Raw genomic sequence first — 60,604 nt, forward strand, 5'->3', positions numbered from 1 at the left:
GGGAAAATTGCTCATTTGCGACATGCTCTTCTGATGAGGTAACATCTCTCATACATCAGATCCAGATCGTTTATTGGTGTGAAAAGAAACTCAGCTTCTTTAATTTGCAGGAGGTTCAGAGAGATTCAAACACTGACAGTGTCAACGACATAGTGCAGCACTGTCTTGAAGGCGTGATTGATAGATGGATTTCTGAATGCGATTCAAAATCATGGAAAAAGATCAAGCAGTAAGTGTTATGAAGCATGAATATCAAATAGTCAGGGGTTTTATGGATGTGATTTCCTAAACTGTTCATTTGGATCTCATCTCTTTACTCTCAGTTAAATAGAATAAAATGTTTTCTCTGTTCAGGGAAATCCACAGAATGTTTTCATCTGCATCCTGTTTAAATAAAAGCTTCCTCGAACAAAGGTAAACTCAGAATTTCTATTAATTACTACGTTATTATTATTATTATTATTTTATGTAATGCATGTTAACTTTGCAATAGTAGAAGTAGCCTACAATTCAGGTACAAAATCATTCTGGAAGATTTAGCTAATTAGATCAAATTAGCTCATAAATGAGCTCAAATGAGCTCTATAAACATATTTCAGTAAAAACAGGTATCAGCGTGTCTTTGTAGACAGCAAACATAAACTGATGGCTAGTCCACCACTTTGGTGAAATATATTTGAATAGAAAAAAATTAATGAAACTGGTGTTTCCCTGATTTTGCCAGCACATACACTAATGTTAAGTAGCCTCTATTGTAGCTTTGTCACACACTGACCTGCACTAATCTGACTGGTATTATTTGTTTGGCTTGGCTCAGTTACTAAAAATGTTGGTCACACACAAATGACAGCTAGCTTAGTCTAGAGGCAGCCTCTGGAGCTAATTATATTGTTAGCTTTGTTGAAGCACTTTGTGTGCCTTGAGGAGCAATATTTAAATATAATCTATTATTTATCATTATTATTATTAGCTTGGGTCATGGCAATTGAATCAATGCATTTGATCTTAAAAATGACTAAAAATGACCAGATCCAGACCCAGTTGTTAAATAGTTGGATATCCCCAAGTGAGTAATTAAGGTCTGATATACATATGTCATTGAGAATCCAGTTTAGGAAGCCTCATGAATTCTTAGATGCTAATAATTCTGTTTTCTATGTAGACAAGAAGGATCAAAAGTTTGCTTTTTGAGAAAAAGTTTGTTCTGAAGATGTTTTGCTGCCTCCGGGACTTACGGTATCCCTTGGTGCCCGTTACTGATCTGGATCAAAATATTTTCTGTATTTCACAGTAGGCTAAAATTCAGCAGTTTATTCAAGAGTTTCAAGCCTTTGGTTTTGTTAGCTGATGAAGTTAACAGCCTTATCATCTCTACTCAGGAGCTGGGCTCTGCCAAGCAAACTGGGATGAGCACTGCTTTCTGCCCCTGGTGGAGCCCGCACTTTTGTAATGATGTACAGAAACCTGTCTACAGACCCAAATAACTCAGAGATTTAACAAACCTGCATTTAGAACTGGAACAAGTAAAAGAGACGCCATGACCCCTGTCCTAATGTCACTGCTCTGGCTTCCAGTTAATAATCATATTGAGTTTAAGATTCTTTTATATCTTTTTAAAAACTCTAAAAGATGCAGCTCATCAATACACTGTAAAATTCCTCTGCCCTTATAACACCACTAATGCCTTAGATCTGCGTATCAATTGGGCTTAACTGTCCCCTCATCTAGAAGAGTAAGAAAGTGGATTTCTGCTTTTTTACAAGTGTTCTATTGTTGTTTATCCTTTTCATCACACTGGACAGATTCAGTTGTTTGCTAAACAAATGATTGATTCGATGGGCATAAACGCTCACAATAAGACACTTCTGTAAATTTTGCCATAGGCTCAGTATGAGTGTAACAAAGAACAATAAACCAAGAATTATGCTAGCTTGATCTGTTTGTCTTCTTAGCGGAGATAAACATTTCCAGACTTCACCCAAGTACCATGGCCTGAACTTGAAACTGGCACGACTCACCTTCAAGAAAATGGTGAAAAAGGACAAAGTTTGGGAAGAGGTGTGTAACTACATGAAACATGCCTTAAAATAGAATATCAACTTGAAAGTGAAGTTGTGATAATTACTCCAGAACATGCTTGCAGTCTGAAACCAGCAGTTTTATGATCCTCTACAAATCCTCTACAAACTAACAGGTTGAGGCTGCGCTTCTTCACCTGCTGCCTCGTCTTCATAAGAATCCCGTGGGAGTGGAGGGTCTGAGGATCTACCTGCTTCTCAATGAACTTCTGCATGTGATCCAGAAACACACACGACAACAGAACACTGAACTTGCTGAGGCGGTGGCAGCAGCAGTGACAGACTTATCAGCTAATAACCTCCAGCTCATAGGTAGGTCACAGCGATTCTAGAAGCATCTTTGGTTTAATGATCATATCTTTTATGTTGTTAAACTACTGTTGTCCTTTGCAGGGGACTGGTGGTCCTCGCTGTCACTCTCCACCATGGGAAGATATGTGAAGGTGTGGAAACAAGCCATCTCTGTGATCTTGTCTGAGCCTTTTCCTCATTACTCTGGAGTCAGGAATCTGCTTCAAGTCCTTCAATATATGTACAATGTAAGTGTCACAATCCAAAACTAGTATCTTGAGTCACTATTACCGCATACTTATTGTTTTATTCAGTTTTTACCTCATAAATGCTAATGAGAGGCTAATACCTATTTTTCTTTGCAGGTCAACAGCAGGGCTGCAGAGAGTCAGAGGATGCCGGAGAGCAATTTTTATTTGTTGCTTGATCAAATGTTTCTTATGAGTGACCTGGAACTATGGCGATTTCAATCACAACACAGGGTAAAAAATCAAATAAAAATAAAAAATAAAAGCTGATAAATTGTTGTTTGAAACCAGACTTTATTTCTTCAACTTCTCATTTGGCATCAAATCTTTTAAAAATTGCACATAAAATAAAAAAGGTGAATTACTTTTTCCTGTTTAACCCAAAGAACTTTATGCTTTTTCATCTTTTTAGTTTGGACCTCCTAAGCCACTTGTCCTTTGCGACTTTCCAGTTGTGATGGATCTGCAAGCAAAAATACAAGTTTTTAATATGAATGCCGAATTGTCCAAGGTACCCGTTAGCTAATAGTTCCGTTTTTGGTGTTGTATCATTGTATTATGATAAAATACACATGAGAGAAACAATGACCTAAAATGTCTGACAATAATGTGAAATATTCTTGAACAGCTCGAAGCGACTCTGGTTTTCTCCAACTTTTTTTTTTTACTTTTTGGATGCCCAATCCCTAGTCATGAAGAGCTTGTGCTGAATCTGAAGCATGCGTCAGTTTTGGAGGACACCTTTGACCAACTGGCTGCAGCACATCACAAAGACTACAAGAAGCCCCTGATGGTAAACAGAGCAGCACATGTTACAAATAAAATGCATGATTTAGTTATTCTAGTAGAAGAAAATTCGGTTTAGCAGAAAAACTAATGTGTGCTTTTATGTGCTGTAGATCTGTTTTGATGACTACTGGGAATCTGATAATCTGCCTGTCTACATGAAGGACTTCTTTTATGAAGTCTTTCACGAGATAATGTCTGCTGAATCTGGCCTGTTCATGTTCAATGAGACTGAAACATTGGCATGGTTCTCCTCCAAAGTATGACTTTATTTTCATTAGAAATTTCACTTTCAAATTCGCTTTCTCTGAGTTCCCTATAGAAAAAAAAACCTTTAAAGAAATTCTTTCAGATTTCAGTTGTCTCTGCAATTAACTTCAGGCACCAAAGGAGGACAGGCGATTCTACCTGTTTGGGGTTCTGTGTGGACTAGCGTTGTACAACAACGTCATCATTTACTTGCCTTTCCCACTGGTGCTGTTCAAGAAGCTGCTTGGAGTGAGGCCTTCACTGGAGGACATGATGGAATTTAGCCCAACGGATGGCAAGTAAGTGAACATTGATGTAGATCTGAATTACATAGATATTTAAAATACTTTGCAGAGGTCTTGATCCCACCAAACTTTGCTTCCAATGAGCCAGAGTTTCTTGTAATAGTTTAAAAGTTGTCTCCAGGCTTTCTAAAAATAGTTTTCTTTGAGATTCCCAAAGGACTATTTGATGAAAACTTGGTATATCTCAGCATGGTGTGCAGGGTGTTCTTTAAAAAATTTAAGGAAAAAAGAAGTTTCAACCCATCTACTGAAGGATGGTTGTCAAGAAGCCATTCCTAACTCTGTAATGGCATTTGTAATATATTTAATACATACAGTTTATGAAACTTTATGGTTAAAACTTTCTTCAAAACCCTGTTGTCCACAGTCTGGACAACAGGACAGGGTCTGTCTGGACAGTGAACGGAACAAAAAGGTAGCCAACATCCAAAGAAGAGCTTTGGAAAGTCCTTCAGCTTGTTAGAAACGGCACAAACTCTGTTACTACCTCATATTTTGTTTGACCACTGACATTTGCTAAAACATAGGTACAATGTCTTACTGAAATGTACAATGTACAAAGAAAAGAAGAGTGGCTTTTGCACAGTTCTAGATTTGTATTTCTGTAAATATTCTGGTCCTTGTCTTGTTTTCCTTAAGCCGTCTGACGTACATCCTTGATGACCACACAGATGATGACATAGAAGACCTGGAGATGGACTTTTTGGTTGGTGTTTTACAGTTTGCTGACAGCTCGTTAACATCATTTTAATAGAAGCTTTGTTTTATTTTCCAAAGCAGTGAAATGATTGCCTTCTTCTTTCTTTCAAGATCAACTGGAACAACTGTGAGGTTGATCTTGATCCTCAAAATCCTGAAAAGAGAGTAACAAACCACAACAAGTAAGGACCTGGAAAACATTTAGTATCTCAGTTTTGTGTTTTTTGACTATACAATATTTGAAAAATACAAAGTGAAATCAGTCAATCACCTCTCTTATTTTTCTAATCATTAACCAGATAAGCATTTGGCTTTAGCATGATAATTTATAATATAGACTTTTTACTAAAATAATTTCAAGTTTGTAATATTTTATTTATAATCAAACTAAACTTAACTTGTCTTATTGGCCACAATAAGCATTTAAATAAATCAAATCAAACTTATCATTACCTACATGCATTAATATAAAAGCTGCAACCTTTATAGAAACTCAAGTATCAAAACTTATTAACCCAAGTTTGAAGAACACAGCAGAAATTTTCTCATCATGAGGAAAGTACATTTCTTATCTTGTGCTATAGTTATTCATCTCATTCATAATTCGTCAGTCTATTTGGAATACAAGGAAAAATGGCCCTTTAGTATTTTTATAAACATACTGTACTAGTTATTTTAGACACAGAATAGGATCAATAAAATGTGATTTATTTACAGCAATTCTATCAACTCACTGCTATCAGTGTGTAGAATAGATCCATGCATTACACCATAAATGGGATTTGTAAACAAGTTTACAAATCTGTCCCAGAAAAAGTCAGATATGAATATTAAGCCACTCTTAAAAATAAGCTGGAACCTTTATGTTGGTTCACTAATTTTCTGATGAACAGGAAGGAGTTTGTGGATGCCTTCGTGAATCACGCCTTCAACACATCCGTGGAGACTGTGTTTCAGGAGTTCAAGCGAGGCTTCTTCCAGGTGTGTGACCGAGATTTGGTGAGGCTGTTCAGGCCAAAGGAGCTGCAGAAGGTTCTGGTGGGGGAAGACTTCCAGGACTGGGAAAGACTGAAACAGGTACTCATACATTTCTTCATGAGTTTGTTGTAACATAATAAAAACTAATTCTTTCTCTGGAAATAGAGCACGCAGTATAAGGGGACGTACCACGTCGGCCACCCCAACATACAGATGTTTTGGGAGATTTTTGATGAACTGACTGAGAACCAGAAGAAAGCTTTTCTCTGTGAGTATCCAAACATATCCTGATAAATTAAGTAATTACTACAAAACAATGCATTAAATAGATGTTGCAACCTGACAAGGCTTCCTTTTAATCGGCTGGAACACGGTACAGTGGTACAAAGCAAGAAGATTCCTGGTGTGAACCTCAACTTGGGCTTTTCTGTGGAGTTTGTATGTTTTCCACATGTGTGCAGAACATCTGAGAAAAGTTTTTGTGGGTATTTAACCAACTGTGTAATTTACGTCAAAACTGGCATCCCCTGACACCTTCTATTTTACAAGCAAGGCTCACACACCACACCTGTGCGAGTTTTAGTAATTATGTGAAGAGCTATGCGGTATGCGGTAGATGAGGTTGAGATGGGACATCTGAGGTGGTGTCGGGTGGAGGAGACTCAGGATGAGGATGTTGTATCTGTATCTGCAACCCTGGCTTTTATGGCCTCTTCCCCCCTTGATGGTACCTGAAATAAAAGGTACAGGTGCAGGAACAAATTGATTAAAAACAGAGAGGGATGGGGGCTGGGGCGTGTGAATGAAGGGATGAGGTGGATGATGCAAAAGGGAAGGCTGAATAGATGATGGATGAGAACAAGCCTGGGTAAGGAAGGGGTCCTCAGAACGAGACAAACGGAGTTAAGGATGTGAACGAGTATAAGAAGGTTCACCAAGCGATGGGTTGACCCCCCCCCCCGACTCTAAATTAACCCATTCACTTCATTGAAACACAAAAAACAGGTTTAAGACTTTCATTTGTATGTACATTATTGCACAATTATTTTTACACGCTCGATCTCACAAGCTTAATAATTACTCTTTTTTTCCTCTATCAGGGTTTGTGACAGGATTTGAACGGCTGCCTATTGTCAATATGGGCAAAATCAAGATGGAAATCCGAGATATATTTGTTGAGGATGTTTCCAACGACATCGTCTACCCTCAGACACATACGTGCTCCTCGCTCCTGGAGCTCCCCGTGTATTCATGCAAGGAGATCATGCAAGTCAAACTGGTGGAAGCCTTGAAAAGCAACAGAAGAATCAGTCAGTGATTCATACAGCACTTTTCACTGCATCTGCAAAGAGCAGATGATTTAGTTTGCAACAAAGCACTTTGTAAACAGCTGACCAAAACTCTGTGTGCCATGTTACAAACAATGTGTTTATCATAATGCGTAATATGAAACTTTGTTAATATAGATTTTACTTGATTCATTCCATTTTTGTGGTGTCAACATGCCTGTTCAATATAAGAGGACAGCATACGCAGTGAAACTTGCTTTATTATTATTATTATTATTGTTATTATTATTATTACCTCCACGGTTTAGGCAGCATACATCTGTCTGTCTGTCTGTCTGTCTGTTGGCATCATAACTCAAGAAGTAAAAAAGTTTAAAGTTTTCTTTACGGGCACAAACATCCAGGATCATCTGAGAACTTTGTCACATCTTTTGCCGGTAAACAACAAAAGCTTGTTAAATGTAACATAATTTTTTAGCATCGATCCTCATAGATTTTTCTTTGATTTTCATTGCATTACATTAAATATGCTGAAAGGATGTGTTGTGGTTGGTTGCAATAAACACAGTTATTCCAGACCACAAGAGACCATTCTTCCAACTACCAAAAAGACCCAAAGGCCCAGAAAGATGTGATAACAGGCTAGCTGCTATCAAGCATGTTAATGCTGGCAAGGTTGAAGTCCTTCAAAATATTCAACAATTTGTTCAGATAATTTTTTGACTGGTGAGGAAACCATTTATTAAGAAATTACTGTTTAAAACTTGTGGTTGTTTTTGTATAGATGCCAGAAATACTATAAAATGTCTGTTCACAGTAACAGTAACAAACATCTGATGTTCTCAGTGTTTCTTGTCAGCAGCTCCTTCACAATGTGATGGCATACAGACATAAGGACATTCATTCAGTCCTACTGCCACTAGTTTCACCTCAAATCTTTTTCTAGACTTAGGGTATCAATATAACTGTATGAAATTATGGATCATTTTCTTAAAAAACTGAGGGAGAAAAATTTAAACTATAAGAACAAGTTACAGACTTCAACGCGGATGCTGGTATGATTGTTTGGACATGGTCACATGACCAACCACTGGGTGTGACACAAGTTTACGCCTGCCCATGGGGAGATAGGGATAACTTTACTATTAGATTTTAACTCAAAATTAATGTCTACAATTATTGGCAAAAAATAAATAAAAATTAAAGATACAATGACTTGGCAGAGGTCTGTGCTCGAGTGCTTCTAGTTATTATTGTGGGTTTCACATTGTCAGCTGTGAGGGGAAACTAAAATGAATCTGTACAGTCTGCATTAATACAGCTAAACCAGATAAACATGCCAAATACTTTTCTTCAGTCAAGCAAAAATAAGGCAAATTTACACTGATGTGTTGGTGCAGTAATTTGTGCTAAACATATTGAAGTAACATACCTGTATTTGTTTAATGTAAAAATAATAACTGTAAATACAAAACCTTTTGCCTTATGTTGTTGATTAAATATTAAAACTTCTTACATATTTAATTTAAGATAAAAACCTAATGCTGTAATGTTTACATGGTAAATTGTTGAATTTAAATGCATCATATGCTGAACTCGTCTTTTAGCTCAAACATATATAGTTTTTTTTTTAAATATTAGATATATGGGGTGAGGGTTTTACAGTTTTATTTACTTATTCTCTACATTTAATCTGCATTTGCTAACTTACATAATGTCTTTTAAATAAAGCAACATTTTTGCTTTCATTGACTCATTTGTGTCCTTACTTTTTTTTTGTCTTTTTTCTCTGATTGATAATTGTCCTGGAATATTATCTCCAACAGGTACATACTAAATTGGATTTACTGATACACCCCAGTTGTGATTGAATAAAAAAAGAAGCTGAGTAAAGGAAACTGGTTAATCAGTGTCTGGAAAGGTGCCCTAATAATCATCTCAACTTGAACACAAACCAAACAAAAGAGATGATTGTGGATGTTGGGAGGAACAGGAGCAAACATCCTGGGAGATGAAGTGGAGTATTACATGAAAGTTCAGCTGGGCAGATTAGTCTGAAAATGCAACACAGAGGTTTATGTGAGGAAGCTGAGATCCTCTGCACCAACATGTTGTGTGAATCTAAGTTAAGTCAAAGTGCAGTCTTTAGTCAAGAAGAAAGGTACATGTGGTCATTCCTCCCAGCAGCCTTCACCTTCTGGAACAAGATCTGGGGTGTGAAGAAATTCTTTTTAAACACACACAAATACACACACACACACACAAGAGAACTTGTGGGGAAAATTAAGTATTTTTCTTTTAATTTTATTCAACTTTATTTAAGGGCTGATAATCCTCACCTAATCAATGATCTCATAAATTGGGAGTGTGAATACATTTTAATAGAATGTAATGCGTCTTGATTAACTTTTCTTTATTGGCTGTTCTCACCAAGGTACCAGGGGACCCTCTCGATAACTTCCTTTTAAATCTTGTGTGCACAAGTTATCATATTGCGCAAATTAAGTTGCTCCAAAAATGTTGTCATTATAAAGTTTTGTGTACACTTACTCCACTAATGTGACAAAAAAAGAAAAAAGAATTGCCAACTAGAAAAGTTACAAGAGAAATCTGAAAAATGAAAATATATATATATATCAACAACAGTGACGTGCGGTGAAGTTTATGGTTGGTGAGGCACTGATTTACAATTCTAAGAACTGAAAAGAGCATCTTATTATTTTTATATTCATTCAACAGCATGCAACTGGTAATGCTTCATATCCTATCAGCATTCCTCTTTCAATTACACTCACACACCCAGTGTTACTAACTCTTCAGTGAGAAAAGTAGCTACTGGCTGTCCTAGAAATCGCTAAATGACATCATCTAATGTGCATAATAGCCTGGTACATGGAGGCTGCTGTGGAGAGGAATGTAATGGGAAAGGCAAAAATGGACGAAAAGAAAAGCAAAAAAAAATTAAAAAGGCAAAACTAATAAAAATAAAACAAATTCTTTGGTTAATATTTTCTTTTATTCTAGTTTCATTTTATTAATTGTAGGTTGTTTTCTAATAAGGAGGCTGCAACATTTCACAACACTTGTTTTCCTCCACACTCTTCATTAATAGACATTAATATCTGACGGTAAGACAGCGCGAGATCATCCTGCACCAGCTTTGAACGTTTCATTTTCAGCCTGGTCATGAAACAGGTGATCATCTCCTGCTCTGAATGCAGCTGCTGCTGCTGCCAGAAGCCTCTTCTGGTTGCTTTTGGACAGGAGAACCTCATTGAGAAGAATAAACTACGTTCATATACGCTAGATTTGTTGCTAATCGCTTTAAAAAACAAACAAACAAACAAAAAATCGCACTAAGTTGGCAACACTCACACACCGTGTTGGTGTGTGAGTGCGCCCCCTTGAGGTGAGGCAGAGTACTGTTTGTCTCACCTGCTGACTTTTCTCTGCGCTTTATTGTACGATAAACGGGAATATTTCTCTCACAAATACATTAAATACATTACACAGACTGTAGAGAGTCATGGTGTATAACAAATATTTCTGTAAAGTTCATATTGGCAGTATGCTGAGGAACAGGCCTCACCTGCCTCCTCTGACCGCACGTCACTGTTAATTATAATAAATACAGTAAGAAACACTGCTCATATGTTCACACAGTTTCGTTTTCGTTTCCAAACTGTCTCTGACTCAGTGGGCGTGTCATTTTTCATTTCAGGGTGTTTCAAAGTTTTGTTTTCCTTTCCTCACAACACAGTCTGCATAACAAACCCATCAAGTTTCGTTTCTGGCAGCTGAGTCATGATAAGCAACTGATCTCTGCAGAGCGGCATTAACCAAGATGTTCGCGTGGGGAGAGGACTACCGGCAGAGCTTTCGACTGAAAAAGGGCTCAAATGTCCCAACCGGTGATGGAGTTCAGCTTTTAAACTTCAGTTTCCACATCGCAGATCTGTCTGCAGGTCGCAGAGTGCTCGCCTTCATCAAGGCGAATGGAGAAGTTTCCATCATCCGGACAAATGAGAACGCAGATGGGAGAAGAGTGAGAGGAAAACAGAGTGAGCATCTGTGTTTAATGTGATCTCTTACGAGAAATTAAGCTTTAATTTTAAACCTTTAAGTTGTGTTTCTATGCTTTGTGTAATTGCAGAGTTTGTGGAATGTAAAGAGAAGATTGAGGCTGTGAGTTGTAGTGATGATGAAGTAACTCTGCTCTCTGAGAGAGGCACAGTTTTCTGCGTGGACACAGCAAACAGTCCTTATACACCCAGGTCAGGATTAATCTCGCTATCTTTTCATCATAACCCACTTTGATAGCCGTAGAACAAGTGTTTTAAAACTGGTTTCTGTTGTTTTAGGCCTCCAAAAGCTTTGTGTAACATCCCAGTAGCTCAGGTTGCGTGTGGAAGTCAGCATACCCTTGCATTGACCAAAGGTAAAATAAAATAACATACTGATAAACAGGTGTTAAAACATGACACAAGCTATCTTAAAGTCCAGCTACACCTGGATTTGTCATAATAATGCATTTATAATATAAAAGATGATGAAACATTATGAGGCCAGAGTGTTGGAAAAGTGTGATTTTGTGCTGCAGGTGGTCAGGTCTACACATGGGGCCAGGATTCTAGAGGCCAGCTGGGTCTGGGGAACAGAAATGCTCAAGTCACTTCACCCCAACAGCTCCGATCCCTGTCGGCCATCCCTCTGGTTCAGATCACAGCAGGAGGAGAGCAGAGCTTCGCCCTGTCTGTGTCTGGAGGAGTGCTCGGTTGGGGCAGAAACGACCGTGGACAGCTCGGACTGGGAGACACAGAAGGTAAAGCAATGAAACCACAAACAGTTCAATGCTCAGGTTTCTTTTCTATGCATGGCTCCTGAACCTTAATGTCATATTTTTCCTACAGACAGACATACACCTGCTCCTATTCATTATCTGAACATGAAGAAAACTGTTAATATTTCCTGTGGAAAAGATCACGCAGCATTTTTAACAAAGGTTTGTCAACAGAGTCAGTGAGTGAATTTTACAATTCATGCTTTTCTTATAAAAAAATATAACTTTTAAAATATTCAGAGATGTCAGTTAATATGTATGAGCACCTATAAACAATTTTATCAGATTGCATGCTCTCGTCCTCATTAGTGCAAATTTTACAGTAAAACTGCCTCAGAACAAAATATTCTTTCACCTATTATCCATTCAGAGCAGGCAAAGGCTCGGTTTAAGTTATAGGATTTTTATTTAAAGTTAAAAGAAAATGAGGACAAATAAGACAATAACAAGACTCAGAACACATACACACTCATGTCCAAAGACAGAAAATTGTATCTCCAACATCAAAACTGCTGATCAAAGTTTAATAATGTTGTATTTTTACAGAAAATTATACTTTTTTTTCCTTTCCATGGACATGGGGAATCTTGTGTTTTCATAGAAAGATTATTTGATTTAACTGAAGTAAAGATCAGCTAACTTTAAGGACAATTTTGTCTTAATCCAGAATGAGTTCATTGTAATTGGATGCAAGAGACATATTTAGCTTTAGGTCTCTTTGTTATTATCTACAGATAACTAGATGGATTGAAAGGTTTGTTTTTCAATTTCATTTAAAGAATTCTATGTGCTTTAGTTATGCAGTCTGACTTATTCTAGAGATCTTGCCAGGTGGAAGTTTCTTAATCCATCGTTTTAAGTTCATATTTCTGGATTCCAAACCGAAGTTTTCCTGCTTTCAGGATGGTGCAGTGTTTACATGTGGCTCTGGTGAATACGGGCAGCTTGGACACAACTCGTTACAAGATGAACTCCGTCCTCGGCTTGTTGCAGAGCTGTGGGGGGCAAAGGTCATCAAGACGGCATGTGGAAGGTAGTGGAACTTTGTTCTTTAGAGCACTGCTTTGCTGTGCATATGGATTTTAAATCAGTCCACCAGACTAATTCTGAGTCTCAAGTTCATTCAAAATGTTAAAGAGAAAGAAAATAATTGCCACAGTGTGTGAAGATGGAAGGACCCAAACGCAAGCTGATGCAGGAGGCAGGTACCACAGCAGGATAACCAAGGGCATGACTAAAACTACCAAATCTGTTAGGCTGGTTAGCTCAGTTGGCATGAGCTCCCATGTAGGAGACCAGAGTTCAATTCCCACAGAAGCGAATATTAACACCTTCCAGTTGGGTCTGTAGGCAAGACTTTTAATGCTACTGCCTACCTACTGTAAGTCGCTTTGGAAAAAAGTGTCTGCTAAATGACTGTAATGTAACATAAATTAAGAAAAAAATAGATATATGGACTAAGGCAAGGGGTTCAATAAAAAGATAAATAAATAAAAACTGGAACATGGAAGACTGACAACAAGGAAGTGGACAGGTGAAACAAAATCCAAGAGGTGTAAATACAAGGGGAACTTATCATCAATGATGACCAGGCGTGGCAATGTGTAAACAGAAACCAGGAGAACAGAAAGTAAAGTTACCTGACAACACGAAAGGGAAACTTCTACTCAATAAAACGGGAAGCAAGCTAGATGAAGATACAATCAGAACTTAAAACCAAAAGACAAACCCAACTATAACCCAACAGACCACAGATCACCAGCTTTTCAATGATGCAGAGCTCCATCAAGAATTTAGAGAATGCTCCTTTAGCTATAGTAGAGAGAAATAACCATTTAGGAAATGTGTTTGTTACCATCAAAAATAGTGTTTTTATGCTCTTATTATTTCTCCATCAGATATCACACGTTAGTGCTGACTGACTCCATGAAAGTTTACTCATTTGGGTGTAATGAACAAGAGCAGCTGGGACGTGGAGAGGAGAGTCATCCGTCTGTGCCACTACCTGTCCAGATGCCACAGAGTAAATACAATTACACTTATATACTAGATGGATATGGGTGAACTAAGGATAAGCATCAGCTGGTTACACTACTTGTGAAATGTTTGCTAAATCTGATAATTAGAAATTTAAATATTTTAAGAACGCCTAAGAAAATATTTATGCATTTATACACCACTTAACATGTTGAGATTATTTTCACGTCTGGAATTCAGAAAATCTAAAAGCACAACTAATGAATTAAAAAAAATATTGATATCTTTCTTACGTTGTTACCTTAGGTGCCTCAAATGGTCAGATAATTGAGAATATCTATGCAGAAGGAGACAGTTCTTTCGCAACATGCGTGCCTAACGAGGTAGTGTAAAAATATTATTGTGGGAGGTGTGAGTTGTTTCTATGAATCCAACATAGACATTGTTGTTTTATTCACAGGACACTCACAAAGGATCGAACAGTGGCACAAAGAACAAGGCAACCCTGCAGCCGATTGAAAATATGATTGACAAGTGGAGTTCTGAATGCGGTTCAAAGGCATGGAAAGAGACAAAGCAGTAAGTGTACTCCAGTGGTGGCTGTTCTTATTCTGGATGAAATTGGTTTTCTAAGCAGATTATTTTAAATGCAGTCAACAATCTGACCTGAAAGCTATTCGCATTGCACTCTAAGTGTTATTAACTTAGATCATGAAACCTTCACAGGAAAATTCATAAGATGTTTTCCTCTGCATCCTTCCTGAATCAAAGCTTCCTCGACTACAGGTAAGCAGCACATACTAACAGAAAGATTACCACTTCTTCTTATCTCCTGGAATATTGGGAATAATGTAATGTTATTCCTCTTAGAAATGACAAGCATTTCCAGACTTCACCAAACTACTCCGGCTTGGATCTGTCACTCGCAAAAAGGACTTTTAAGAAACTGGTGAAGAAAGATGATGTTTTAGCAGAGGTATGAGCATGAACTAACACGTAGACTTACACAACATTTAAGATGTATTCACCCACTGTTGATGATTTATGACGTATCTACAGGTGGAAGCTGCTGTTGTGCAGCTGCTTTCCTCTCTTGATAAGAGACCAGTGGGAGTCGAAGGGTTGAGAGTCTTTCTGATTCTCAATGAGCTGCTTTGTGTGATGCAGAAGGAACGAAAACAGAGCACAAAGCTTGTTGAGGAAATTGCTGCCACGGTACAAAAACTCCCTGCTGAAAGCCTTCAGACTTTAGGTACTGTAACAAGCTGCATTTCTCATAATCCGTCAGTGTGATGATGTCTCTGTATACAGTAGCTTAGTGCATCAACCAAACGGCTTTATTGGTTTTAAGATTGTTAGTTGTTAATAAGGTACTGAATGTAAGAAAAAATGTGTTTGTTGTATAAATGTGCAATAAGAAGGTAAAATACATTCACTAGTAATCAAGCTTTCAGCTCATGTAAATATTTCCACTTCTGGTGAGCAGCACAATAAAACACACAAGAGTTTATGTTGATGTAACTTATTGTAATTAAGATTTTTATAATAAATAAAGAAAGAAAGAAAGAAAGAAAGAAAGAAAGAAAGAAAGAAAGAAAGAAAGAAAGAAAGAAAGAAAGAAAGAAAGAAAGAAAGAAAGAAAGAAAGAAAGTGGTTGACATAAAAAAAAGTTAAACCATTTAAGTTTACAAAAATTAAAATTAAAAAAGCTCTGATTTTTCTAAAATGGCAAAATAATATTCCATTAAAAAATTTTTTACAGTTTTTTTTCTGAGTAAACTAAATGTTTTCTATAAAAAGAAGTTATACTTTTCTGAATTGTACTGATTGTTTTTTTTTTTTTTTTTTTAACACAAAGTAAAGCTTGCATAATATGGACAAGAAATAGGTTATGTTTTAGCTTCACTGGACTATTTATCATTTTGCTTTAGACCTTTAACTTGACAGTGAAATTAAAAAGACAACTGAGCCAGTGCTTGTTGCTTTATAAGTTTGCTTTCCATCATAGTCTTTATGGAGTTTGTGCAGTTCCAGATACCGCACTTCAACATTCCTCATTTTTCTATGTCACTCCAACACCTTTCATTAGTAATTTATACTCATTTTCAACTGTTATTCTAAAAGTACAAACCAGGGTTGTTATTCTCGCACAGTATGTAGTGTGCACAAATCATAGTCGTACATAGTTCTTAGGCAGATAATAATAATAATAATAATTATTTTATTTTTATAACCCTTTTAAAAAAGTGTTTAGCAAAAGATAAAATATTTCTGAAACAAACTAAATCAAAGCATTACACCACAAATACAGAAATATAATGAAAAATAGCAGGAAAAAAGAAATAATTAAGTCATTAAAATATTTTTCAAGTGAATGCAACATGCTTCCATGAAACTCACCTATTCCCTTCTAAAGTTATAAAAAAAAAAGTTTAATTGGGGCATCTGTTTAAATGATTCCATTTAAATACAAGAAATATAAATAAACTTTTTATTCTGATATAGACCTCCAAGTTCACATTCTTGGTGTCAGGTTATGAAATGCTCTCTCGTTAACGTAGGAAACTGGTGGTCGTCATTGTTGCCGTCCACGATGGTGAAGCATGTGAATGTGTGGAAAACAGCTCTCTCAGCATTCATGTCGTTTGTGCCGATTCCTCGCAACTCAGTCAGAAACATCCTTCTAATCCTCCAGAATATGCACAATGTTAGTATCAATCCCACACCTAATCCTTCTCACATTTTCCACAAAATCATCTTTAATAGGTGATTGTTTTCTGCCAGTCTTTCATCTAATGAACATGAACTGTTTTAAAGGCCAACAGGAAGACAGAAATACCTGAAAAGACTTTTTGCTGCGAGATGAACCAGCAGTTTCTTCAAGATGATCTGCAGCTCTGGCGTTCAATGTTGAAAATGAATGGAAACAAACAGAAAAAGGCAGGTTATCCCTGCTTTTCTCCAGCTGTTGTTGTTGTTTTTTCTTTGTTTTGTTCTTTTGCATTCACACATTTTAGTAATTTCTTTTTTTTACTTTTTAAGGGTGTGAATGATGCACCTCTCATGCTGTGCAGCTTCGCATTTCTGATGGATCTGCACTCAAAGTTAGTGGTTTTTGGCACCAATGCACTATGGACTCAGGTAACTGAAACACAAACTTAATTTTACTCATATTTATGTTTTGTCTTGTTAATTTAATTTAATGTACATGTATTTCAGTATTTTAGGCCTGCAAAAAACATCTTTGTTTAGTCTTCCTGCAAACATGTGCTAATTTGTGCAATAGTAGGGGTTTCATCATCTCAGCTTTTGTTTCAAAATCCTTCACAATTCTTACTTATTTCGGTTGTATTGGTTTGTTTTTTGTGTTTTTAAACTGTGCACATTGTTACAGGATTGTCACAATATTTCTCTACTGCATTTAAAAGAGACAAACAGTAAAAAATAACTATACTGACCCTGCAAGTGCAGTTTGGACCTGAACAACTCTGAAACCTGAACAATTTGTGAAATGTAAATGGTTTTGGTCTGAATATATCAAACAATGTGTAACAGGGAAAGGGGTCAGTACAGATACCTGCTGTTGGACCCAACTGTGTAGAGCTACAACGTTTAGGCATTTTTCAGCTCATTGTGTCACTTCTTTTTCACTGTTTACTATTACAGTTGTAAAAATACACATTTAGCTCCAAGCTATGACATTAAGGTTAATCTGAATAAAACAAAATAATGCTCAACAGATGCAGAATTAGTAAACAGGGAATTATTTTTCCATCTGCTGCAACAAATTCAGAAGGTAATAGTTTGTGGGGTAATTGTGTTGTGTAATACTTTGTTTGATTCTCACTTAGTGTGTGACCTTCAATAATAAAATTCCACTACAATTGTCAGTAGAATTAACAAACTTCATTAATTATACACACAGATAATTAAGAATATGTTGATTTTTTTTTATTGTTTCATAGAGAGAGCATCAGAATACAAAGATGGTTTTCATGTGGCCTTATGGATGGGTTCCCCAGTCAGATCCTACTTATTTTGAGCTGAGGCTGAGGAGAGCATCACTTTTGGAGGACACCTTCATACAGCTGTCTGATGCTCTCAGTCAGTCTGACTTCAAGAAACCACTAGTGGTGAGTATCTGATTGTGTCCAGATGGGTAAAATTTAGCCAGGCCACAAATGTCTGCTGCTATCTATGAATATTTAACTCTTTATGTCTCAGGTCTATTTTGATGGAGACACAAAAGTCACAGCTGTCTACAAGAAAGACTTTTTTCACCATTTGTTTCACAACTTTTTGTCAACTAAATCTGGGATGTTTATGCTCAACGACTCCAAAACACTGGCTTGGTTCTCCTCCAGAGTAAGTCAGATTATTTCTGAATTACTGGATTTCCTGCCAGACATGACAAGTTATGATGGAATTTTATGTCATTTCAGGTATTTATTGTGGTTTTCTGTTGTTCATACAGGCAACAGAAGAGGACCGAACAAACTTCTTCCTGCTTGGGTTTTTGTGTGGGTTGGCTTTGTACAACACCTCTATCATACACCTTTCGTTCCCTCTTGCTCTCTTCAAGAAGCTGCTGGATGTGGAACCGACACTGGAAGACATGTTGGAGTTCAGTCCTGTTGTTGGACGGTAAGAATTTCTATTTATTAGAAACTTATTCAGTAATTATAAAGATCAGAATATATATTCCACTAAAAACAATCACTGCTCATGCAGAATAACATGTTTTGTTCATTTTTAAGGAGTCTACAGTACATCATAAACTATGAAGATGATGACCTAGAAAACGAGTACATGGACTTTTCGGTTGGTTTTAAAAGATGACAAGCTATTAGTCTAATAAGAGCATAATGTTTCAAAGCTCACATTCACATCATCATTACTCTTTTCAGATTGACTGGGATAAAGCAGAGGTTGAACTTGATCCCCAAAATCCAAAAAAGCCGGTCACAAGCCAAAATAAGTAAGTCTGAAAAAGGACTGCTCCAGAATAGCTGGACATTTTCTGTTTTTCCCATGACACAAAAAAATCAAAACACTAAATTCTAAAACTTATATTACTGTGTAAATTCTACATATCCTGAGACAAAATGTAAACTGAGGAAAAAGTGGTAATATATATATATATATATATATATATATATATATATATATATATATATATATATGTATATATATATATATATACAGCCACATGTGACATAAAAATGCTACAGCAAGGTGAAGAAAAAAATACAAGTGTATTAGAAAGACAAACATTAAAAAAGATCAAATTGATTACATAAAAACAGAAAGAAATAAAGCTCAGCTAAAAAATAAAGTTAAGATTTCAACGTAAAAGAACTAGATGCAGATCTGGACTTCTAAATAAAAACTAGTGAAATGCAGCAGAGAACAGGTGCGTCTTTAACTTGGAGTGTTTCAGCTGATCTGAGGCTTTCTGGGAGTTTGTTCCAGACATGTGGAGCATAGAAGCTGAATGCAGCTTCTCCATGTCTGGTTCTGACTCTGGGAACTGATAAGAAACATGATCCAGATGACCTGAGGGTTCTGGTAGGATCATACTGGGTCAAGAGGTCACTGATGTATTTTGGTCCTAAACCATTCAGAGCTTTATAGACCAGCAGCAGAACTTTAAAGTCTATTTTCTGACAAACAGGCAGCCAGTGTAAAGTCCTCAGCGCTGGACTGATGTGATCCTCTTTCTTGGTCTCAGTGAGGACTCGAGCAGCAGAGTTCTGAATAAGCTGCAGGTGTGCAATGATTTTTTAGGTAGAACCTGTAGAAACACTGTTACAATAGTCAAGCCGACTAAGTTCATAATGACTGGAAACCTAACCAGGCAATAATGCTGGGAAATGTAAAAGTTCTCAGTATTTTCACTTTACTTCTGGGGCCACAAAAACTTATAGAATGATAAGCTGATAACGAAGTAACAGAAAACTACTGTTATTCAAGAGCTTTAGTTAATGATGTTTAAGCGAGTACTTAAAAGGAATTGTTAGATTTGGGTCTATTGTCTAGCTGGTGAATCTGAACCACTCACCAGGAAAGAGGTAAGCACTGGTGATTCCCAAATATTTACTCATCATTAAGGAATCCTTCATTAATAACTTACGTAATAAGTATTTGATGAGAAGTTTGTTTTCAATGATTAATTAGCAGTCAGTCTCGGGTAAAGTTTCTAGTCATGTTATGATTAACTGACCATTAAGTAATCATTAAATAATCATTAGCTAATTGTCAGATTTCACAAGAATGAAAAGCTTTGGTAATCATTAATGAACAATTAGGCCTGGATTCGTTCCTCAGTAGTTTCTCAATAGTTACTGAGAAACTAAACCTATTTTTGTGACCCCCTATTGTAAAGTTTTAAAGATGCCCATTCTTTGGAACTGCTAAAGCCTCTGATAACATTATGACCCAAAATACTGATTTCCACCTGCACACAGTACATTGAAATGTTGGCTGATTGTAAACTTCTGTTAAAAGGGAGGAGTTTGTGGATGCCTACATCAACTATGTCTTCAACACATCAGTGGAGAAAACATTTCAGGAGTTCAAGCGAGGCTTCTTTCAGGTGTGTGACCAAGATCTGGTGAAGCTGTTTCAGCCTGAGGAGCTGCGAGAAGTCCTGGTGGGCCAAGATGTCTACGAATGGGCAAAGCTCAAGCAGGTACATCCAACGAAGACCCCTCCTGTTGCAGTTTCTGCTGCTGAGATGTAATGTCATTGTAACACACTGCTTCACTGTGCACAGAACACACTGTATGATGGGAGTTTCTATCTCGGACACCCCACCGTGCAAATGTTTTGGGAGGTTTTTGAAGAACTGACTGAAGATCAGAAGAAAGACTTTCTGTGTAAGTACAGTCTCACATAATAACTATGAATTGCTGAACCACCTTCAGACTTATGCAGTAGCCTTACTGGTCGTCATCAACACGTCCGCTGATTCTGCAGCAGGGTTGTAAAAATGTACTTTCAGTGAGAATTAAGACGATGCTTTTGGTGAACACGATTGGATTTTTGTTTTGTTGTTTTTTTTAAATCATATTTTATATGTCTGTGTGCATGTCTCGTGGACTTGTGGCTAATGGGGGAAGTGGGAGGCGGAGGGGCTCGATGGGTAAAGTGTGATGTGGTTTTATTTTTCATCATTGTTTTTATTCTATGCCATTTCTGTTTTCTGTTTTTATGTAAAGCATTTAAGGTTTTTAAACTCTATTATGAAAAGAGATTTAGAAATAGAGCTTGATTGAATGTCTTATCATCATCTTCCTTCGCAACAGCAGCTGAACACATGACCACCAGGTGATGTTCAAAACTCTGAGCTGGTTGGTGTCCCAGCATTAAACTGATCTAGTCCCACAACATTTAAACCCAGTTGAAGCCTTGTTTATTTTCTTTTTCAGCCATGCTGTTGTGGATTTGCTGCTGTGTTTGGCATCATTGTAATATTGCATGAGCCAGTTCTACTCGAGTTTTAGCTGTCAGACAGATGACCATACAGTGGAGTTCATGAAATCCTGCTGCTGTGCGTTCTGTCCAAACATCTCCACTTTGGTCTGGTCTGTCCAAAGGACCTTGTTCTAGAAGTTTTGTGGTTTGTTCAGATTCCATTTTGCTATCCTGTGCTTGTTGCCTCGTTCTTTTAGAGAGAAGAATTTAATTTTTTATTTCTTTTATTTTGTTCTTTTTCTTTTCTTTTTTTTTTTTTTTTTTTGCAATTCTTCCAGACAAGGCAAATTTGTTTTCTTGTTTTTTTTTTTTTGTTGTTGTTGTTTTGTTTTTTTTTTAAAGGCTCTTTCAGAGGCTCTTGGGTTGTTTTGCAGTTTGTCTGAGCATTGTACGACTCTGTCCTTGAGCTGAACTTACTGGAATGATGTTCACTCCTGGGGAGATTAGCAGCTGTCTCGATTCTTTACAATTTGTGAATAGTCTTTTCACTGTAGAAAGATGAACTCCAAAAAGTTTGGAAATGGCCTTATAACCCTTACCAGCAACAAAATTCTATTTTCTTAGATGAATGCTTTATTTTCTACAAGTAAGTTAAGATTATTAGCAACACCTAGCTGCTAATTATCACCTTAATTCCTTTGGAATAAGGAAAGGGGAATGTTTTCCACACTCTTCTGTATTTTAGATTGTTTTTTTTTCAGTTTTTTTTTTTTGTCAATGCCAGTTAAGATTAGACATAAAATTAGTCATCTTAATTTATCCAGCTGCATGAATATATTCAGCAAAGATCCAAATCAGGTGTTGCTGTCTCACAGATTATTTGAAAGAGTGACCGTTTTCTTCCTGCTGTTTTTCAGGGTTCGTGACTGGATCTCGAAGGGCCCCTGTTCTCGGCATGAGCAAAATGAGGATGAAAGTTCGAGAGAAACTAGTTTTAAGCGGCTCCCACGATCAGCACTTCCCCGAGTCCCTGACATGTCACTTTATTATGGAACTACCTGTTTACTCAACCAAGGAGATAATGAGAGACAGACTGATGGCGGCTCTGAACCCAGAAAGCGGATTCTGGAAGTGAGAATGAAGAAGCTATTGTATATATGTCATTCTGTATATGTCAAAACACTGTCTATCAAACACCAAAAAAAAAAAGAAACTTCCCATTACTGACACAAGCTGAAGTCACCTTATGTTTCTGTGTTGCTTTTTTCTTTCAGCTTCAAGTGATTATTTAAAATTATGTTTATTTTATGTGTTCTCAGGGAAAGAAAAACATTATTGTTATGTGATAAGAATAATTTATATACTAGTTTATTTTACACAGCTAACTGAGTTTAATACATTCCAGCTATGTTATTACATGACGTTTTTGTAAGACATATTTTATTAAAAGAAAGGTTTGGTTATTCTGTATATTTTAGGGGTTCTTCTTTAGTTTGGTTTATGTAATTTAGTACGTTACACATTAGCCTACAAACATCTCATTCTCTTAAATAATGTTTTGAAACTTGTTTAAGCACTGAAAATATGGTGTGTCAAGAATCCCTCCATGCTGCACTCTGAGATTTCCTTCAAACCATTTAATGTAAACATGATACTCAAGTTAAGCACATATTTTATATTTTAAAACAAATTTTGTCCAAAAATTTGAAAGATATGAAAGATTGTTACTGTCTGTATATTATTTTTATGTGATGGAGATGAAGGAGTAAAATGTCACTGTCTGAAACTGTGTCATTCCGGATATGGCCGCTAGATGGCGTCAAAGTGAAATAAACTCAATGACCTCTGTGGAACAAAAACAACACATTTTATCTTTTTCTTAACTTGAAATGTGAATTATGAAGTTTAATTATAGTCGACAAAACCTAAAAAAGCACCCCCCAACCCTCCATATATATATATACATACATACATACATACATTCATACATACATACATACATACATACATATATGTTTAAGAAGAAAAATAAAACGGCAGGTTATGAGTCTAAAACTAAGTCTAATCGACTCAAAAGGACATTATCTTGGAACTAATAAAGATGTACAGAGATATGTGAACAACACCATGTTAGTATTGTAAGAAGTACAAGATTTCTTTGATTTACAATCACAGCTGAAATATTTTGTGAAATAATAACATTTAAGTATGTGAAGAAGTCATACATAGATTTAGAAAATGTGTATGTGAAGAGAGAATGACAAATATTTCCTTGGCTGCATGTCAGCAGAAGAATTAGAAGAAAGAAAGAAAGAAAGAAAGAAAGAAAGAAAGAAAGAAAGAAAGAAAGAAAGAAAGAAAGAAAGAAAGAAAGAAAGAAAGAAAGAAAGAAAGAAAGAAAGAAAAAGAAAGACTAACCACAAGATGGCGCCATTATTCTGTTGATAGGTGGACTGGCAACTACATGAAACAAAGAGCAACAGGGATGAGATCATCTTGCAGACTGATGCAGCTACACAGTAACAATACTGGAGACATCAAAACCAGAGAGAAATAAAACCATGTTTAAAAAACACATATACTGAATGAGAATGCTGCTGATATCTAGTGAAATAAATAGACTCAAACCCAATTACACTCACATTTATATAATTATGACAGGAAAGATAAATGTTTCTCTTAACAAATTTTTGCAGGGGAAAAGCACAGAAAACGGCCACAGAGATTAAATACTCAAAGAGAAAAACCCATCACGAGTGCATGCAAACAAACATACAAACAAAAACAAATAAGCAAATTACCAAAACTGAAAAAAGAAAGAAAGAAAGAAACAATTTCGGAAAGAAGAGGAAGAAGACCATGAAGATACTGACCAAACAGAATAAAAGGACCTAACACAGAGACAGCTAATCTGGCCATGCAAAGGTGCTAATTTAGATAAATACTGACATAACTGACAGAAAGGGATCAGTAAAAAAAAAAAAAAAAAAAAAAAAAGGGGCCACAAAGAAGATAAGCTACCAATTCAGAAATGCAAAACACACAAGAACAAGCAGAAATTTGTGATTTGAAAAGAAAAAGATGAAAAAATGAGCAACAAAGATGTGTAAAATTACCCAAGCCAACTGACAACAAAATAATACAATTTGCATACAGACTAACTTTAAAAGATTAAATAAAAAAAATATAAGATTGACAAAAACAGATGTAAAATAAGTACAAAAATAGGGAAACGATAATAAATGAAAGTACAAAATTATTACACATGGAAATTGCTCCAAAAAGGTTGAACACAAAATGATGCAAAACAGGTCATAGATGATGAACAATAATAAAGTTTTTAAAGACCTGGTACAAAATACAAAGCAACTGATCAGAAAATCAACTATGAAGAGATCCAGAAGAACAACAAAGAGATGTGCAAAATGGCCTTTATGAAACACAAACACCCACAAAGAGTGACCCTGTGTGTCAGTTTGGGTTGAAGTTTGCGCCTGTATGTGTGCCATGTTACACATCATTTCTCTACAAAAACACAGTTACATAGTTACATAATTTCTTGGACTGCTTCTGGTGCATTCATTCAGTTATTTTCCTCTCCCCTCCGCGCACGAGAGGCTCGCGGCCGCTGCTGGCTGCTGCTGGCGCGCGGCGCGGGGGCGAGCTGGAATGTATTGACGTCAGAAGGAAGCTGGACACACATTAGCGTATGAACGTGCACGCTCGCGCACGAAATGTTCCATCCTACTCTACTCTGCTCTGTCACGCGCTGGCGTCTCTCTCTTTCTCTCTCTCTCTCTCTCTCTCTCTCTGGGCGCGCGGTCGCACAGAGGAATGAAGTGAAGCAGACGGTCATGAGGAAAGTATGTCCACACACGGACCGCTAACATGGAGTGTTATGAAAGAGAAGGAGAAGGCGGCGCTGCGCTGTTCTGCGTCTGAATTCAACAGAGACACCGAGGCTGCGGAAAGCCGTTCGCAGCTGCGGGATATTTGCACCACAATGGTAAGTTTGCGCTTCGGCTGCTGTATTTTCACGGCAGCTTCTTTTGTCCAGTAGCGCCGTGATGTTCCTACCGGTGAGGTTGCGGGAGTTTTATAGCGGAAGATGACTACATGCGTATGTGCCAAGTTGGGACTGCAGTTGAGGCCAAGTAGCGAACAGCTGGCCTGATGTCCATCACCTCATGCAGTGTTGTGGATGTTGTGCAGAAGATATTAGAGGTTATTTAACTAAAGGCAGCATGTTTTTCTCCAGCTGGCCCAGTGAAGGTGTGAGAAAGATGTGAAGTATGTTGTAAAAGACTGCTGCCATATTTAATGACATATACGAGGCTGCTTTTGATCACGCTGGTAAATGTTGATGATGGTCAAGATTAAGTGTTTTCATTGTTTCAAAACTGCTAAAACAAACAAACAAGCAAACCCAGGATTATTTATTTATTAAAAAAATATTTAAAATAATAATATTTGTGGGAAATTATTTTAAAAAGATAGACCCAAAAATCCTAGACCATATACTGGCTTTCAGAGAGGCATAAATTGGTCAAAATGATCATACAAAATAAAGAAACGGGGTAAAAAAAAAAAAAAACAACTATGAAGAGATGCAATTACTTCAAATTACTTTAAGTTGCCCAAACAGAAAGATGCAAAAAAGTAGCAGAAAACGGCAAAAAGGTGCAAGACGTGTGCAACAAAATTAAGAGTGAAAATTAAAACAGCAGAACAGATATTCAAAGTGACAGTAAATGAACGTTATTTTATTCTTAATAGATGCAACAGTTAAAGGTTTAATGCAATCACAAGTAGTAATACTATCCCAGATATACTTAAAAAAACAATAGCCACATGACAAATAGAAGCAGTATGACCACAAAACGAAACAAAGAGAAGCTTGACTACCACAAAAATAGATTTTAAAAAATTGCATGAGGTGCTAAAGATGTGTTTAAAAAGGAAGTAACTTGGGAGGGATTCAAAATCACAACGAAGAGATTAAAATGTTTTTATAATAATTTACAAAGGATTGCAAAGAAAGAAACCAACAAAAATATAAACAGATGCACAAGAATAATTGAACAAAAATGATTTAGTTATTTCCCTCAGAGATTAATAAAATATCTTTCATTTAATTTAATTTAATACATAGTATCTCAAAATGTTAGCAGAAAGTCACCAAAACGCTACAAAGAGATGCAAAACGGATGAAAAACCTGTGCAAAACACCTGCAAATGAGCAGGAAAAAATGACCAAGAAACAAAATGAGCAAAAACACACGTATAAGCTACTAATAGATGCAAAACCATTAGTGAAGACTCGAGTAACTATTTTACGCTAAGACTAACAAAACATGACTAAAATGGCTAAAAGAAAACACAGCAATCAAATGTTAAATGAAAAACAGGAAAAACAAAAACCTACACTAATCACAAAGATAAGCAAAGTTATTGCAAAGAGGCAAAATCCCATTAGGCACAGTAATTAATGGGAAATGTGAGCACAAAGATGTGCAAAACAGCTGCAGAAAGATGTGCAAAATAAGTTTAGAGACACAAAATATTCATCAGTAAAATATTTATAATAAGATAAGACTACAGAGCTCTCTTAACTTATTAAATTCAGTTTTAAAGGACAACAAGGGACATTCAGTGTAAATGTTTTAATCTTTCCGTGTCGTCCATCTTTAAATAAACTAACAGAAGGAGGTGAAGATGCACGGAGGATGACCACCATAATGAAGATGAAGATGGCAACTGAACTTGCTTACCTAAGGGAAGAAATGATGATGACATCATCAGGTTTAATGCCATCTCTTGACCCTCCTAACGAAACTGATGACACACAAGCACACGCTCACGTGCACACGCACACAAACATACATTATAGTTTCCAGTTACAGTATTGATTTGACGTGCCATTTGTGCTGGATGGTGATATTTGAGATAGAGCACAGCCCTCCAACGAGACAATAAAATAATGTTTCACCCTCCGCTGCTCTCACTGTAGAATAATTCGACAACACTCTAATCCGCTCTTCGCTACTTAATCGAAACGTGTTCTGTCGTCTGTGCCTTTTGTTAAATGAAGTGGAATATCAGGCTACTTCTGGTCCAGTGCCTACAGGGACGAGGCATTACCAGCAGCTGACCTCGTCTGAAGCCTTTCTCCCTCCGGGCCAAAGGCTGAAATTATCCTCACACTCATTGTGTTTTTGTTTTTTTGTTTTCTTTGTCCTGCCAGGCGACTCTCCATCAGTGAGGAACTTCCTACATCGCAGAGACCTTGAACCAGATCGTTTCCATCCTCCCTTTGTTTGAGAAACATGGACTCCTCTGAAGACTTGTCCTCAGTCCAGGATGGACCTCTGGACACCAGGATCAGCCCTGCTCGCTCTGATCTCAGCGGGTTGTACCATCTGGGTCGGACGCTGGGTAGAGGCCACTTTGCTGTGGTTAAACTGGCTCGTAATGTCAACACAGGGCAGCTAGTGGCTGTGAAGATGATTGACAAGACAAAACTTGATGTCATGGCAACGAGCCACCTCTTACAGGAAGTCAGGTAGGACATTGTGCCACTTAAAGCAACTTTAATTATTCTAAAATCCAAAAATATGATCCTGTAAAGACATAAGCAAACGCAATCATTACTGCTCATTTCCAGGTGTATGAGGCTGGTACAGCACCCCAACGTGGTTCGGCTCTACGAAGTCATCGACACACCCACCACTCTCTACCTGATCATGGAGCTGGCAGAGGGGGGCGACCTCTATGACTACATCCTCCGCCACGAGGGCGGCGTGGCCGAGGGCACCGCCAAGCGTCATTTCGTCCAGATCGTGCGCGCTGTGGCATACTGCCACCAACTGCACGTGGTGCACCGGGACTTGAAGCCTGAGAATGTGGTGTTCTTCCCCCAGCAGGGAACCGTGAAGCTGACTGACTTTGGTTTCAGCAACTTATTCCAACCCGGGATGATGTTGGCCACCAGCTGTGGGTCGCTGGCTTATTCTGCTCCGGAGATTCTGCTGGGAGAAGAGTACGATGCTCCAGCTGTGGGTAAGAAACAAGAAAATTCCCTTTTTTTATTTCATCTTCTAAAGCTGTTCAGATTTGGGAAATTGGATTGTTAAACAAATAGATGTAACTCAGGTTGAAAATATCTTAATCAAAAATATCTTTAAAAAAAAACCTTGCATGCATGTGAAGCATGGTCAGAGGTTTCATATGATGTGACATCAAAGTCATCCTACTCTCAGATCAGCAGCTGGACTTTTGACACAGTTCTTTGCAAAACTCTGAGCCAAACGTAGTTTTTTATAGTTTGTTTCTGGAGAGACTTTAGTCTTTTAGTGGTCTCTTGCTATAATTCTCCAGGCTTTTCCGGGTCTTTGAAAGTTTTTGCTAATCTTTTAGTTCCAGTCCTTGCACTTCTAAACACTGACCTTTGAGCCCTTTAAGGATATAAAAGGATGAGCCACTTGAATCTTTAAGCTCTTTGTTACTGTAATCCTGTGGTAATTTGTTTGTATTTCTTTAGTACATTTGCAAATAATACCAAAAATAGCCTAGATTAGATTGAAAATGGTATTTTTGCAGCAGTAAAGTGACTCCCAAATAGCTATTAGCTGCAAACCCGGCAGATCTCAGCATGGTGTCTCAGCCTAAAACATCTGAGGAAACTGGACAAGTGGAGGACAAAAGATGTTTCAGAACAAAAACAAAAAACAATCCATAGCTGATAAACTGAAAGCGATGTCCGAACAAAATAAGAACAAAGCCAGCAAAGTCCTGAGAGATGCCCTCTGACTTTCAGTTGATCCATCTATTGTTGGCTGAAACCTCATCAGAAATGGTCTCCATGAATGAATGAAGCCATTATTAAGGAAGGAAACCAGGTAGAGGTATGTCACATGGCACAAGAACTGGACTAAAACCAGTGGTCTAATGGAGGGATGGATCCTTCCTAGAGCCCGGACCTCAACATTATTGAAGCAGTGTGGGATCATGTTGTCAGAGAACGGATGAAAGAAGAGCTTTGGAAAGTCCTTCAAGAAGCCTGGAGAACTATTCCTGAAGACTACTTAAAGAAATGACAAGACAGCTTATCTAAGGGGGTTAAGACTGTGTTGATAGATAAAGCTGCTCAGACCAAATATGCACTTTCAAGCTTGTTAGAATTTAACTATTTTTGCCATTTTGCCATTTATATTTACACATGCTTCAATATGTTGCTTCTCTTATTTATTTAATGTTTGGCAGCATATAAAGAATTGAAGAGCAGCTCAAGATTTTTCCTCAGAACTGTATGAATAAAAATCTGTTCAATTTTAAAACTGTTAAAATGATTTAATTCAGCTATTTTTCATCTTGAGTAAAGGGATCAAACCTCAAGATATATGTAGCAGCCACTTTACACTTTTTAATCTGTGTTGAAGCTGCAGATGTAAAACATGCTGCTTATTTTTGGGCATTTTAAACACTTGTCATTCAGATTTCAGAGTTTAGTTTTGACCTTGGATAGGGCTTCATTTACTGGTTTAGCTCAGAGTAACAGTAAGATGAAGAAGATCTTGTTTCACTCTGCATCCAAAGTGAAGAAAGGGCACTAAATCTTTAGATTATGTTTGGACAGCTACAAGATGCTAACTTGAGTACATGTTTGTTTGTTTAAAACTTTCCCTGAACAAGTTTGTGTCCTCTATGTCCTCGTTATCCCATGCAGATATTCCTTCTTCAGTTGCAAGCGTCTCATTGTTTGCTCTTACACGTTTATGTCCTACAATGACAATCATGACTGCATATGGATCTGTGTGTGAGCGTGTGTGTCAAGGATTAGTGTGAATATCTGGGTCAGTCTAGGCGAGCCAGTCAGCCATGAGCCAACTGGGCATGTTCTGCAGTGGAACGAAACACTGCAGCTCACCACCACTGTGCACACTGCAGAGCAAGCATTTGTGTGAAAGAGTTTGTGTGTGTGTGTGTGTGTGTGTGTGTGTGTGTGTGTGTGTGTGTGTGTGTGTGTGTGTGTGTGTGTGTGTGTGAAAGAGTGATAAGGACAGATAGCAGAGGTAGGAAGTTCTATGCATTGTTTGTCCTTATTGGAAAGGATGGACTGATTGTGGGATTTAACATTGTAAAAACAGAAGGAGAACTGAGGGATTTGGCTTTGTGTCCCGTTTCGGGGGGGTTGGGTTCGCCATGGGTTGTCTGCTTCTGGGAGGTCGGTGGTCTTATCTGCTAAGCTGGACTAGGCTGGATTTTTATTTCAGTAGAGTCTGGCCACTTCTTACCCTGGTTAATGCAAAATGCATCTGCTCTGAATACAAATTCATCCCAGCTGCAATTAGTGCTGTCTCTGGCAGGACATTCACTTCATTTTAACAATTTATTTGTGTGAGCAAGGTTGAGTTGCAAATGGGCCAAAGCAACATAAAGTATCTTTTTTCACAAGAGCTTGCAGTATGAGAAGGGTGGTGAAGAAACGCTGCCCATCCTTAACTCTGTGTGACTCACGGGTTGCATTACTTCCTTTTTTTGTGTTAGTTCCTGTTTCTAAAAGCATCTATGTGACCCTTGTCCATTTAAATTAATTTATTATTACCCCCTTGAAGAACATTCTCAGCTTCTCTTTAACTAAAGTGCATTTCTCCGCTTTGTGTTCCTTTAACATGACTCTTTCGATATATAGATTATGTCATGGCTTTGATAGAAGAGTACATTTTCATCACCCCCACACGTATGTATTTCTGGACGTGTCTTTGTAATCCTGAGCTGAACAGAGGAAAAGATGTCCCTCAGTGATCTGGGCTTAGCAAGATGACTCATAAACCTGCACGCACTCACACACAGACTGCTGCCTGTGTCTCTGATGTTTGTGTCTCTTGTGAACAGGCTGCTGTTTAATTCACTGTATAAGTGTGCTCTGTTTTAAGCGTGCGCACTTGATGATTGTCATATGATGTGGAGGAAACACACGAATCTCCAGAGGGCCTCTGGCCTTCAGTAAAGACAAGAACTGCCTGCAGTTGCGTAATATCTGCCCATAATCGTGTTCATGCATGTGTGTAGTTTTTACTCAGTTTGGCTTCACATTGTTAAAGACCAGAGGAAGATTGTCATCGCTACTGCTGTGTATGCTAACTGCTATTTTTTTTAAAGTTAAACAGTCAACCAAGTTGTGACAGAGAAGTTGGGTTTGGCAGTAAAGTTACGGAAAGTGTCAGATAAGATGAAAGGAAGAGCTAAATTTGTCCTCTGCGTTCTGTACAGAAGGAGCTTCTGCACAGGACAGATTATTTTAAGCCTGTCTGAGCATCAGTACCACATTAATGCTCACAGTGGTGTGTAGATGGCAGATTTACTTCCATTCATTTAATTCATAAGGAAATTATGGTGACGTGATTTGCTGATCTTGGATTTTTTATTTATTTCATTGACAAAAACAGAGATACAATAGAAAGAAATGTATTTTTAAATTCTTGAAGAACTTTCCAAAGCTCTTCTCTGTCCAGATGGTCCCACACTGCTTCAACAATGTTGAGGTCCAGGCTCTGAGGAGGATTCAGACTTGTTGCCTCTGACTTTCAGTCAGTTTTTTTGGATCATGTAGCATACCTCTCCATTTCCCTACCTTAAGAATAGCTTCATGACAGCCACTCTTCCATGGAGACCATTTCTGATGGCTTTGGTCAACAGTACATGGATCAACCAAAGGTTCAGACGTGTCTCACAGGTCCTGGTTCAGGTCTTTGCTGGATTTGTTGCTGTTTCTTCAGGATATCACTTTCAGATTTTGCTGTGGATAGGAATTTAGTCACGACTTGTTTTAAAGAGACGTTTCACACCATGCTGAGATATGCTAAGGTTTAAGCTAACTGCTCTTTGGGAATCATTCTTGCTGATGCAAAAACTTTAACTAGCATTTTTCTGTGGCTGTATCTAAAGAACTGTGAACAAATGATGCGATTGTGATAGGGCACTAGTAAAAATAAGTGCCTGAATGTACTATATAAATTTATTTTTTTGCTAAACTGTCTGTTATATGTCGACTCAACACCGGTCTATCACTTGAGTTTAGAGCCTTTTATACTTGGATGATTTTTAGGTCAGTAAAAGGGAACTTAAAACTCCAAATACTTTTAATATTTTTGGTCCACCTGTTGTTTGTTGTAGTTTTTATACCATTACACCATTTGAATCACAGTCAACATCCAGACATTATTTTTTCAAGACAGTTTTTTAGATTATGAGGCTAAAATGATTTAAATGAACATGATTTAAATAAATAGCAAAATGATTTTAAAATGATTTAAATAAATAGCAACAAAAAGGTCGACCAGAACAAGAAAGCAGAATTTATTACTAACAGAACAAACAGACCAAGCCTTCACTCATCTTCACATCATTCTCTCAAGTCTTGGCTTTCCGGAGAAAAAATATTGGCTTTGAAACAAACACACAACAAAAACTATTTATTTACATATTTACACTTTTTCCTCTAGGCTTTTTTATTTTTTATTTTTTTGCGTTTTAATTATTTATGCTACTATTTACCTGCTACACTCAAAAAGCCTTACCAACATAGTAGTGATAGCAATCATTTTTATTACAGAAATGTGATATTAATCATGTTATCATGGATCACTCACTGTGGATTTACCATATAAAGTTTTAGAATCAACACTGATTTTGGATTTGATTATGATTTTTGGATTGTAAAGCTTCTGGATGGAATAGAAATGCCTGAAAAACTTCTAAAGATCACCTAAAGGGTAAACTATGCATCAATATTTACCCACAGTTACACAATACCTGTCCAGAGAAATTGTTGACAATACAAGTAATGGCTCTGGACACGCTGGTGAACAAGTAGAGTAAAAAAGTAAGAAATACATAAAAAAAAAAACACACACACAATACATTTGTGTTAAAAATGTTTAGGTTCAAGGACTGTTCTGAAAATTAACCAAACAGCCAATGTCTAAAGAAAAACTTAGAAAGAGCTTTAGAAAGCAGTATTAGTTGGAAAGTATTACTCAAGACCAATTTTAAACACAAAAGATTGGAAACAAAATATGAAGAAATGAGAGGTGTCGCAAGACTTCTTAGACAATGTAAACAAGTAATCTCTGCTTCCACATCTGTCATGTAATCCTTCCCTTATGTTTGTTTACGTGCACATCACTATAGCTGCTCCTGAACTACCCACTGTGCAACAGTTTTTCTCACATGATTTAAAGTTTCTCAGTCTCACAACTTCCTTCACTGTACTGTTGCGTAGCAACCAGAGTAAATTATTTTCTTCATAGAGATGTTTCTTTATTCCATTTTCCAAAAACATGGCTTTCTTTTCACACACAACATTTAAACACTCTTCTAAGACTGATTTGATACTGCAAACATGAGAAAATGTAAATTGAAATGAGACTTAACCAAGCATTCTTTATTCATAAATGATCATCTCTATTGTCAGTGGTCATTATTATGCATTAAACGGAAGATAAGCACCTCTAAAGAATTCTGTTTTTCTAATTAAGTCAAGGATAGTTATTTTACTGCGGTGTTACAACAGGATTTAATCACCTGTCAGCATTTTCCTGATCCAAACTGGCACGGTTACATTATCTGCAGTATTGATGTGTTTTCTACACAGTTACCTGCTTTATTCTGGCCGCAGCTCAGCTGGACACGTCATACCAGGTTTAATTTTTAGAAAATACACAGTCTGACTACCTCCGACATTTGCGTCCTCATATATATCTCCTCGGGGTGATGTCTGATTAAGTGTGAAAACAGCACATAACTCCTCTTTAGCATGTTGCCACACCACATGCACCACTCAGTTCTCTGCTCCATGATGGAAGCTGATGGTAGCTCATTACCCAGCTGGAAACAGCCCCCATAAACATCCTATTTTAGATCAAAAACAAGCTGCATAACCAGAGGCTTCCCAGACAAAACCACTTTGTCAGTGTTTTCTTGTCAACCTGAAGGCTGCAGGACTGTTTATAACAACAACCACTGTTCCCAGGCTTGAAAAGCACACCGCCAGCACATCGAGCACCTTCTGGAAAGAACGAAAGTGGTGACAACAAATTAACTCTCTTAGCAACAAAATCTGAAAGACGTGTCATGTCGGGTGAACATTGTGCAGCAGCGAGGGGTTAATGTTTCGTTTAGAGCACAGCATGTCCTGAAAGTGAAAAGATCCTCCACAGCCTGGAGAAATGAACAATGTCTCCTCACAGTGATGCCTAACAGCGTCTGTTTGTTAACCCTTTAACACCCACCAGCCTAAATGAAGAACCAGTTAGAGAAATGTAACTATATTTTGAAAGGCTCTAAAGTCATTTTAAATTAAATTTGATCAGCTATAGATTATCTGAAAGCACAGAAGCACTTCTGTGAGACATAAGAAACAATACTAGTTCCATACACTGTGACGGGAGGTCTATACTTACTTTTTTTTCTTTTCTGTTATTAGTAAGGGGGCATGCATGTTTGATGCTCAACATTTTTATGTGTCCAACATGCAACATGTTTCTGAGATATTACATTAGCCCTATTTCAACCAAACGGTTTTATTCAGTACGGGACGGTATGATGCACATTTTTTTACGCTCCCACAGATGAAAACTGGGAAGGGAACTTTGTTATTATTCAGGGATGGCACTGTGCAGCTAAGATATCACACTACTTTGTAGCTGACGTATCTATCGCTCACCTGCGTATACCCTGCCTAGCAGGTAAGGGTACAGCTGGCTGTGGAAACTAGAACCTGAGAAAACTGTCCCGGTCTGAGACAGAACTCTTGGTGGAAACAGTGCTTAACCAAATATTCACCAGTGACGATATTCTAAAGCAGGGCTCCCCAATCCCGGTCCTTGAGGACCTGTGTCCTGAATGTAGACGTTTCCCTGCTGCAACACACCAAAATTTAAACCAATGGGTAATCTGCAAAGCTCTGCACAAGTCTGAGATCTAAATGAGGTGTGTTGCAGCAGGGAAACTTCTAAATTCAGGACACAGCCCTTGGCGACAAAGATTGAGGATTATTATTGTCCCAGGGAAATGAAAAAATGTGAAGAAAAATTTCCCCATTCTTTGTTCTTAGCATTAAAGGGTTAATTAAATCTAGACTTTAGTAACTCCAGGTCTAACCTCGTGTTTAAAACGTTTTGCCTGTTTTGTATTTTTTTTCACCACTTTGGTGTTTTGAGATTTTATTTACTTATTTATTTTCGTAAACATTTGCAACTGAAGCTGATACTGGCATATGTTCCAATGCAGTCTGTGCAGGGTGACCTCTTGACCACAGCTGGGAACATCTCCCATTCCTGTGACCCTCTAATAATATACTATCTTTAGCAGATCACATATAGTCTGATTTAAAACTCTCCCGTTTCAGGAAACAATAAAATATGCTTCGTTGAGTTCCTCGTTTATCCAGAGACTTTCACATGTAACAGACCTGTGCGCAATGAAACATTAAGCCATTGTCCCACATTATGCTTATTGCGAGTCTTAACAACAGCCCTCAGTTCTCACCATACAATTGTACACTCAAGTGCACGCACGCTGACACGCTCACCTCGGTCCAGAGATGTGTTATGCAACCGGGAGGAGAAGCCACAGAGTGCTGGGAGTGTACTTTTCTGCTCCCGCTGGGGAATATCGCACATTCCCACCACGCATTAGTGGCCTGCTGACAGTACAAAGATCAACTCAAAGCACACACATACACACACACACTGACAGTATCTATAGAGTATATAAAGTAGATGTAGATGGGTTGAGTAAGATTTGGAAAGAACTTTATAAAAGCTTTGGCTCAGAGTTCAGCAAAGCCTCAAACAGAGTAAGTGGTCTTGCTCTGTGACCTTGTTAAGCCTCTGCCTCATTTAAAGTGCATATTTCAAGACCAAGTACGTAATAAAGGGGGAACAGAGCTCACTCTGCTGGAAAGGGTCCTCCAAGTTCAGACAAAAAATGTCAGCCTGTTGCCCACATTTGGAAACAGTGCTGCATGTACGTGGTTCAATCAGTCATCTTTCACTGCTTCATATCACATGAACTGGACTAATTATGAAGACGTATTGCTCCTCTTTCTGACTAATTTCATTATTCTTATACGATTATCATCTGACTCTGATGTAATGACCCTGATAAGGCTGGAAAGTGGATGATAACATTTATATACCCTGCCCTGACATGACACAAACTCACTTCTTAAGAATTTGTCTCATGAATAGTTTAAAAGATGCAGATCACATTAGTTTTTGTTACCCTTTTATTAAAGGTCCAGTGTGTAGACCAATGAATGATTGAATGACTTTTTTCAGTGTAATTACAGCAAAATTATGATTTAACATAAACTTTTTACTTCATCTTCTCATTGGTTAATAAGTACAGGAATAACGTAAATCACAAGTTAAAAACAGTAAAAAGCTTTTTTGAAAGTTAAAAGGTATTAGGTGTGAAATTAAAAAAAGGTAAATAGGAGCGGGAAAAATCGGAGGAGAAAAATACACACAAAAAAATTCATACGCACTTGAGGTGTTTTTTGTTCTTCGGCTATATCTGGTTTGAGTCGGCAAAGAATTAATTTGCATGGCTGAATATGCCTTCATTTCATATATGGGTATTTTTCTATCTTTAATCAAGAGCATAATTTGCTTTGAGAGCAAAATTTCTGGTTTTCACGCTCAAATATCATCTTGCTCTCTCTCAAAACTCTGCTCTCACACTCAGAAAGTCCCTCTTGCTTTCAAATATATTGTGTTTCCTTTCAAAACTCTGCGCTCAGACTTGGTCTCTTTCCCTCACACTCAGACACTTTCTCTGCTCTCAAAACTTCTGCTCTTGGATATTTTTTCCTTTCTCTTGGGTTGCTGAAAGAGCTGTCTGTCAAGCCTCTTCCACCCAATAGAATATGAGATAATTCAAGAAAATCTTCCTCACCTTCTTCAGGGTGCGCTTGTTTTACTTGAAACAGTGACTCCACACTCTTAGCCCAGATTTTGTTTGAATATAAACGTTTTAGTAGTGACTAATTATCATTTTATGTTTTGTATAACAGTGTCTCATTAATAAAACAAATAAGTTGTTTCTAATAGTTTTCTACATTGTGCAGTGTAATAATAATGATTAGCCAAGAAAACTCAACATTTCTGTCTGAGGGGGTGGGGCTCTGGACCGCAAAGGTTCATGGGAGATGCAGATTCAGCTGAAATTTAACCTTGAAATTTTTTTATTGCTGTGCTATAAATTTGAGTTATGTGCTTTAATTCCTGTTTCAGACTAAAGCAAACTAACAGCGGAGGAGGTCATGATAATGTTCATTCTCAGAAAGAGACACAAAAAGATGTAGCGCAGTAGATGGCGGTGGTCTGTGCCAACAGGAAATACAACACAGCTTCTTCTTTGTTCCTTTTGCTGGCCACACATTAGCTCAAAACTGCCCCCAGGTCTTTGAAAACAGACTAAAATACACCGAAAAGGACACAGATGACAGATAGAATGCTCCATGCTTAAGTAGCATAGAGCATAAATTATTCTTTATATCTATACAAGCACTCTCTCTATTTTGCTCTTGTTGCTTCTCACCTCCTTCAAATCCCGCTTTAGAAATAAATTAATTCAATCATTAGTAGTCAAATGAACACCCACCCCCAAGATATAAGATGAAATAATGGAAATTAGAAAACTTTTTTTTACTACTTTTTTTTATGTTTTTTACTATTTTTATTGTTATGCTGCATGACTTTGACTCTTTTATGTTTTCCTGAAAGGCACCTATAAATATTATTAGTATTATCATTATTACTGTGTCCAACACAGTTTTTTAAACCCTCTCAAGATTTGTTTTTTAGCTCTAATAGGCGCTTTTTCTACAGAATAATAAGCAATGGAAACACAGCTTTTATTGTCGCCTTCTGGTGACACAGTGCAGGCTAATTTATTTACTTTTTTGTTTGTTTTTTGGTTGTTTGGTTAAGCTTGCTTCAGATCTGTCACTAGTGACTGAAAACCTACTCATTGTGTGAGAGAACTTAAAAATATTCACTTTGCCTTTAACCCAAAAACATTTGCTCAGAAAAACAGAGTTTTAAAAAGTTTTTGTTCAGCTTCAAGCTCACACATGAAAATGTAACTTTCACAAGAGTCTTTATGAGTCTGTACAGGATCTGTGATATTTCTGGTGTCGCATCAGGGTTAACACTCCACATGAACAGACTGTGCTGTGTCCTTCTTTCCAGTGTTTGGGGGAAAAACAAGAGGAGACAGACAAGACAGAAGGAAGCTCATTCTCAGAATAGCACAGTACCACAACAAGCCCTCTGTTTGTCATGGCCTTCAGCCCTCAGCTGCCTCTCCTCACTCGCTCACTCGTGTGTGTGTGTGAGGGTTTCCTTGAAGCTGTGTTCTCGGCTGGGTCTGGCCATCTTAAATTTGTCTGAACCTTTTACACTGTGTGTGCATCAGGACAGGAGGGGAAGAGGAAGACGAGGAGGAAGGAAAGGGAGGAGATGGAAAATAACAGTGTCAGCAATGTCGGTCTGCATGTGAACTCATATGTGTGTGTGTGTTTCAAAGTCATAGGTCTACAATACCAAACCCAGTCATCTACAGGTTATGCCTCATGTGCAGCTGTTACTCATCCACTTTTCTCTTATTCTTCGTCACCTCAACAAGGAGTGACCTAATATAACCTGACTCAGCAGGAAGGCTGCTCACCCTCTCATTTCACCTCCACTCTGAAGCTGGAGTCAGTATCATTATCTCAGTCTTAATCCAGCCTTGATCTTTTGTGTATATTTGCTGGTCAGACTGATAATTCTCACTTCACCTGTGAAATCCTAAAAGTTAACTTAAAAAAGAAATCATTCCAAATTTGATCAGAGAGCTGTGGGATTGTAGTTATTTGTAGTTATTGTAGCCTTTTCTATTTTCAGTAAATTATTTTGGTATTTTTGTGTGTGTTCCAGATATCTGGTCTCTGGGGGTGATCCTGTACATGCTGGTGTGTGGAGTCCCTCCCTTTCAGGAAACCAACGACAGCGAGACTCTGGTCATGATTCTGGACTGCCGCTACTCCATTCCTGAACATGTTTCTGAACACTGCAGAGAGTGAGTGCTTAGACTTTAAACTAGGTTATGCCAACATATTGAGACTATTTTTCCTATTATCTTACAAACTGATTATTTATGCAAAGGCAGAGCTCTGCCTCAAATTTTCCGCCGTTCACAGATGTAGTGTGTCTTATATGGTGCTGCTGACCTTAAAATAATCTCATTATTTTACATTTCAGTGAATAATTTTAGTGTCCTGTTGTAACAAAGACTTTCCGGCCAGCTGAAAATGCAGTCTGAGCTAAAAGCATGACCTTATCTCAAATGTTGGTTTTTGTTTGCTGGAATCCTTCAGCTTAAATCACAAACCCATTCCTGGAACAGAGTACACCTCACATGTACTCGTCTGTCTTCTCACTTAACCTTCACTCCTCACACCTCAAACCAACTTGTCCTCAGCTCGGTAAACATCAGCCTGAACTGCTGCTGCAACGTGTTGAGGGTGACGATCACTTACTCTTAATCTAAACCACGCTCACACCGTTATATTGCATAAAAGCAATGCATTAGACAGGAGCATCAAATCTGAATTAAATTTATTCTCCATTTAGATTTAGATAGCCGTCTTTGTCTTCTTTTGGCATTAATCTAATTTTGTATGCATGCAGGAGCTTTTGAATTAATTGCAGAACATTCAGAGAAATAGATCAACTGAGTATTTAAGCATAAATTTAAATGATTTATGATCATTTACTAGTCCAAAACCTACCAAAATCTATTTTCTGCTGCATCATTGGATTATATTATTAGATATTATGGGACCTCAAAGAACTTGAAAACAGTTTTTCGTTGTAGTTAAATAGCATATGATGTGGAATTAAATTAAATCTTTAATTGACTTAAATTTAAACCAATAAATCTGAAATGTTGGTAGTTAATGTAATTATGGAAGCTACATTTATCTCCTGCTTTATGCTATAATTAAGTAAAAGCCTGGATTCACATTAGTCTGGTGGCAAATTAAAGTGTCTCTGTCATGTGTGAAATCCTCCGTCTGTGCTTTTCTGTAACATTTTAAGAAGGCAGTCTGACTAGTTTGGACACAGACATATAACTTTTGACATGCCTGAAAGTTTGAACTATTGCATTCACATTAATGCATTGATAGTCAGGTTTTTAAATAAGTTATATATTTCAAAACGTCGGAGTCATATAAACAAAAAAATAAATATTGAAACTTTGACAACACGGTGACAAAGGAAAGCAAATTATAGTTGTTTATTTTTTGTCATGCTATGAATTTGCCCAGTTAGCCTTGCAGCACAAGTTCACTCCTGTAAAAATAAGCCATGTTTGTGACACTGAAACCCTGGAATACAAAACCTGAAGGTATCTTTCTGACCTCTGCAGTGCAGGTCTCTGGCTCTGTGTGTGAAACAGCAGCTGTTTCTGCTTCTTCTTCTCAAAGCTCCCCGAATAAACACCTTTACAGACTTATTTCCAGAACTTGTCAAGTGAGCTGCATTTAGAGTATGGCAGGCATAAATAATCTGCAAACACATCTTGGAGCATCTGACCCGGGACTCGTCATATGACTTTGCCGCATTGTCTTGATGATGTACTTGAATTCAGGAGAGAGGTTGAACAGAACAGAACAAGTTCCTGGACATGTGTGCAGGTCTCAAGCAGTTTTACAAAAACACAGATATGGCGATGGCTCAGATCACATGAAACATGGGTCATTTTTCATGTCAACTTTTCTATCATAAAAATGTCCTGAAAAAACAGGGAAATACAGTTTATTAGATACCTAAATTCTCCTTATCTGACACTGAAACTATCTTTTTGTTTCCTATCAGCCTAATCTCCAAGATGCTGCAGAAAGATCCATCTCGTCGGGCTTCCCTTGATGAGATTGAATCTCACGATTGGCTCCAGGGTTTGGATAATGCCCTCCTCAGTCCAGAGGCCCCACCACACTGGCTCTCGGGGGCCCTCTCTCCCAGCTCTCCTCGCTTAGGAGCACCTGAATGCGGGGATCTGCTCGCTGTAAGGCCCACCTCAGCTCAGCAGCCGTTCCCTGGACCGTGGCAGCCCAGCCTCAGCTTCAGCCTCCATCCACCTCCAGCTGAAGAGTCTCCTGTTAGCAAGAACCTCCTTGCTTTACAGCAGATCTGTGAAGAGGAAGAGGAGGAGGAGGAGGAGGAAGAAGAAGGAGATGAGGAGAAAGAGAAAGAAGAACAGGAGGAGGAAACTTTGTTAAAAGAGGAAGAAGATGTGGGAGATGCTGAGGAGATGATGGAAGGAGCAGACAATCAGGAGCTCAGAGAGGAGGAGGGCGGGGAGGCAGAGTTAGGAATAGAAGACAAGACAGTGGATGAGGAGGAAGAGGTGGAGGAAGAGGGCAAACATGATAAGGAGTTGGATACAGAAAATGAAGACAGTGGTTGTGTGATTTCAGATCAACCAGTCAGTCATGGAGACGAGCCGCTCAGTCAGACTCCTGAAGTCCCTCCTTCCTCCCCATCTGGGTTTGGAGTATCATGTTGTCAGGGCCACACGGACTTCTCGACTGGAGAGGACGGAGAGGATGAAGAAATAGAACCTAACAACAACACCAACAAACCCCTTCCTCTCCTCCATAAATCTGAATCCTGCCACTCCTGCATCCCTGCATCCTCTAAGATCTTAAATGAGAAGGAGATGCAAAAAACAGACAGAGAAGAAGAATCAGAAGAGGGGACTGGAGAGTGCACAGAGAGATCTCAACCCCAGAATCCACCAGGAAGCCGGGATGAGTCCACACCGAGGCCGGAGCAGGGCAAACGGCACAGCATCAAGCTGCGTGAGAGACTCTTTCAGTTCCCTCTGTGTGAGAAAGCCCTGGCCCTCAACATACCATCAAACAACAAGCCCAAGATCCTGCCGCTGGCTCAGTACAACTGCTGCCATGTGCTGTGAGTGACACCAGCCTGGGTGCTGTCTGATGTGCTGCACGCTCTCTAGAGATGCACAGACTGCTTAGCAGTCAGCATGCGGCCGGCTACCGAGCACAAGTTCCCTGCTGAGCCAAGCACAGAGAGGATGAGGAACAGCCCTCAGCATACAAGCCTGAAGATGTGAAGGCCTCATACGCGAAAACTCTCAGCTCCAACATTGTGCTCATGTAATAAACATTGTGTTAGAGGAAGTTGGCGTGCAGCACACGAGTCAGACTTAGCAGGAACTCATCCTCTTGCTGCTGTGTACAGAAGCCACCACAGAATTACAATGAATAGACTGTTTCTCATTTGTAGCTTAGAAACAAAAGTGGACATATCTGTATAGTAATAAGGGAGACTGAAGAAGAGGAGGCAGCAGAGAGAGAAAGATGCGACTGCAAGAATTTCTATTGAATAAGCTAAAGTTAATTTTGTTTGTTTGAAGGTGCCTATTGAGCTGAAATGGATTCATACTGTACATGGCCTCTGTGTTCTTCTGGTAGTCAGGACAGTTCAGCACTGAGTAGAACCAGTTAATTACATAATTTATATGAAGTCTATACATTCAAAGAAAGTTACAAAAAAAAAAAAAAAAAAAACATAAATATTAGAGATACTATAAATAAAAGGAAAATTATGTGATTTTTTTCAGCTTTGGTGCTTCGGTGCTTAAGATCTTTGCAGTCAGTCCTATATTGAGTAAAAACACCATGACTGGCAACCAGCAAGTGGCTTCAGTATCAATTAAAAGTCTAGTTAAAGTTTCTTGTAATCTACAGTCCATGTTTATAATGGTCTGAATTACAGCTGAATGACTCAGATTGTTAGTGACTGACAAAGTCGTTGGAAAAGATGCCTACAGAGACAGCTATTTGTTTAGATTTGACTCCCTGCAGTCTCAGTTGCGTCATCCTTTTTATGTGTAACATGTGTAATTTACACAGACCAACGTAGTATGGGATGTTTACAGCTATTTTAATCACATAAAGTACTTTGTTTTGATAATAGCTTCAGACATCATCAGCTTTAATTTACCTCCACATGCCAGGTAAAATGATCTCCACAGGCTGCACAACAACTTTTTCTTCTTTCTTTCTTTTTTTTTTTCTTATTTTCTTAAGGAAAAAAAAGAACAATTGTCAATACTGCCTGCCATTTTAGCCCAAAGTAAATGACATGAAAATTACTTTTAAAGCGGCTATGGGCAGTTAAACGTGTTTTATTATTATTATTATTATTATTATTATTATTATATGTAACACTGTCAATATTGTTACTTTTTTTAGGGATAATAAGTTTAGCCTTCCAGTTTTTCCTTTTTTTAAAAAGCCTTACTACTGAATTTTGGCAGATTTTCCACACTTTGGGGCCTCCTAACAAAAGCTATTTCAGCATCTGTCTTGTATCCTGTCTCTTCTCTTGCTAGTGTGTTGATATCCAGTTGCTAGCGTGGCACGATGCTGTAAAGCAAAACTCAGTTGTAATTATATGATCTGGCCCTGGAATTAAAAAAGTTGTAATTGTTTCCTAGCTTAGGGGCGCTGCAGGGCATAATAAATGTCAGCGTGCCATCAAAACAATCAGAAGCAGAGTTTTAAGGTTGGAAAGTGTTGCAGTGTTTTTATGTCACAGAGCAATACAAAACCTTGATCTGATGATAAATTGTCCCGTTAAGTATATGTTTATTGATCTTAAGCCATTTTAAGAATAGCATTGTAGAAACATTGTTTTCTGCTGCTAAAATATTATTTAAAGTTACTGTGTTGCTTAGCGATAGGACATCTTAAATGCTCTTTGATGCTGAAGCCATCCCTTCATTGCCTCTGTTTAAAGTCTCAGTCACTGTTCACTGCAAACATGTTGATTAGCAGGATGTGTCAAACTAGTTGGAGTGTTTAGATCCATTTATAGAGCAAGCAGACTCAACTTAACTGTGTCCCAGGCCTCTACAGGTTGTCTGTGTTTCATCACTCAGCACCCTCTCACCACAGTTTGGAAACGCAAGCAAAAAACACTTTTTATTTTTAAAAAAGCAATGTTTTGCACTCCAGCACTGTTACTCCACTCTTGTTTGGGGAACTACTACTGCTCTTACTCACATTTCATTTGTCGTCTTCCAGCAAAAACACAATTCTCACAAGATTTCAGAAAAAAAAATGTCATTGTTCTTTACCATACAGATATAATCTGAATCAGTCAGTTGCAATTACAAACATTTTTATGTTGCACTCTTGCCAATCATGGTGTTCTTGTTCATTCATCTGATTGCAAAGATTTTTTTTATCTCCCTTTTATTTTGCACACATACATGTGGAAAAGGGTGCAGATAGAAGGATTTATTTATCGAGCTCAGTGCAGCTCCATTGTGAACCAGCTTCTGCTACAGAGTAGCACTCATTTCCTTTTTCTTTTGCACAACCTGCTTTTCAGACTGGTTTAAAAGCTCTTAATATAAGCTCATATAAAGAAAGACTGTTATGATGTGCTCTGATATAACACTGTATAATACACGCCAGAGACTGAGAAAAGATCGCTGCTCTTTTATTCCTGCAGTCTTATTTAGTAGAATGGCTTATTCTAACATACTGTATGAAACTGTTTATGGGGTCATTAACTGGGATGCAGGTCTCCCATTAATCTTTTTGATTATACCAAACATTTAATATTGGATCAGAACATTTTTATTTTGGACTTGCACATATGAAGTTCATTGATTTGTATAATTTTTTTCTTTTTTTATAACGTGACAGAAATGTGCGACTTTGCATGTTGTTACTGTTATTTATCACAATATACCTCCATGTGTCTTGAATCTGACAGGACATCCATTGTTCTTGTGTAACTATAAGTACCTTGTGGTAACCCACTGAATGATGAATTGCACACAGTGTAACTACTGTAGCTGGTAGCTTTCCATAGCAGTATCCAGGGACTTGTGGGTAGATTTAGACCAACTCACAATGAATTGTAATTGTGTAACCAAGGAGTTCCTCCATGTTGTATTATTTTACTATACAGTGGCTCTGTATGTTATAACTTTTCCCTCGTCTAAAGCAGACAGTTTTGTAGAGTAACAGAAGAACAGAGCTGTACAATAAGCAACATCTTTCTTCTATAATTCAGTAAATAGAGCTCATGAATTAGTCGCTGGCCTGTGATTGTTCATTCCCTGTCTAAAAAGAGGATCAGCCATCACGTGAATTTCTGATAATAACTTGTATCTCATCAACCATGGGAGCTTAAAATCTGTGCAAAAGAGGGATAAAATGATTTGTTCCTGCGTGGTTGCAGCCTGTCTATCATCAGTGTCTGCTGACCTGCATTTTAACTTGGACCGTGATTCTATGGAGCCGTGAACTTATTTTTCTGTATTTATTTATTAAAATGGACTCAATTAACAGTGTGGATGCATGCAGTGTGTTTATTCTAGTATATATTTGTCTATAATATTAAAAACAGAATTATAATATCGATACAAAAAGTATATATTAATAAACAAAGCAGATTAAATTTTAAAAAGTACTTTACTTTTCATTTCATAATCTAGTATGGCTCAATTGCTGTATTTTTATTTTATTTGTATTTTTTATTATTATTTTTAATCCCATTAGATTTTCATTTTCTAGATAAATCTCATATTAAATTGGGGAAAAAACTATTGAAGGCAAAACCTTGTGGAAGGTTAAAAAGACATGAATTAATAGTGCAAGAGAAGAGGGGGAACTAACCACTAAGACTTTAGCTGTTTTTACTTTAGTTTTCTTTACAGCTGCAAATGTTTTCGCATCTTTAATTGTTCTTTAGCCTAAGAACAGTAATACTCCTAAGACAATTTCAGTCATTTCAGCCCACAAGCAGTAGTTAGTAAAGTTAGTAAAGGAAGTTTCTTCTGCACAAGCCACACCAACACCTGACACTTCATCTATAGTAAAAGCAGATTTTACAAATAGATATGTCAGAAAAAATTAAGAAAAACAGAACCACAGTTAGGACACTGAAATACTCAGAAAAAGTTGAAGAAGGTCAAATGTACAGAAAATGTAAAAAGTTGATGCTACACTGATTTATGGCATAGAAGTCGGACACTTGAGTAGAATCACGCAATGGAAATTTATTTAGAGAAAAGCTAACAGTAATGAGTATACCACAACATAAAATGTCAGTGTCTCAATAACTTGAGGCGTCATCTTGGTCTTATGATGTCAGAAGGTGAACAGTATGATGAGGAGGACTTTAAAGAAAAGCTGCCATTTAACCAGGAAATTTAGTGGTAAAAGTCATGGTTCAGACACTTGTTTTATTTTGTTGTTTTTTTTTTTTGTTTTGTTTTGTTTTATGGGGTTAATAATCTCGTTAGAGAAACCCATGCTGTGTAATAAATACTTAAACATCGAACACTTGTACGTGTTTATACAAAAGTTGACAAAAAGTCAGATTTAGTTCACCAATAAAGGTCATTTTTACTTAAATTATCACAGCACAGAAAATGTTGAACATCCATAATGTTTTGTGAGAAGTGTAAGTCAGTACCTCACTGTTCATGTCTGGCTGCACAAAACTTAAACTTTTAACTTCATACCAGAGAAGTGTCTTTCATATTAACTTGGAAATTATATCAATCTCAAGCCAAATCACAGAGATTTTTGTTAAAATCATACATTCCGGTGAAATTCAACAACAGCTGTGTAGAATGAAAACTTGTCAGTAAAAAGGGGCAAAAATAAGACACATGCAATAAATATCTCATTCCAATTCGCCACCTTAATGCATCATTTCAGTGTTAATGAGGCCCCAAACCTGCTGTTTGTTTTAGTGTAATTATACAGCTAGTTTGGTTAAACAGGGTTCGTAGAAAAGGTTTTCCCTCAGCAGAGTCTCACTTTTTATTTAGCACTGAGGTTAAAGGGTTAATTTTAGTTCAGGTTACCAATTAATAAAGTGCTGAAAAGTTGTGTTTGTATTATGATTGAAGTTGAATTAAGATTTATGATTTTATTTTATTTTATTTTATTTTTTTTTGTCTAAATACACTGACTTTTTTTATGTCAGACATCAGCATTATTTTGCTTCTCAGCTATAAACACATTTACTAGATTGCCCAGAAAATATCTAGACATCTCAGTTTACTGCGACAGAAACTAAACTAAACAATGTTGTGTCTCTTTGTTTTCTGTCCATCCACTAGATGAACATTAAAAGAAAAATTAATCATAACTTTGGCTGTTAACTGGAAGTAGTGGAGCAAAAATGGTATTTTCTTCTAAAACATAGTTGAATAAAGAAGAAAAATCAAAGTATATAAAGTCTGAATTGAACTATTTACCACATGAACCATGAGTGAAAAAACAAGCCTCCAGGTTCCGACTGTGAGTTTATTATTAGACATCCAGCAAAAATCCTAAACTCTGACTTCAACTCTTGATCCTAACTGGATCAGACTGTCTACATTTATCTCTATTAATGCATCATAACTACACACACACACTCACACACAGGCCCATTATTAGTGTAAGGATTACAGCTGCAGCCACTCAAGGAAGTCTCTCCATCCATCTGGACCTTTTGCTGAATCAGTCCTGCAGCATCACAACAGAACGTGATAAGCTGCATGTGGAATGAATATCAGGGTTTGGCGCCACCTGGTGGCTGGAGAGACTTTTAACACCTTTATCTATTCAACCTTTGACAGAAAACAGCCATTATTAGACTGTAAGGGGGTTGTAGATGTTTCTATAGGCACATGACACAAATAGGTAAAAAAACTAAAGCTAGAAAGCAAATAGCAAAATTAGCATTCATACTTTGTATTAAACGTTCCTGCAGTTTTACAATTATTCTGATCTACAGTCTTTCTCCAAGGAAAAACATTTGGTCTGTAGTGACTAGATCCTCTTAACTTTGCTAAACAAGGATGTTAAACATACAAAAAAGACAATCAGTGGTTCTTAAAAGCTTTTTAAAAAAAAGTTTTAAACATTTTTTTTATTTCTCCATGAAAACGATTGCATATCCATAAGGAGAAAAAGTATGTAAACTTTTCCATTTAGGATAAAATGTCACCACTTTCTGCATCATTCACTGCGACTAAAGGTAACTAACGAACTCTTTTACTTCCAGCAGCTTCCACTGTTAGTGGCTTTTCTGACATGAACGGCTCTCTGGAGGAGCTGCTAACACATTTCAATTCAGTAACAGTCAGATCTCTGACTTTTCATTCATTTTAATTTCACACCTGATATCTGACATTTTCTTTTACTATTTACTGCTATAACTAAGGTTTCACTGTTGTATTAATGATGGCAAGAAATTCTGGAAATAACACAAGCTCAAACCATAATACTACCACTTGTGTGTTTCACATGAATTCTTGTGACAGAATCAAATGTTTTCCCTGTTTTCCAAACCCAAAAAATAAATTTGGACTTTGTCCCATTTGGCTCCATCTAAGTTTTTTTTTTTTTTTTTTAGCAAACTGGAGACAACCTGAGAGTCTGATGAGCATCAACAACTTCCAAGATCCTCACAAATATCTTTTGTTTATTTAAATTCCACTGACATGTAGTTGATGTTAACTTTGATAACTCCATACCTTGACTGAAAATGCCTAAACCCAAACTTTTGTCACTCACAGAAGTGAATTATTGGATAATTTTCTCAATAAATAAAGGAGGACAGGGCCAAATGGCTCACAAATGACTATTATCGTAGTTTTATGTGCAACAAATATCATGAAAAGCAGTTTTAAAAACAAATATTTTGTTTGTTGCTTGCTGATGTTAACTCCATTAATGAAACTGTCTAAATGATGAATCTTAACACCAACTGCAGGTTGTCTCCAGACTCCAGCAGGGGAATCCACCCATCCTATCTACTGCCAGTAGCATTAAACATCATGTCCTATGTGTCCCTTCCTTGTTATTGTACACACTGCATCCATAGCAATTCAACAAATACATTTCATTTTCTGTCTAATATTTAAAATGAACACATTGTAGCTGCTGTTTGAATTGCACTTGCAGTGTATATAAAACATTAAGTAAAGATGTTGCAGAAGCACCATGTGAACTGGTGAAGCAGAAACACTTCAATCTGGGGCACAGCAGTGAGCATCAGGGGCTTTGCTTTCAGGCTCCTCTTCCAATGTTATAAAACACCTCCTCAATGGCTTGAAACAAAGTTAGGACTCATAATTCTGCAGCTTCTGGAAAAACAAGAACAAAAAAAGTCACTCGAATGAAGAAAGATGCAGAAATGTGTAAGAAGTAGATGGAGTCAGGGTTGACCTGCTGCCTCAGGGCCTGCATGGATCTGTACTCAATGCACTCCCTCTTTTTCTGGATCCAGTCCGGCTCATCTGGGATAAGGGTCGCGATAATGAACTTGATTATGATCAGCAGATGCTGCAAACACACACAGTGCTGGTCGTATTCAGAGAAACACACTAAGTTGTAATTATTTTGCATGTGTGTTTTTCATCCTACCTCCACCATAACAGCCACCAGCAGAACGTTAGTGCTGCTCATCCCGCCCTCCCGACACAGCTTCTGTAACCTTGGCGACAGCAGCAGCAGCCAGCAGTTGGACACAACTGAGACAAAACTCAAGATCTCAAAGGCAGTCTGAAACACAAGACACTGACATGAACTGGATGTGACAAACCGTGTGTTTCTCATTTGTGTTGTGTTTCCTGCTGACCTGCCACACGCCCATGTTGGCCACTGGGGGGGAGAAGGGTTTGCGGAAGAGTCTGCAGATCTTATAGGCGTCTGTTCGGATTTCAGTGAGGTTGTTTAGGAGGAGCAGAACAGCGGTCAGAGGAAACACGCATGAAAAAAGGCTCAAATACCCAAACTGCACCAGGAGCTCGATGTACTCTGCAAACAGGCCCTGTGGCAACACAAGATGCAGTCAAGCAACGTCACTGTCCGTGAGCTGGTATTCAAATCAATCCTGCTTTGATTTGGATTCTTTTGCATGTCTCCTACTCACAGGAAAAGGAGGCAGCTTGCTCTGGTTCCTAAATTTATCCTGCTGGGAATCATCTTCACTCTCTGCCCTGTTGGGGGCGCTAATGAATCGGTCCACCAGAAAAGGGATAACCACCTCTGTCATTTGGTTCACCAGCTGACTTATGATGAGCAAAGATGCTAAACGCTTCAGAGAGAACGAGAATGTGAAGCTCCTTTAAACCATCAAATCAAAGGAAATATTATTGATATATCACTTTTTACCAAAGAGCAGTACATTCAATTAAAGGCTAGGATAAAACGATGCTTTAACTTGTTTGCTCTCATTTAGATAATTAACAAATCTGCCATATTTCTATGATGAACGGTGAAAAACTTTCACTATTGTTTAAAATCTGCCAGTGAAATGAACTACAAGTGTTCAGAGGCAGTCAAACAGCAGCGTTACCAGAGCTGTCCGGTTTCTTTGTATGTCGGCTTCAGGAAAACAAATCGAACATGTCACTAAAAACGAATCAGGGACAGATTCCTGGAACTGAACCCTTTCATGCAAAACAAATGTGTATATATCTAAAGGTGTGGTGTGTAACTATGATAAAGACAGACTGCACTAACTTATTACTATAACTAAGTTCTAACAATATTTGAATAGGATTAAAGTGTACACTATATCCTGCTTTAATGTCTACAAATAGAAATGTTTTCTTTGGCATGATGTGAACATTTTAAAGCTCAACGGAATGTGGCAGTAAACAGATTATTTTTCATTTAAATGCCTTAGCTCAGGAATGAAATGTTTTAATATTTTAGCTGTTTTTTGTGACTAGAGAACGTTATGAACGTTTATAGAAGCACAGCAGTGGATCTTTGGATTACTCTGCTAAATACACAGAGCCTTTCCTGGAACCAGAGCCGGAGATCTCGGCTGTTACCTTACGAAGCAGCGGCACATCCTGCTTGAAGAAGGCGATGTGGAAAAGCACTGCAAAGTAGTTGAAGAAGGTGAACTGAGGGATGAGAGAAAAAACAAAAAACTAATCAATAAGCTGGGTAAGTTGGGAACATGAATTAATAGTGCAAGAGAAGAGGGGGAACTAACCACTAAGACTTTAGCTGTAAGGTGGTTTTGAAAAGCAGACTCCTCTCTGTGGTTCTCTGAGGGGACACAAGTAAGAGTTCATTTACTTTCTTCTCATACTATAATCATTGTATTATTAGAAATATATCAATCTTATGAGCATTTTCCCATCTTTTTCCTTCAATTTTATATTCAATACAGTCCAGGGGTCTGCACTGTGTACTAATAAAAGAGACATTTTCACCTGTCCAACCAAATAAATATAGTTTAGAGCCACAAAAACCTGTTGACTCGAACATTTTATTGCTTTTTATGTGTCATGAAATAAGAAAAGGCCTAACCTGCACACCATCAGAGTTGATATATCTACACAACATCGCTGTCTGCTCAATATCAACATCGCTCGACTCTTCACAGGTGATTCAGTCTGCTGGAGCTGAATCAGTTCGCTGAGTCGTGATGTTTGTTGTCATTTTTATGGTCCTTTCCTTGAATTTGTCTTTGCAGAGTGACGCATTAGCTCAAACTTTCTAAATTATTTCATGTTAGTTTTTTTTAAGTCCAAGAACAGATAGTGTGATATTTTAATGGATAGCTCTTTTTTGTAATCTTGGTCTTGAGAATGTCTTTCTCCGCCTCAGTTGCCACAAAACCTGCAGCAGTTGTTCAGTTTGGGGATTTATTTAGCGTGTAACTGTTACAAAGGACGCCTCTGAGACAGGACTGGTTTAACAGGTTTTATTCTAAACTGAGAAACAGATGGAAGCAGGAGTCTTCTGATCATGAAGTTCAGCAGTATTCCAAGTTGACAGCTTGGTGAGTCGGGGCCGGGACGGGGACGTGGAAAAGTTCAGCTTGCTTGAACGAGGTCCGACGGAGACTGGTAGTAGAACTGGAGCTCATAAGTCCTGGATCCGGGATTACCTGCAGGTGTGCGTGATTAGTATTCCGGAGAGGGAGAGCGGCAGTGATTGACCGGAGCACGTGTGGCAGAGTCTGGTGCAACGGTGACAGTAACAAAAAAATCTTTTATGTCAATAACAATGTTTTCATTTTAGCTAATTTTAACAGAATAAAAAGATAATTTTCATTCTGTTAAAATGAGCTATTTATATCTATGTGCTGTATGTCTACATACATGGCAGCTGCCATATTTGTGCCTTCATTTTAATAATCTTGTCTCTGAATGGACAAACAACTCTGTGTATAAAGTGAGAAACCTCTAGTTGCTTGTTATATAATTGCTAGAGCACCGTTTGTGATAGGTAACACTTTAAAAGGCAGTAAAAGTAGTTACCTGTAGTGCAGTCTTCGCTGACCCTGAGGCCACTGGATCGACTTACAGATGAAAACATGTTTATGTCCTGAAGAATTTTGTCCATTTATGGCTACCGTCCATTCACAACTGTGCTTGGTATTTTAAGTCATTTCTATGCCCATCTTTACCAGTACATGTTGCATTGTACCTTTGAAGTTTACACAGAAGTTCTGAAATGGCTTTTTTCACTAATCTCTAGCTTCATAAGTTTCAGCAAATGCGGTGTGTTTGCTTGAAAAATGTCTTTCATTGTTGCGTTTTTAGCTGTTTACTAATTTCTCACCACAAATCAAGCAAGCCAGCATTGTTGTAAATAAACATATTGTATTTGTCCATGCTGACATACACTCTATTTTCCTCTAGAGCCAGTACAGAAGGCCTGAAGAACTGCGGGTGGCAGACCCTTCATCTAGATTCTCTCTGTGGTGTCATCTCTCCTCCACTTACCATATTCAGTCAGAGACTGTGCCACTCTCTTGTAAACAGTTGATAGCATGTTTGTGTAGAAGATGTGGAGCACTGAAGGCATGTAGAGCAAAATCCGAGACAGTAGGGAGTTCCAGTCTTTATGTAGCTGCTGCATCATGGCCTCTGCCCAGTAGAAACACAGCATCCCCACAACCACCAGCCCTGCATGAAGCAGGAAAGTTATCACACTCATCTGTTGCACTTCATCTCACTCTGAACTCATGTGTTTGGAAAACTAGTTCATACAGAGTACAGCAACTGCAAGCCTTACCTAGGGACAGTCCCACCACTGGGATGGACACCAGCGCCATACGCAGCTCCCTTTGCCATTCAGGAAACAAGGGCTCCGTGCGACCTGTCACAGGATTGACTCCGAGGTCGCCTTGAAAACCTGGCCGCGGCTCTGCAAAGCGTTCGGCGAGTTGCAGGGTCCCCCAGCGGTAAGACAGAGAGGAGCTTCGGCGTTTCCACAGCTCTATAAACACGGTGGACCAGAGCATGCTGAAAGCAGCCTGGAGCATGTGACCGCTGACCAATGGTTCCGAGTTGTCATGGACATCCACAACAGCTTTGGAGCCTGAAACCGACTCCACCATCTCCCTCTGAACCTCACCTGTCACATGAAATAAAATTTTTATAGACAGCTCATCTTTGGATCAGATTTAACCTTTTTAATGCTGAATGCATCCTATTTAATACATACAGAGACCTTTTGCAACACTTTATGGTAAAAACTTTGTTTAAATCCCCGCTTGTCTTCTGTCCCCTGCTGGATACCCTTTGCACTACAATAATTTTGACATATCACACAGTAATATACGGTAGATTTTTTTGTTGTTGTTGTTGTTTTTTTTATATTTTGTTAAAAGGCCAAATAAAGACTTCAGATTAAAAAACTAAACTTTTCTCTCCATTTTTTCTTGGGTCAGGCTTTAAAGGGTAAAAACTGGACTAGCGACCATGTTGTAGACGTTATTGTACAGATTCTACAGCTATCATGACAGCCCAGAGAGAGAAAGTATCATCAGTTTTATGTAAATTTAGTCCAACCACCTCCTTCATACCCAATCTGATTAATTTGTTGATGTCACCTGTGAAATAAATAGATAATAGCCATTTTTTTAAAACACACATCAAAGTCAAATATTTCCCCATATTTTTTGCATATTGTTGTAAGGTGATGTTTAGAATATTAGAGGAACCATTGGGATGTGCAAGAATTTTATTTGATATGATGAGTTTTTTTGTTATCTTCAAAAGAAACAGCAGCTCTTAAAAAAGACAAAATTAAGACAAAAAACCCCAAGGTAACTGTACAGAGCTGTAGTTTCTTCAAAGCGGTCACTACTCTCTTCTAGTTATGGCACAGCTCAATATCATGTTACAAATATATATGGTTAGGTTTTACTATTCTCAACCAGAATTCCTCAATTTAAAGATACTACAAAGTAAGCACTGTGTGCAAACTATTTGTGGGTTTTCCTTGATGTCAAATTTCCTTTAATTTCATCACTTCAATACTACTTGATCAAATTTGAGAACACTGTAAGCTTATACACATTATAAAACAACTTAATTAACAATGCCAGTGAAAGAAAATGGCCTTAAATTACAATTTGCTTTAGTTTAGTTTGTTATTAAGGACGTGTTCCTCTATGGTTTTAAAGTATGTTTAAACTTTTCACAGAACTTCTGAAATTGCCTTTTTCACTCATCTCCAGCTTGATACGTGTCAGCAAATGCTGTGTGTTTGCTCTGGTAATGTCTTTCAACGTTACATTTTTGCACTCTATTTTTATAGGCAAAGACAATCCTCAGTCCTGTAGGTTTTGGATGTTTCCTGCCTCAGCACATCTGAATCAGATTAATGGGTTAACATATTTGGAAAGAACTTGACAACAAGCTGCTAATGAGAGCTATTTCATTTGAATGAGGTGTGTTGGAGCAAGGAAACATCTAAAACCTGCAGGACTGCAGCCCTTGAGGACCGGAGTTGCCTATCCCTGCTCTAGTTTCCTCTAGAACCAGTGCAGAAGGGTCTTCATGCATCTCAAGGGCCACAGGTTGCAGACCCCTGAGCTGATGAATGACAGAGTCTCCATTTGTTTCCACTTTGCAGTCCTAAATATGTCACAAAGGCCAACAATCCACACACTAACCTGAGAAGTATGCGATGAACATGCCCAGTATCGCTGGTGGAAGCAGAGACCAAGTGTAGAAATCAAGGAAGCTGAAGTAGAAAGCCACAGGGCTTCCAAAATACTCATTCACCGAATCTACGGCGAAAATCAGTGCAAAGATGTTTCTGGTCACACGTTTGTTTGATCTGCATTTGTTTAAAAGTGTGTGTTGTGTTTCCACCCACCCAATGGCTGAGCCAGATGATTCCCAGAGTACCAGGCTTCACCAAGGTTCTTCAGTTTGTCCGGGAAGTTGAGAGGAATAGTGTCAACAATGATGCGAGCCGAGATCAGCTTCTGCCCTAATAAAATAAAACCAAGAACAATACCAGTCCTTTCCATTTTTTTTTCCTCTCATAGAATTCAGATAGAAGCAAACACTGCTGAACTGTCTTTATATTGCCCTGAGTGAATGACTCAGAAGCATGTGAGGACTGTGAGGAGGCTGTTTCTTCATACTGATCAGAAGTCTTAGACAACACAGCAAGGAAACTCACAGATGTTGTCTCGGTTGTGCAGCACGAAGCTGTCGGGAAGCCCAGGTACCTTCATGTCCTTCTTCATCCGCATACCTTCCAGCTCATATTTCACTATGAACTGTCGCTCCGCCAGCGTCAGAAACACCTCCATGTTGTCTGGTACACACAAAATACACACAAGTATTGACAGAGATGCATTTATACACACATATGGACGAAGATAGTAAAATCCTGCCTAGACTTTAAATTCATGTACCTGAATCTTTGAAGTTGTCTCTGTCACTGTAGGAGAAGGCCTCCATGTCACCATTTTGGTAGGTCTTACAAAGTCCCAACTCCTCTGTGGCTCGCAGCAACGTACAGCGAGGGGCCGACAAAATGATTAAATCACCGCTGGCATCCTCCCCTGGGTGAGCCAGTAATGAAGCACCTGGAGAGGGACAGTGAAGAGACTGTGAGCATTTTACAAGATGACAAACCCAGTTTTGCACTGCTTAAAGACCTGTTTAAAAACAATCCTGTTTCCACCAACGCTGTGCATAAAGCAGATATAAACAGAGAAAATCCTTTGCAAATAATTAAAATTCTTTAGTTTTTATTATATATAATATCATATATTATTTTATTTTGTTTAACTATAGTTATAGTAGACAAACATACAGAAAGCAGTCCCTAAAATTCTGCCCCCACCCACCCAACAGCATCATATTCTTAGTGCATATAAGTAACAGTCATAACAAAGTTGCCTGTAAGTCTGTTATAAATTGTAAAAATGGTTTTCAGATCTTCAATCCTTCCTTTAGTCAGATATGTTAATTTTTCTGGGCAAGAATTGCCATTTTTTGATCCACTGATTAATGGTGGGCCCCTGGATGCCTTTCTTTTACTTCTAAGTAGTTGTATCTGTTTAGGGAGAACATGAAAAATGCCTAATTTTGCATCCACTGGAATAACATGATCTATTAATCTTGAAATTCAGAGTTCCATTTTCTTTGTTAAATTTAATACAAACATCAGGAAAGTTTAGAATTAAAGCAGTGTAGTTTTACAGGAGTAATAAACTGTCTAAATAGCCATTTATACTTTAAAGGGAAATTATAACTCTACTACTGACTGATTAGTAATTGAAAATCACAAACATTTGATCAGCTTTGTGTTTATTTTGCAGCCACTAGAAGATAAATTCAAGCTCCACGAAGATGCTGAAATTCGAGTCCTCACCTCCATCTTTTTGCGGCGCTCCAATCAATTTGAGGAGCCACCGCTTCGTCTCTGGGCCAGTCTTTTCTCTGAGCTTCACCAGAACTAAAGGCTCAACCCGCTCTGACACACAGCAGGGGCAGCTGACTTTGGTCCAGCCTGGTCTAGCGGGGACAGCGGTCAGTTTGCGCAGCACCTTTCCTCCTGCAGCTCCATCATCCTGCTGCTTTGATGAGTCACTCCCGTCACCAGCTCCACCTCCATCATCACCTGCCTTACTCATGATTAGACTGACAACAAAAGGCCAAAGAAAATGTTAACTAGAGCATTTTCCTTAGTAGCTTCATGGAGGTGCATTATCTTCAAATATCAAAGCATATTTTTTGGGTGAAACTGAAACTGAAAGTTGGCAACACGAGGCTTCCTGTTATTCACTTGACTCCTGATGAAGCCTAATGATGGAACCTTCTGTTTGTTTCTAATGTTTTAGGTCTCCACCTTGGTCTCATCTGCCCAAAGGACATTGTTCCAGAAGTCTTGTAGTTTGTTAATATGCAGCCTGCAGGCCTTCCAAATCAGCCATACTAATTAAGACTTAGTCTGACTGGACCATCACGAACTTGAATATTTAACATGTGAAACGAGGTCCGAAGAGCCGGACTTGTAGTTTAGGTTTTAGGAGTTTCCCAGCGTATTGCACGGAGTAACCTTGGCACTCCTGGGAAGACTAGCAGCTGTCTTAAATGTTTTCCACTTGTGAATAATCTCTGTAGAATGAACTTGTGCTAGTTTGGAAATGGCCTTATAATCCTTCCCAGTCTGATGGGCAGCAAATTGCTTCTCTAAGATCATTACTGATGTCTTTCATTCTTGACAATAAGAAGTATCTTAATGCTGCAGAGCAGAAAACTGACAAAACTTCTGCTTTTGTAGAGGAGCTCATATTGATAATGATCAGATAATTAAAGGCACTGATCAGCAGCATCTGGTTGCTTCTTACACTCTTTATCCCTATGGAAGGAGGAAGGGTGGATTAGTTTTCCACACTGTTTCTACATTTTGACATAATATGTTACTGTTAGTTTGAGGTTGTATTTACTTCATTTTAAAACTTTGTGAAAACCTGATGATTTTTTCTACTATGCCAGGATACATAAAGCATTAGGAGTAAAAGAGGTTGTATTTTCTTTTTCATGTGGCATACTTTAAATTCTTCTCCGCTATCCTGCATGTTGCTTTCTACTAACTCTTTGATACTTGGCAAATGTTCAAATGTATTCATGAGTGACAAAATAATCATCTCTGATAAGTTGGTTTCCTTGTCCTCCATCCTCAACGTGCTATAAATAAAAACACTATATTTAAATCTGGACATTAATGCAAGGAACAAAGTAGCTTTATTAATACCGGTAGATTGATTTGTTCTGCGGTAAGCAGGAGAGGACATCATATGTACAGAACCAAACAGACACAGGAAGACAATACAAATTGCACAAACACAATGAGCAGACCTCTGAAGCTTGGATAAAGTGGATAAGACCATAAAAAGATAAAAGACCATTAAAATACCAATTTAAAAACATCATCATTATAAGTTAAGATAAGATACAAGGACAAAGAAGAGTTCAAACTCTAATAAATAGAAATTAATCAATGAATAAATGGAAGATTTTAGTAAAAAAATAAAATAAAAACTGCATAAAATCTTGTTTAAAAAACAAAAGAGACGCAGGAACAAAGCTGCTCCTGTGCAAGTGGTATAGCTGCTAGATTACACAGAGTTTCAGTGATGCTGTTCCACTTGAGATGCACTTTGTTGACAGCTTTGCATGAAAATTTGGTTTATTTATTTGTATATTATCCTGTATAATGTTCACAGGAGAAAAACTGTGTTAATTCTGCTCATCATAAACCTTTAATTAAATAAGTTTGAATAAAAAAGTGTTCTGTTTTGACCAAATATCTGTCATATTAACCCATTAATGCAGGATTTATTTACAATTATATAAAAACAAAATAAAGAAAGAAAAAAAAGAAAAAGACTGGAATAAAATAAAATACAATTAAATAACAAATAAAATGGTTATAAATAAATAAAATTAAAAAGCAAACAGATAATAAAAAATAAATACAGAAATACTAGTTAATAAAATAAATAAATGAATACATAAAATAAATTAATTTGGTAAAAAGGATTAAAAAACATTTTTTAAAAGGCTAGAAGCAGTTTGTCCATTGGGCATTGAGGGGTTAATAAAAGAAAAATGTTCACAGAAGATTGACGCGCTTTAGTAAAAGTGCAGCTTGGGTGACAGAATTTGTCCAGCCACCGTAACTTGGACATAAAGAAGTTATAACTATTTAATTAAATGACATGTAATAAATTTTTGAGAGCAAAAAAAAAAAAACAAAAAAAAAAAACAAAATCCTTTAAACTTTTTCCAAGATGCTGCAATAATCTTTATATGTTGCATCACTTACATATCTGAATACAGTCATATAACAGTTTTAAATTTCATTTTTCATTTCAGTATTTGCATCAGTTATTCCACTTTAACAACATGACAGTCCTTACAGATTTGCATGTGAGGCTGAACATGCAGGAACATCTGGAGACATTAAGGCTCTTTTTTCAGTCATTTGCTGCACCGTAAAGATTCAAATCTGCAGTAAATACTTCAACTACTTCTGGGGAAACTGTGGTTATTTCAGCTCTACCAGCAGATATATGGAAACAAGTACTTCCTGTGTTTTGGCTGCATTAGAGCCGGGCTAGAGGGCATAGTTTTAAAAGACAGCATAAAAATGAAATGTTAAGGAAAACTGAAGTAAGTAAGCAAGCATACTTTAGTAAGAGTAGTTCTTACTGTTACTAAAGTATGCTACACAGGGTGGTGACAGTTTAAGAGGCATTTAGGGGTGAAAGAGAAGATGAGTCAGGAAATACAGCACCTGGCAGGGCGATTATGATGAGGTTCTGGTCTCCAGTCCTTCGTCAGGCCCTCCCCAAACGCCTATCTAAATTCATGCAAACACACACATGAACATGAAGGCAACAACATCAGATGAGCTGTCCAGAAAAGAAACCAGGAACAACTCTCACTCCGCACACTTACCTAACCTCGGTGTGAGGATCCTTCCAGTGTGCTTTCTATGTATCGTTATATGTGTGTGTGTATTGGGTGTGTGCAGCAGGAATGCAGAGCAACTTCCCTGAGATGTAGGGTGTGGAGGGTTGTTTGGTTTACATTCAGGCTCCTCCCTCCTGCCAGCTTTTACTGATGCATCTGCAACTCAGGGTCCTATTGCACCACTGCTGGGACTCAGTGTTAAAATCACTCTAACAGACACTTGGGGGCAGCAGCTGTGTGAAACCTCAGGAAGCAAATTAAAACCAGACTCAGACAAGGCAAATATACTTCTCTAATGGCAAGGTAAATCTTTTACTGTGTAATCTGCACCAACACTAAAGGCGAAATAATCATGTTATTAACTGATATTTAAGTTATATGAAAAGTCATTTAAAGAAATTCATGATTTATTTATTTATTTTTATACTTTTTCCATTTCAATTAACCCCACGTCTCTGGCCATAATGGCTGCCATAATATTTCTCTATATTCTGATGTTATACCTTCAGTAATAGGATTATAAGACCTCTTCTGTTGGTTTTATAGTAAAAAGTATAAAACTATTTAGTAA

The 60,604-nt window shown here is 37.8% G+C and overlaps 4 protein-coding genes across 5 annotated transcripts in view; 3 read left to right on the plus strand and 1 right to left on the minus strand.

Moving 5' to 3' along the window:
• The window catches only part of LOC121648036 (probable E3 ubiquitin-protein ligase HERC4), a 13,073-nt gene extending 5,962 nt beyond the window's left edge, over positions 1-7,111 (plus strand). Inside the window, exons 8-23 of the mRNA XM_041997942.1 lie at positions 1-38; positions 111-229; positions 355-414; positions 1,953-2,058; positions 2,195-2,390; positions 2,472-2,617; positions 2,735-2,851; positions 3,030-3,128; positions 3,246-3,410; positions 3,517-3,663; positions 3,785-3,951; positions 4,597-4,663; positions 4,768-4,838; positions 5,550-5,733; positions 5,800-5,902; positions 6,735-7,111. The exon at positions 1-38 is cut by the window's left edge and continues 36 nt beyond it. Coding sequence (XP_041853876.1) covers positions 1-38; positions 111-229; positions 355-414; positions 1,953-2,058; positions 2,195-2,390; positions 2,472-2,617; positions 2,735-2,851; positions 3,030-3,128; positions 3,246-3,410; positions 3,517-3,663; positions 3,785-3,951; positions 4,597-4,663; positions 4,768-4,838; positions 5,550-5,733; positions 5,800-5,902; positions 6,735-6,952 — 2,003 coding nt within the window. The 3' untranslated portion in view covers positions 6,953-7,111. The remainder of the gene's footprint in view (positions 39-110; positions 230-354; positions 415-1,952; positions 2,059-2,194; positions 2,391-2,471; positions 2,618-2,734; positions 2,852-3,029; positions 3,129-3,245; positions 3,411-3,516; positions 3,664-3,784; positions 3,952-4,596; positions 4,664-4,767; positions 4,839-5,549; positions 5,734-5,799; positions 5,903-6,734) is intronic.
• A 3,594-nt stretch (positions 7,112-10,705) lies between these two features.
• LOC121647036 (probable E3 ubiquitin-protein ligase HERC3) lies at positions 10,706-23,012 on the plus strand. Its single transcript, XM_041996171.1, has 23 exons — positions 10,706-10,984; positions 11,077-11,197; positions 11,285-11,361; positions 11,524-11,745; positions 11,834-11,925; positions 12,666-12,796; positions 13,662-13,786; positions 14,047-14,123; positions 14,201-14,319; positions 14,467-14,526; positions 14,611-14,716; positions 14,800-14,992; positions 16,302-16,447; positions 16,558-16,680; positions 16,783-16,881; positions 17,706-17,873; positions 17,965-18,105; positions 18,215-18,384; positions 18,498-18,561; positions 18,648-18,718; positions 20,248-20,431; positions 20,516-20,618; positions 22,074-23,012. The coding sequence occupies exons 1-23, from the start codon at positions 10,768-10,770 to the stop codon at positions 22,289-22,291; spliced, it is 3,027 nt and encodes a 1,008-aa protein (XP_041852105.1). The 5' UTR covers positions 10,706-10,767; the 3' UTR covers positions 22,292-23,012.
• A 1,926-nt stretch (positions 23,013-24,938) lies between these two features.
• snrkb (SNF related kinase b) lies at positions 24,939-45,612 on the plus strand. The gene is made up of 5 exons (XM_041997852.1): positions 24,939-25,162; positions 27,401-27,718; positions 27,821-28,215; positions 39,147-39,288; positions 41,091-45,612. Exons 2-5 carry the CDS (start codon positions 27,483-27,485, stop codon positions 42,190-42,192), a joined length of 1,875 nt encoding a protein of 624 aa, XP_041853786.1. The 5' UTR covers positions 24,939-25,162; positions 27,401-27,482; the 3' UTR covers positions 42,193-45,612.
• A 3,032-nt stretch (positions 45,613-48,644) lies between these two features.
• ano10b (anoctamin 10b) lies at positions 48,645-60,140 on the minus strand. 2 transcript variants are annotated; one of them, XM_041996352.1, is made up of 16 exons: positions 60,019-60,140; positions 59,855-59,920; positions 56,924-57,192; positions 55,959-56,132; positions 55,721-55,858; positions 55,409-55,525; positions 55,203-55,319; positions 53,315-53,656; positions 53,023-53,205; positions 51,279-51,334; positions 51,112-51,186; positions 50,202-50,366; positions 49,908-50,099; positions 49,694-49,831; positions 49,496-49,566; positions 48,645-49,413 (listed from the first exon to the last, which is right to left on the minus strand). In XM_041996352.1, the coding sequence occupies exons 3-15, from the start codon at positions 57,183-57,185 to the stop codon at positions 49,504-49,506; spliced, it is 2,022 nt and encodes a 673-aa protein (XP_041852286.1). In that variant the 5' UTR covers positions 57,186-57,192; positions 59,855-59,920; positions 60,019-60,140; the 3' UTR covers positions 48,645-49,413; positions 49,496-49,503. The 2 variants fall into 2 exon arrangements, with proteins under 2 accessions (XP_041852286.1, XP_041852285.1); XM_041996351.1 differs by having other exon boundaries at positions 49,496-49,612.
• Between the last annotated feature and the right edge of the window lie 464 nt (positions 60,141-60,604).

This window comes from Melanotaenia boesemani, chromosome 10 (assembly GCF_017639745.1).
Source record: "Melanotaenia boesemani isolate fMelBoe1 chromosome 10, fMelBoe1.pri, whole genome shotgun sequence".
Taxonomy (NCBI): domain Eukaryota; kingdom Metazoa; phylum Chordata; class Actinopteri; order Atheriniformes; family Melanotaeniidae; genus Melanotaenia; species Melanotaenia boesemani.

What these genes read in the sequence shown, in the direction of transcription:
- LOC121647036 (XM_041996171.1), top strand. Translation starts at nt 10,768, where the DNA reads ATGTTCGCGTGGGGAGAGGACTACCGGCAGAGCTTTCGACTGAAAAAG. An exon ending in GCATGGAAAGAGACAAAGCA is followed by an intron (nt 14,320 to 14,466) that starts GTAAGTGTACTC and finishes AAACCTTCACAG; the next exon opens with GAAAATTCATAAGATGTTTT. An exon ending in AATGGGCAAAGCTCAAGCAG is followed by an intron (nt 20,432 to 20,515) that starts GTACATCCAACG and finishes CACTGTGCACAG; the next exon opens with AACACACTGTATGATGGGAG.
- snrkb (XM_041997852.1), top strand. Translation starts at nt 27,483, where the DNA reads ATGGACTCCTCTGAAGACTTGTCCTCAGTCCAGGATGGACCTCTGGAC. An exon ending in CACCTCTTACAGGAAGTCAG is followed by an intron (nt 27,719 to 27,820) that starts GTAGGACATTGT and finishes GCTCATTTCCAG; the next exon opens with GTGTATGAGGCTGGTACAGC. An exon ending in GTTTCTGAACACTGCAGAGA is followed by an intron (nt 39,289 to 41,090) that starts GTGAGTGCTTAG and finishes GTTTCCTATCAG; the next exon opens with CCTAATCTCCAAGATGCTGC.
- ano10b (XM_041996351.1), bottom strand. Translation starts at nt 57,185, where the DNA reads ATGAGTAAGGCAGGTGATGATGGAGGTGGAGCTGGTGACGGGAGTGAC. An exon ending in ACAGTCTCTGACTGAATATG is followed by an intron (nt 51,335 to 53,022) that starts GTAAGTGGAGGA and finishes GTGTCCCCTCAG; the next exon opens with AGAACCACAGAGAGGAGTCT. An exon ending in ATGTGCCGCTGCTTCGTAAG is followed by an intron (nt 50,367 to 51,111) that starts GTAACAGCCGAG and finishes TTCTCTCTGAAG; the next exon opens with CGTTTAGCATCTTTGCTCAT.